Source organism: Bufo bufo, chromosome 1 (assembly GCF_905171765.1).
Source record: "Bufo bufo chromosome 1, aBufBuf1.1, whole genome shotgun sequence".
NCBI classification, from domain to species: Eukaryota; Metazoa; Chordata; class Amphibia; order Anura; family Bufonidae; genus Bufo; species Bufo bufo.
This window is the reverse complement of record NC_053389.1, coordinates 702346441-702418529: the sequence shown is the minus strand read 5'-3', so window position 1 is coordinate 702418529 and position 72089 is coordinate 702346441.

The window sequence follows — 72089 nt, the reverse complement described above, 5'->3', positions numbered from 1 at the left end:
TTTTTATAGAGCAGGTTGTCGCGGACGCGGCGATACCTAATATGTATACATTTTTTTTTATTTATGTAAGTTTTATACAATAACTTCATTTTTAAAACCAAAAAAATGTTTTAGTGTCTCCATATTCTAAGAGCCATAGTTTTTTTCAGTTTTTGGGCGATTATCTTGAGTAGGGTCTCATTTTTTGCGGGATGAGATGACGGTTTGATTGGCACTATTTTGGGGTGCATATGATTTTTTGATCGCTTGCTATTACACTTTTTGTGACGTAAGATGGCAAAAAATGGCTTTTTTTACACTGTTTTTATTTTTATTTTTTTACGGTGGTCATCTGAGGGGTTAGGTCATGTGATATTTTTATAGAGCCGGTCGATACGGACGCGGCGATACCTAATATGTATACTTTTTTTTTATTTATGTAAGTTTTACAGAATGAGTTCATTTTTGAAAAAAAAAAAATCATGTTTTAGTGTCTCCATAGTCTAAGAGCCATAGTTTTTTCAGCTTTTGGGCGATTATCTTGAGTAGGGTCTCATTTTTTGCGGGATGAGATGACGGTTTGATTGGTACTATTTTGGCGTACATGCGACTTTTTTGATCACTTTTATTACTTTTTTTGGGAAGTAAGGTGTGCAAAATTTCAATTTTCTCATAGTTTTTATTTTTTTATTTTTATGGCGTTCACCGTGCGGGGAAAGTAACATGACCATTTTATAGATCAGGTCGTTACGGACGCGGCGATACCTAATATGTGTAGTTTATTTTATTTTTTTAATTTTTATTCAGTGATAAATGTTTTTTTTTTTATCTTAACTTTTTTCACTTTTTTTTTACATTTTTGTGACCCAGACCCACTTGGTTCTTGAAGATCCAGTGGGTCTGGTGTCTGTATAATACAGTACAGAACAATATATATTGTTCTGTACTGTATTTTACTTACACTGAACAGATCTGTGCTTTTAGCATAGATCTGTTCAGCACCATGGACAGCAGGACGCCTGAGCAGGCGTCCTGTTGCCATGGGAACCCTCCCCGTCTGCTCAGAACTTCGCAGACGGGGAAGGGTAAGCACGGGGCTGAGGGGGGCTCTCTGGGGGCTCTCTCCCTCTCCATCGGGGGGCTGCAAAGCCACAGCAGCCCCCCGATGGAGAGGGAGGGAGCTCCCTGACCGATGACAGTTAACTTTTTCCATACAGCGGTCCGTACGGACCGCGGTATGGAAAGGGTTAAACGGCTGACATCTTCACAGATGTCAGCCGTTTATACCAGGGTGCCAGCAATGTGCTGGCACCCTGGTATACCCACTAGAAGCCAACGATCGTTCATGGGGAGGCGGGCGGGGGATCGCGATCCCGCCTGCCGCACCGCCCGCCTCCCGCAACGCCCCCACCGCCTGCGACACCCCCCCCGCACCACCCTCCGGCATAAAATCGTGCAGGGGTGCAGGGGGGGGTGAAAAATAATGATTTTAGCCACTCTAAAGTTTCTGATCCCCGCGGTCAGGGACCGCGGCGATCAGAAACTGCAAAAAGCGCAGCAAACCGCAGGTCTGAATTGACCTGCGGTTTGCTGCGATCGCCGATACGGGGGGGTCAAATGACCCCCCCCTGCATTGTTACGGGATGCCGGCTGAATGATTTCAGCCGAAATCCCGTTCCAATTAACCCCTGGGGCGCCGGAATACAGATTTTAAGTCAGGACGTACCGGTACGTCCTCGGTCCTTAAGGACTCGGGAAATAGGGCGTACCGGTACGTCCTAGGTCCTTAAGGACTCGGGAAATAGGGCGTACCGGTACGTCCTAGGTCCTTAAGGGGTTAATGCAGAGTGTGTGTGTATATAATGCACACACTCTGCATTAAATACAGGGAGTCAGAGTCAGACTCCCATCAATCTGAGTCACCCTCTTGCAGATGTGTGTATATAATGTAGAGTGTGTGCATTATATACACATACACTCTGCATTATAGCTGCATTTCCCACCCTAGTCTTATACTCGAGTCAATAATTTTTCCCATTTTTTGGGGGTAAAATTAGGGGCCTCGGCTTATATTCGGGTTGGCTTATACTCGAGTATACGGTAATTCATTTTCATTTGCTATTATAGTGCTAAGATTTCACAGTTCTACAGTTGTTTTTTTTATCACACATTGTTCCTATTGGGACATGTGATAAAAGGTCATCTGTCAGCATGATTAACAACCATTTCCCAACCACCCATTGACGATAAACGTCCCAGGCGGTCGGGTTTATCTCTAATCGGACATTTTAGAACATCCTTTCAGAGATGGCAGCTGGACGCTAATCGTGAAGCTGCCGAGTGGGGGGCCAGCTGTCAGTGACAACAGGGCAACCCAGGGAGAAGGGACTGTTCCTGGGTGTCCCTGCCTTCTAGATCACGATGAACAAGCGCTGTGTATACAGATCAGGAAGCAATGTGCTGCTTCCTGTCCCCGCATGGTGGTCATGTGACCGCCGAGGTCAGGGGAGTGCAGGAGCTGTCGGGTCTTCCATACACCACGATCAGCCCTGCACTGAGGCTGTACAGTGCTGTATTCTGCTGTACAGCCTCTCTGGGGGGTGTATTTCCCCTGTAACGGGCTACTATGTCAGCCCCAGTTACAGGAGAAATCAATAGTGAAAAAAGAAAAAGTGAAGTTAAATGTCCCCCCCAGAGGTCTTGTATGAACTTATGGGGGACACAAAGTGTAAAATAAAATATAAAAATAATAGTGTTTCACATGTAAAAAAAATAATTTTTTACCCAAATAAGCCATTTAAAAAATGTTAGAAATAGAAAATAAAATAGACCTATTTGGTATCATCGCGTCCGTAACGACAGGCTCTATAAAAATATCACATCATTTACCCCATCAGGTGAACACAGTAAAAAAAAAAAATAATAATTCTTACGTCCCCAAATTTTTTTTAGTTACCTCACCTGCCAAAAAACATAATGTTAATCGATCAAAAAGACATATGTACCCCAAAATGGTAGCAATAAAAACGTCACCTCATTCCGCAAAAAACAAGCCTCCACACAACACCATAGCCAGAAAAAATAAATAAATATGGCTCTAATGCCTCATGCACATGACCGTTGTTTTGGTCCGCATCCGAGCCGCAGTTTTTGCGGCTTGCATGCGGACCCATTCACTTCAATGTGTCCACTAAAGATGCCTACAGCACTCCGTGTGCTGTCCGCATCCGTTGCTCCGTTCCGTGGTCTGCAAAAAATATATATCATGTCTTATTCTTGTCCGTTTTGCGGACAAGAATAGGCAGTTATTTCAATGGCTGTCCGTGCTGTTCCGCAAATTGCTGATCCACAATTTGAGGACCGCAAAACACACAACGGTCGTGTGCATGAGGCTTAAGAAAATGACAACGTAAAAACATGATTTTTTTTTTCTGAAAAAAGTTCTTATTGTGTAAAACATAAAAAAAAAAAATTGGTATTGTTGCATCCGTAATGGCCGGATCTATAAAAATATCACATGATCTACCCCATCGAGTATGTAACGGTATAAAAAAAATAATATATAGAAAAATGACACCAAACTGCTTTTTTTGCGACTTCACCTCCCATAAAATGAGATAAAAAGGGACTAGAAAGCCAAATGTACCCCAAAATGGTGCTAATACACAAAAATAAAATAAGTCCTCACTCAGCTCAGTCAAAAAATAAATAAATAAAACGTTATCGCTCTTAAAAACCATGACAGAAAATTCCATGTTAAAGAATCCAGATGCTGCTCTCTCCCTTCTGAGCCCTGGCGTATCCCCAAATAACAGTTTACCACTACAACTGGGGTGTTACTGTATTCAGGAGAAAATGGGTAGCAAATTGTGGGGTATATTCTCTGGCTATCTTTTGTGAAAAAGAAAGTTTGGGGCTAAAGCACCATTTTTCATTTTAAGAGCCAAGTATAAATTCTATGAAACGCCTGTTGGGTCAAGTGCTCACTACACCCCTAAAAAATTCCTTGGGTGGTGTAGTTTACAAAATGTGGTAACTTTTTGGGGGTTTTCACTGTGGGGATACCTCAGGGTCTCTTCAAATGCAACATAGCGCCCTAAGACCATTATAGGCGTTCCTTTCCTTCTGCGCCCTGCCATGTGCCCATACAGCAGTCTACAACCATATATGGGGTGTTTCTGTAAACTGCAGAATCATGGTTATAAATATTGAGGTTTGTTTTGTTGTTAACCCTTGATGTGTTACAGGAAAAAATTTATTAAAATAGAAAATCTGCAAAAAAAAAAAAATGACATTACCAAAATGATGCCAACATAAAGTAGACATATGGTGAATGTTAATTAATGAGTATTTTATGAGGTATCACTATATGTTTTAAAAGCAGAGATTCAATTTTAGAAGACAGTGAATTTTTTCAGATTTTTGGTAACGTTTGGATTTTTTTATAAATAAAGGTAAAAAATATTGACTGAAATTTACCATTACCATGATGTACAATGTGTCACGAGAAAACAGTCTTTGAATGGCTTGGATAAGTAAAAGCATTACAATTTTTTTTTCCACATAAAGTGACACATGTCAGATTTCTAAAATTTGGCCTGGTCAGGAAGGGGACAAATGGCCTGGTCTGGTAATGATTAAAGCGGTTTTCCAGGCTATGCCATAGACATTGCAGCAACATGCAGGAAGAGAGACAGAAGACGGCATGAGCATGCGCATGCCTTCTCTTCATACAGCTGATCCATGGGGTTGCCAGGTGTGGGACACCCGCCGATCTTATATTGATGACCTATCCTGAGGATAAGTCACCAAGCCTGGAAAACCCCTTTAATCTTACTTAACCAGAGTTAAACAATGCCTCTGTATTTGAAATTGGTTGCCCAGTTGTAGAGAAATCTGCACTTTATTGCATACTAGAAGAAGGACCTGGCTTCGCTTGGGTATATTTTATATATTTCATTTAATGTTTGTGTGTGTCGTTAAAAGATATCGACAGAATCCACTATAACAGTGACATCTACAGTACCCCGCCCCCTTAACAATGACCTCCACAGCACCACCCCTTAACGCTGACCCCCCTGACAGTGCCCCATCTCCTTAAAATGGGACCTGCACAGCAGCCCACCTATTTAACTTTGACCTTCACAGCAGCCTGCCCCTTTAACAATGAGTTCCACAGCACCCCACCCCCTTGACATTGACCTCCACAGGGGCCCGCCCCTTAACATTGACCTCTACAGCACCTGCCCCTTAACACTGACCATAGGTTACAGTCTCCTTAACCACTTGCCATCTGGGCCATTTGCCCCCTTCCTGACCAGGCCTAATTTTGCAAAACTGACATATCTCACTTTATGTGGTAATAACTTTGGAACGCCTTTACTTATCCAAGTCATTCAGAGATTGTTTTTTCGTGACACATTGTACTTCATGATAGTCATAAATTTGAGTCAAAATATTTCACCTTTATTTATGAAAAAATCCCAAATTTACCAAAAATTTTGAAAAATTCGCATTTTTCTAAATTTCAATTTCTCTGCGTTTATATCCTATGGGCGGACGGGAGGTGGTTAACTGACTATTCCCGGCCCCCTTAGCAGAGACCTCCGCAGCGACTGCCCCTTTAACAGTGACTGCCACAGTACCCCGCTCCCTTAACAGTGACCTCCACTGTACCCCACTCCCTTAACAGTGACCTCACAGTACCCCACTACCCCTTTAATAGTGGCCTCCACAGTCCCTTCCTCCCTTAACAGTGACCTCCACAGTGCCCGCCCCTTTAACAGTGACCTTCACAGCAGTCTGCCTACTTAACAATAACATCCACAGCGCCCTCTGCTTTAACAGTGACCTTCACAACACCCCGCCCCCTTAACAGTGACCTCTTCAGCACCCCACCCCTTAACACTGACCTCCATAGCAGATCGTCCCCTTAACTGTGACCTCCACCTTCCCTGCCCTCTTAACAGAGACCTCCACAGCGCCCACCCCTTTAACAGTGACCTTCACAGGATCCCATCCCCTTAACAGGGACCTCCACAGCAGCCGCAGGGCCTGGATAGACAGAGGGATGTCCTTTTGAACAGCTCACTCTGACAGCAGCACTGTGCGGTCCTACTGTACCCTACCTGCCCCTCAACTGTGACCTCCACAGCACTCCGCTCCCTTGACAATGTCATCCACAGTGCCCTGCCCCTTTAAAGCTGACCTAGAGCAGTGAAGAATGGCTGGGTTGTTATGGAAACCTGGTGTAAAACTGTGTGTATGTGGAGAAGGGCCTGTGAGCTTCTATTGGCTGATAAGGGTCATGTGACCAAGCTTCTATTTGCTTTTTTGTATTTTTTGGGAATATCTCCTAGAGAGCTGAGACCCGGTCTAAAACCTTCCCGGACACCTGATGTTTTTGTGTGCCAAATTTCGTGATTGTAAATGCGACGGTGCGGATTCCTTTAGCGGACATACACTCATACATACACTCAGCTTTATACACTGCTCAAAAAAATAAAGGGAACACTTAAACAACACAATGTAACTCCAAGTCAATCACACGTCTGTGAAATCAAACTGTCCACTTAGGAAGCAACACTGAGTGACAATCAATTTCACATGCTGTTGTGCAAATGGGATAGACAACAGGTGGAAATTATAGGCAATTAGCAAGACACCCCCAATAAAGGAGTGGTTCTGCAGCTGGTAACCACAGACCACTTCTCAGTTCCTATGCTTCCTGGCTGATGTTTTGGTCACTTTTGAATGCTGGCGGTGCTTTCACTCTAGTGGTAGCATGAGACGGAGTCTACAACCCACACAAGTGGCTCAGGTAGTGCAGCTTATCCAGGATGGCACATCAATGCGAGCTGTGGCAAGAAGGTTTGCTGTGTCTGTCAGCGTAGTGTCCAGAGCATGGAGGCGCTACCAGGAGACAGGCCAGTACATCAGGAGACGTGGCGGAGGCCGTAGGAGGGCAACAACCCAGCAGCAGGACCGCTACCTCCGCCTTTGTGCAAGGAGGAACAGGAGGAGCACTGCCAGAGCCCTGCAAAATGACCTCCAGCAGGCCACAAATGTGCATGTGTCTGCTCAAACGGTCATAAACAGACTCCATGAGAGTGATATGAGGGCCCGACGTCCACAGGTGGGGGTTGAGCTTACAGCCCAACACCGTGCAGGACGTTTGGCATTTGCCAGAGAACACCAAGATTGGCAAATTCGCCACTGGCGCCCTGTGCTCTTCACAGATGAAAGCAGGTTCACACTGAGCACATGTGACAGACATGACAGAGTCTGGAGACGCCGTGGACAACGTTCTGCTGCCTGCAACATCCTCCAGCATGACCGGTTTGGCATTGGTTCAGTAATGGTGTGGGGTGGCATTTCTTTGGAGGGCCGCACAGCCCTCCATGTGCTCGCCAGAGGTAGCCTGACTGCCATTAGGTACCGAGATGAGATCCTCAGACCCCTTGTGAGACCATATACTGGTGCGGTTGGCCCTGGGTTCCTCCTAATGCAAGACAATGCTAGACCTCATGTGGCTGGAGTGTGTCAGCAGTTCCTGCAAGACAAAGGCATTGATGCTATGGACTGGCATGTCCCGTTCCCCAGACCTGAATCCAATTGAGCACATCTGGGACATCATGTCTTGCTCTATCCACCAACGTCACGTTGCACCACAGACTGTCCAGGAGTTGGCAGATGCTTTAGTCCAGGTCTGGGAGGAGATCCCTCAAGAGACCGTCCGCCACCTCATCAGGAGCATGCACAGGCGTTGTAGGGAGGTCATACAGGCACGTGGAGGCCACATACACTACTGAGCCTCATTTTGACTTGTTTTAAGGACATTACATCAAAGTTGGATCAGCCTGTAGTGTGTTTTTCCACTTTAATTTTGAGTGCGACTCCAAATCCAGACCTCCATAGGTTGAAAAATTTGATTTCCATTTTTTTTATTTTTGTGTGATTTTGTTGTCAGCACATTCAACTATGTAAAGAACAAAGTATTTCAGAAGAATATTTAATTAACTCAGATCTAGGATGTGTTATTTTTGTGTTCCCTTTATTTTTTTGAGCAATGTATATTAGATGTTTTAGAGGTGTTTGAGGCACCAAGGTATGGGTCTAGCACAGTGATGGGAAAACTGCGGGCCGTATACGGCCCAGCGGACCTCTTTATCCGGCCCGCAGAGCTGTTCATGCGACTGCGATGGGAAGTGACGAAGCCGGGGTGGAGTTCAGGCGGCGATTGAGGATTGCGGCTTCTGAATTCCATGCTTCCTCCTCCCTGACAGGTATTTAATCCCCTGAGGCCTTCTGACTAGTGCCTGTGATGGCGTCTGCTTATTCTTCGATTGCACGCTATTATTTGCACTTGCTTATTTTAATTTTTTTATTCTTCTGTTATGTTTAGTATTTTTATTTCTTTTTTTGCTCCTATTTTTATTTGTAGACTTTTATTCTCACTGCGCAATCTCACTTGATGACTGGTGGTGATTGTGCGGCCTGCATCTTTTACCCTGCTACACAGTAAGTAGTGAAGCAGTGGTTGTTAAAGTAAGTTAATTCAAGACTTGAATTCGAATGTGAGCTTATCCTCCATCTGCAGCCCTCCCTCTGACTGTCAGTGTGACCAAGAATATTTTAACTTCTTTGCAGAATCCCGAAATCAGTGAATGCAGAGTGTTTAAGAAGGAGTGGATAGCAAAATATTTTTTCACCGAAGTCCGACCAATGGCTGTATGTCTGATATGCCAGGAAACAGTTGCGGTTTTCAAAGAATATAATATCAGCCGTCACTTTGTTAGCAAGCAGTTGCCCCAAGAATGGGGGGCTACAGCTTAGAAGTTGATGGCTAAATTACAAGCTCAGCAAAATTTATTTCACAGACAAATTGCGATTCAAGAGTCAAGTACCAAAGCAAGTTTTATGCTGTCATTCAAATTAGCAAAAGCTAGCAAGCCCCTCTCTGAAAGCTAGTTTTTGAAAGAATGCATGACAGATTTCTCCAGAGAGCAAAGACAACTCAGTTTATCACGCAGGACAGTGACTCGCCGTGTGGAACTGATTGATGAAGACATAACCAGCAAGTTAAATAATATGGCAGAGTCCTGTAAATTATATTAGCTAGCACTGGACGAAAGTACACACATAAAAGACACAGCTCATCTCTTAATTATCCGAGGGAGATTAGCGACAGTTTTGAAATAACGGAGGAGTTTTTGGCCATGGAGCCACTTAAAGGAAAAACACGGGGAGAGGTCTTGTATGACCGGGTGTCTGCTGTCATCAAGAGTATGAAGCTACCTTGGAGTAAACTTGCTAATGTCACTACAGAAGGATCTCTGAATTTAACTGGAAAAAAATGTGGGACTGCTTAAAAGAATTCAGGATAGAGGAGCATTCACACGACCGTGTTTTTCTTCCGTGTCCGTTCCGCAATTTTTGCGGATAATGCACGGACCCATTCATTTCTATGAGTCTGCAAAAATTGCGGAATGCCTTTCATTGTCATCCGTGTGCTGTCCGTTCCGTGTGTCCGTTCCTTTTATTTTAGAACATGTCCTATACTTGGCCGCAAATTGCGGTCCGTGGCCCCATAGAAAGTCATTGGGTCCGTGAAAAACAGATAGCACACGGAAATGCATCCGTATGTCATCCCGTTTTTTGCGGACCCCTGGACTGAAAACATTCTAGGAAACACCATTTCAGTCACATGTGGCTGCACCTAGGACCAGGAAGTAGAGAAAGGAGGCTGCAAGAGAATCATGGCCATCATCAATGTTGAGAAGCTCATCATTCTTGTACAAGAACGGCCCCTATTATGGGACACCAGGTCAGAACTATACCATGACCATGTCCGAAAAGATGCGACATGGGAGGAACTAACAAAGGAGCTGCATCCTGAGGAGTGGGAGAAATCAAGCAAGGTCCAGCGAAAGAACATGGATATGTGTAGACCTGTAATGTTACCATGTGCACCCCAAAGTATGTTACAACACCAAGTGCACCCCAAAGTACGTGCCCCCCCAAAGTATGATACACCCCCCAAAATACCGCAAAGTATGAGACGCCCCCCAGTTCACCACAAAGTTTATGACAACATCAAGTGCACCACAAAGTATATTACAACACCAAGTGCACCCCAAAGAATGTGACACCCCCTAATGCACTGCAAAAATAGAATCTAAATATATATATATATTTTTTTTACAGTAAAAATAGAAAAGACAAGGTGGAACAGCACCCGTGATCAGTTTAGAAGGGAGTTGTCGGAAACTTCACGTAGTGGTGACGAGGGTGCAAAGAAACGTCCCTACATTTACACCAAGCAGCTGCGGTTCTTAATAGATTTCATGGAGTTGCGGCCGTAAGTAAATATATATTATTACATTTTTATTTTTACTGACAAGTGATGTACTATTATTACACTGGGGCGAACCTATGGCACGGTTGCCAGAGGCGACACTCAGAGCCCTCTCTGTGTGCACCTGCACACAGGAAAAGGTCTATGGTGTACCAATTTGACTTGTAATTTCCCTGCCATTCATCATCGAGGCGCTTGCTGGGTTTTCTAGGCAACCTGTTAGCAGGGATGGGCAAAATGCGGCTCGCCAGCTGTAGCAAAATTACAACTCCCAGCATGCAAAGTCTGTCTACAGTTAACAGCCTACAGCAGGGCATGGAGGGAATTGTAGTTTTTCAACTGCTGTAGAGCCGCAGTTTGACCATCCCTGTGTTAGTGGATTAGGCAATGCATTACAATACAGAAGTTTAGTAATGCATTGAAAAGGGGTTCAGACCCCCAAAAGTTGAAGTTTCAAAGTTCCAATTGTGGGACAGAAATAAATGTTGAAAAAAAGGGCAATATTTTTTTTTTTAATAAACTCAAATTTGTATAAAAAAAATATATATATATATATATATAGGCTGTAGAAAAATGTGGATGCAGCACACTAAAAGATGCGGGTGCAGATCAAGTCAATATGAACCGGCACCTGGGTCCAATGCGATACAAAGATGAAAGAAGGCCAGCAGCACACCACGGATTTCAGCAGAAAACGTGAAGTTTATTCACCCAGTGTCAGCAGCGACGTTTCAATAGCTTGTTGCTGTCTTTCTCAAGCTATGTGCACATGTGTTACAGGCTTACAATATAAAGGTGCATCAATTAAAAATGCAATCAAAGCAATTTATCCATACAAAGATAGAAATTCATAAATGCAATAGTCCATCTTAATAAACAAAGTACATAAATAGTGTCTCAAAAGTTGCAGGATACAGTACTTATAACAGATGTGCAATAAAAATACATAATGTTTACAGTGTACTGTAATTGCCCCTAATTAGTGCAGGTGTGTCCACTTGATCCCAAAACATAAAAAACTCACAATCAGCTGATGATCCGTATAGAGCCGGCATCGCAATCTCAGTGGCGTCCCTATTCGGTCTCTGCGCATGCGCGAAAAAATCAAAGTCGCGCGATACTTCGAGCGCAGAGAAACTGACTAACGACCACAACAAGGATGGCCAGGCCTGTCTCCCGGTCAGTGTGCGCATGTCCGTGTGTAAGTATCGGCCTCCCAGCAGTAGTCACGTGATCTAAGTCACATGATCGGATATCAACAGGTACATGAGCTGTAATAAGGAATCTACAGATTATAATATAGGTCTGGACCATTGTATACCCTGAAATCCCACAGAAGTACAACTGTGGGAATCCAGGGCCCAGCGTCCTATCAACCCTATTGCTGGCCATATAATCACCCTACCATGCACATAATGGAAAGGATTGGTGTCCAACGTCAGCGAACCGTCGTCCACTCCAATGGACCACCTCACCCTCCAAGTCGTGCACTATACGGATCTATACGGATCATCAGCTGATTGTGAGTTTTTTATGTTTTGGGATCAAGTGGACACACCTGCACTAATTAGGGGCAATTACAGTACTTGCCCTACACTGTAAACATTATGTATTTTTATTGGACACCTGTTATATGTACTGTATCCTGCAACTTTTGAGACACTATTTATGTACTTTGTTTATTAAGATGGACTATTGCATTTATGAATTTCTATCTTTGTATGGATAAATTGCTTTGATTGCATTTTTAATTGATGCACCTTTATATTGTAAGCCTGTAACACATGTGCACATAGCTTGAGAAAGACAGCAACAAGCTGTTGAAACGTCGTTGCTGACACTGGGTGAATAAACTTCACGTTTTCTGCTGAAATCCGTGGTGTGCTGCTGGCCTTCTTTCATCTTTATATATATATATATATATATATATATATATACACACATTGTGGTAATATAAGTAGACTAATTAGGTATCGCCGCGTCCATGAAAACCTGATCTAAAAAAATATCATATCACCTTACCCTTTGGGTTAAAACATTAATATATAAAAACAGAGCCAAACAAAAAAATCTTTTTTCACCTTGCCCAATGATGTCTAATAATGAATGCGCCAAAAATTATATCTCCCCAAAAAAGGTAGCAAAAACCTGTACTCTTTCAGCAGAGAGACCCTGCAAAAACCAATTGGTGGTAAAACAAAAAAAAAGGGTATAGAAAATTTTGACAAAAACTGTAATTTTTTTAATTTTTATTACATCACTGTTGATAATCTGGAGAAGCAAACTGGGTCGGTAGATTCGGATGAGACCCAAATAGAGACTCCAAAATCACCGGATGACGCCACAACAAACCCACCAGAGATGTCACAGCAAATTCAGACATCAAGTGGTCCAGAGGAAACACCAGCAGAGATCCGTCCAGCACCAAGACGCCGGGGCCGGAATCCTCCTGTGCTGCAAGCACCAACAGATAATCGTGCTGTCATAGATAGTCGAGTACTAGACTATCTAAATAGAAATCAATCAGAGAGCCCTGAGGAATTAATGCTCCGATCTCTGGCTCCAGTCCTCTCTCGTGTGCCAGAAGTGCATCGGCCCGTGTTCATGTCTACCATGAACACGATCCTTGATATCTTCTCATGGCCCCAAGACCCCGCAGAATTGGTACATATAATAGAGCAATACAAATGGAGAGTAATTGGAACACCATGGGTTCCAGTAAGCACCCCTGGGCCTCGTCCATCTCCGTCCAGATGCCTTGTTACTTCCCCACCACTGTACAGCCATGATTGGCCAGCAGCTCTTATACTGGCCAGATACACCTACGTGAACATGAAGAGGGATGGGCCACCTCCACAAGGCCTGCAGACCAATTTACTAGGGAAGTATTTGACTTGTAAAATTTTATTTTTGTTTTATATATGCCTATCTTCAGACATAAAGTTTATTTTGGTTCTAACGTATTTGTGCAATGTATTTTTTAAAAAGGGATGTGAAACCTCTAATTTTTTGAGTACAGTTAGGAGCCTGTATTAAGGCTCTTTCGCACATGCGAGTAATGGATGCCATGCGAGTAATCCGCTGTGTGAAAGAGTGCGATACCCCGTTCCCTGTGGTAAGCACGGTGATGTAACCGCAGGTCCTGCAGAATGAATATAGAGAAACCTATCTCTGTACATCCAAATGGTATATTTTAGCTTCCCATTACATCAACCTCATAGGTGACATAGTATATGGTCCCAGTGTATGATAGGTATGTATCGACCGGGTGACACCAATACCTATCACATACTTGGACTATATCATGATGATATGCCCCCATCTCATACATGAGCTGAAGTACTGATTTTTATTATAATCATTTCATGGCAATGGTTGATAGTAATGAGGTATTAGAGGGTATCTAATGGCAAAATCAAATTTTAGATTTTAATATGTAGACGAAATTGTTTTTTAAATTTAGATTAGAAAAAAATAAATTTCAGTAGAGAATTAAATTTGAATTTGGCATTGAAAGATACGCAAGCCCGCGTCAAGGGTCCTCATTCTCTTGTGAGTCCCTACTCTAACAATAACAACTTGGAAACGAACTAAACTAAACTAACTGATCAATATTGTTCTGAGTCAATATTCATTTAGTGCCTGCCATGAATTGCTTCTAACTGCCATGACAATGCGCCCTCTGGGCTGATAAAATAGTCAGCATATAAATCACGAATATGCAGGCCTGTTGATCCTGGTCTTCCATGCAGCGTCTGGTCTAGGCCAAACGATGAAGAGGTCATGTATTTGTCCAGGTCTGCATAGAAGGAAGCTTTGTACATCCTGATGAAATTGTGAAGAAGAACACACGCTTGAATCACCAGGGTATCATTCCCAAGATCCATTTGTCTAGCTGACATAAAGACCCTCCACTTATTGGAAAGTAGTCCAAAAGCGCACTCAACATAACGGCGTGCACAAGTCAGCCTGTAGTTGAAGACAGACCTCCTTTCATCTAAATCACGTTGTCACGACCGATATCCCAGCAGCAGTCGTGTCGCACAAGACGGAGGGGAAGGGGGACCCTAATCTACGGATGGGAAATAGAATGGCCACCCCTGACTAACCCTAAGCTGGCACCTGTCTGCCCTGATACCCTAGACGGGGTGTGAACCCCGTGCGACGAGCAGGATGCCTAAACCCTCAGTCGCCCTAACAAGCCTAGAGTGGGAAAAGGCCGATGGGAGCGCTAGTCACCATCACTCACGTCTAGGAAAACAACAGGGGAAGACAGCAACAAACAAACTATAGCAGAGATAGACTTATCCAGTCACGAGCAGAGAAGGCCATCCCAAACACGACAGTCCACGCCGGACAAGAGCTCCACAGCAACACCATCAAACGATCTCCTTCCAAGGTCAGAGTAGCACTGGAAGTAAGGACTATATCTGGCAATGACTGCAAGTGAAACTGAAACTAATATAGTAGCTGGGAGTGGCAGACAGGACTCACCTGAGAAAGATGCCTACAAACTCCCAGTCAGGACAAAAAGGTTCACAAGGCAAAACCCAGATGACATACCCTGAACCACGGAGCAAACTCACAAGCTATCGCGAGTAGCAAGTCGCTGCGACCTTCTCCTCCCAGACCTGTCTGGATCAGTCACAGTCGTGACAGTACCCCCCTTTCTACGAGGGGCCCCTGGACCCTCAAGACCAGGCCTCTCCGGATGGGAGCTATGAAAAGCCCGAATGAGTCTGTCCGCTTTTATCTCTGATGCTGGAACCCACATTCTCTCTTCGGAACCATAACCTTTCCAGTGCACCAGGTACTGAAGAGAGCGGCGAACATATCGTGAATCAACAATCTTTTCTACCTGAAACTCAAGACTGCCATCAACAACCACCGGTGGAGGCGGTAGTGGCAATGGTTCAGGAGGTTCTACATATCTCTTAAGCAGAGATCTGTGGAAGACATTATGGATCCTTAGAGTCTGAGGTAGCTCCAGACGAAAAGCCACCGGGTTAATGATCTTAATTACCCTATAAGGACCAATAAATCTCGGACCTAATTTCCACGAGGGAACCTTCAACTTGATATTTCTGGTAGACAACCACACCAAGTCATTCACCCCAAGGTCCGGACCTTCAGAGCGCTTCCTATCAGCTGCACGTTTGTATCTACCACCAATTCTCTTCAAACTTTCTTGCACACTCTGCCACACTGAAGAAAGTGAAGACGCAAATCGTTCCTCCTCGGTAATCCCAGACGGCCCCCCCTCACTAAACGTACAAAACTGAGGATGGAAACCATACGCACCAAAAAATGGTGACTTATCGGTGGATTCTTGACGACGATTATTAATGGCAAACTCGGCTAACGGTAAATAAGATGACCATTCCTCCCGATTTTCGGAAACAAAGCATCTCAAATATGTCTCTAGGTTTTGATTGGTACGTTCAGTCTGACCGTTGGACTGTGGATGGAAAGATGAAGAAAACAACAGATGAACCCCTAAACGAGAACAAAAAGCTTTCCAAAATTTAGAAACGAATTGGGTACCACGATCCGAAACAATATCGGAAGGGACCCCGTGAAGCTTCACGATGTGGTCAATAAAAACCTGAGCCAGTGTGTTAGCATTAGGCAATGCGGCAAGAGCAATAAAGTGCACCATTTTACTGAATCTGTCAACAACTACAAGAATAACAGTCTTCCCCGCTGATACTGGTATATCCGTAATGAAATCCATTGACAGGTGCATCCAAGGCCTGTTGGGGATGGCCAGAGGTAAAAGACGCCCTGCCGGACGAGTATGATCTACCTTAGAACGAGCACAGGTAGCACATGCAGACACAAAATTCAACACCTCCTGGCGCCATTTAGGCCACCAGAACCGACGAGACACTAACTCAGAGGTTGCCCTACTACCTGGGTGTCCTGCCAGTGTGGAGTTATGGTGTTCTTTTAGTATCTCCAGTCGTAAATTTTCTGGCACAAACAGTTTACCCGAGGGGCAGGAGGCCGGGGCTTCCCCTGAGCTTCCAACACCCTCCCCTCCAAACCGGAGTGTAATGCAGAGACCACCACCCCCTTTTGCAAAATGGGCTCTGGTACCTCAACATCACCCCCTCCAGGAAAACTTCGAGACAATGCATCCGCCTTAGTATTTTTTGCCCCCGGGCGATAGGTTATTACAAAATTAAACCTAGTAAAAAATAACGACCACCGAGCCTGTCTAGGGGTGAGACGTTTAGCAGACTCCAGATATAATAAGTTTTTTTTGATCAGTAATCACCGTGACGGGATGAACCGCCCCCTCCAAAAAATGACGCCACTCCTCAAAAGCCAACTTAATAGCCAAAAGTTCCCTGTTGCCAATATCATAGTTACTTTCTGCAGTAGACAATTTCTTCGAAAAGAAAGCACACGGACGCCATTCACCAGGGGACGGGCTCTGAGATAGTACCGCTCCCACCCCCACCTCTGATGCGTCAACCTCTACAATAAAAGGAAGCGAGACATCTGGCTGTACGAGAATAGGGGCCGAGGTGAATCTCTCCTTCAGAGATGCAAAGGCAGTTTTGGCTGCATGTGACCATTTGGAAAAATCGGATCCCTTTCGGGTCATGTCCGTCAGTGGTTTGACCACCAAGGAATAGTTCTTTATAAACTTTCTATAAAAATTGGCAAACCCCAGGAAGCGTTGCAATGCCTTCAGGTTCTCAGGCAGATCCCAGTCTATAATCGCCCGGACTTTCTCTGGATCCATGCGGAAACCTGAATCTGACAACACATACCCCAGAAATGGCAGTTCTTTTACGGCTAACACACATTTTTCTAACTTAGCAAACAATTTGTTGGCCCTTAATATCTGCAGCACTTGTCTCACATGGATCTTATGTGTATCCAGATCCGGGGAATAGACCAGGATGTCATCAAGATATATCACAACAAATCTCCCGATAAGGTGACTAAAAATATCGTTGACAAAATGTTGGAATACCGCAGGCGCATTAGTAAGACCAAATGGCATGACCAGATTTTCATAATGCCCTTCCGGAGTATTAAAAGCCGTCTTCCACTCATCCCCCTCTTTGATGCGAACCAGGTTATAGGCTCCTCTGAGATCCATTTTGGAGAACCATTTAGCACCAGCAACCTGATTAAAGAGGTCGGGAATGAGAGGAAGAGGATAGGGATCTCGGATAGTTATCCGGTTTATTTCCCGGAAATCCAGGCAAGGACGTAGCCAAACTCTCCGAAATATAATCTTTCATAGCCTTTCTCTCCGGGCCGAACAGATTGTATAACCGGGTTTTAGGTAGTTTTGCCCCAGGTAATAGATTAATCGGGCAATCATATGGACGATGAGGTGGTAACCCCTGACAACCCTTCTCAGAGAACACATCCATAAAATCTGACAGAAAGGCAGGTAAAGATGTTACAGAGAGTGTAGAGCACCTACTACTCAAGCAGTTGTCCTTACAATGTTCACTCCACTCCACAATCTCCGCGGCCTGCCAATCCACCATTGGATTGTGAGTCACCAGCCAGGGAAGCCCCAATACCATAGGAGCCGGAAGACCGTCCAGGACATAACAAGAGATATGCTTTTTATGGAGGTCCCCTACCTGCAGATGGATATTATGGATGATCTGAGTTAACTCTCTCTGAGTAAGAGGGGAGGAGTCGATGGCAAACACAGGAATAGTTCTGCATACCGGTTCCGGAGTAAAACCCAGAGCCTGAGCAAACCGTGAATCCACCAAGTTGACCCCCGTCCCACTGTCCAAAAAGACGGAACAGATCTCAGTTTTATTGCCCGCCTCAACGGTAGCGGACAACAAAAACTGAGACATGCGTATGGAGGAAACGAATACGCCCAGACTGTTCTCCTCCGCAGAATCTGGGGACTCTAGTTTTCCGGCGGCTCCTTTGTTTGTGGTCTCTTGGGTACTGAGGGACAAACCTTTACAAAATGACCCCTCCCCCCACAACGAAAACAAACCTCTGACCTACGGCGGAACTTAGGAGGATTCACCCGTCTAGTGGCGCCCCCTATTTGCATTGGTTCGACTGGACCATAACAGACCGATCCCTGCCCTATAGAGGCCTCCGTAAAATTTAATAGTCTCTCCCTGAGTCGTCTGTCGATTCTTATGGACAGAGACATAGCAGCCTCAAGAGACCCAGGGACCTCGTATACCGCCAGCGCGTCTTTTAATTTTTCAGACAACCCCTGGCAGAACTGACTCCTAAGGGCCGAGTCGTTCCATAACGTATCAGTAGCCCACCTACGGAATTCGGAACAATATAGTTCAGCAGACCGGTTCTCTTGCCGAAGTCTACGTAGCTTAGACTCAGCCAGTGAGACCCTGTCCGGGTCATCATATACGAGACCCAGGGCTTCAAAAAACTCCTCCACTGATCGTAAGGCCGGAGAGTCTGATGGTAGGGAGAAAGCCTAAGCCTGCGGATCTCCTTGCAGGAGAGAAATTACAATGCCCACCCGTTGTTCCTCACCGCCGGAGGATCTAGGGCGTAACCTGAAGAAGAATTTGCAAGCTTCTCTGAAGGTTACAAATTGGTATCTCCCTCCAGAGAACCTATCAGGTAAAGCCACTTTTGGCTGAGGAGTACCTTGGTTTCCCGTAGCAACGGTGGAACCCAAGGATTGCTGCTGCAGCACTGTTGCTTTTAATCCTGTCACTTCACGGGATAACCCCTGTAATTGTTTCGCCAAAACCGAAACCGGATCCATAGTGGAACAGACAAAATACAAAGCAAAACAGCAAGCAAAAAAGAGAAAAAAAAAAAAAGAAATGTCATTTTTTTTTTTTTTTTTTTAAAAGGCCAGATATACTGTCACGACCGCTATCCCAGCAGCAGTCGTGTCGCACCAGACGGAGGGGAAGGGGGACCCTAATCTACGGATGGGAAATAGAATGGCTACCCCTGACTAACCCTAAGCTGGCACCTGTCTGCCCTGATACCCTAGACGGGGTGTGAACCCGTGCGACAAGCAGGATGCCTAAACCCTCAGTCGCCCTAACAAGCCTAGAGTGGGAAAAGGCCGATGGGAGCGCTAGTCACCATCACTCACGTCTAGGAAAACAACAGGGGAAGACAGCAACAAACAAACTATAGCAGAGATAGACTTATCCAGTCACGAGCAGAGAAGGCGATCCCAAACACGACAGTCCACGCCGGACAAGAGCTCCACAGCAACACCATCAAACGATCTCCTTCCAAGGTCAGAGTAGCACTGGAAGTAAGGACTATATCTGGCAATGACTGCAAGTGAAACTGAAACTAATATAGTAGCTGGGAGTGGTAGACAGGACTCACCTGAGAAAGATGCCTACAAACTCCCAGTCAGGACAAAAAGGTTCACAAGGCAAAACCCAGATGACATACCCTGAACCACGGAGCAAACTCACAAGCTATCGCGAGTAGCAAGTCGCTGCGACCTTCTCCTCCCAGACCTGTCTGGATCAGTCACAGTCGTGACACACGTCTTGGGAAGGGCCGCATCACATGTGGTGTCAGTACAAAACCTTCGTCAGCCACAATGACAAAAGGAGCCGGACGTCCAGCTGATCCAGACAGTCTTCTTGGCTGTGGCAGGTCGAGTTGGTTGGACTGAAGCCGTTCACCCATTCTGGAAACACAAAATATTCATGCATCAGAAGTGCTCCCATAGGCCCCGATGTCGACAATTATAAACTTGTAGTCACTGTCAACCAAGGTCAACAGGACCACAGAAAAATATTGCTTATAATTGAAGAATCGGGACCCTGAGTGAGCCGGCTTCTTCACATGTATGTGCTTTCCATCCAGCGCCCCAATACAGTTTGGAAACTGGGCACATTGTTCAAATCCCTGAGCAATACGTAGCCAATCTTGCACTCTGGGCTCCGGCATCACCATCTCTCGAAGTCGCTCCCAGATTACTTTACAAGTGTGTGGAACGATCGTAGAAATGGTAGAAATCCCCAGCAAGAACTCAAAGTGCAGTGAGGCAAACGAGTTGCCTGTTGCCAGGAATCTGGTAAAAAAAAAAAAGGTTTAAATTAACTCATACATATACACTCACCTAAAGAATTATTAGGAACACCATATTAATACGGTGTTGGACCCCCTTTTACCTTCAGAACTGCCTTAATTCTACGTGGCATTGATTCCACAAGGTGCTGATAGCATTCTTTAGAAATGTTGGCCCATATTGATAGGATAGCATCTTGCAGTTGATGGAGATTTGAGGGATGCACATCCAGGGCACGAAGCTCCCGTTCCACCACATCCCAAAGATGCTCTATTGGGTTGAGATCTGGTGACTGTGGGGGCCATTTTAGTACAGTGAACTCATTGTCATGTTCAAGAAACCAATTTGAAATGATTCAAGCTTTGTGACATGGTGCATTATCCTGCTGGAAGTAGCCATCAGAGGATGGATACATGTTCTCATTCTGTTTACGCCAAATTCGGACTCTACCATTTGAATGTCTCAACAGAAATCGAGACTCATCAGACCAGGCAACATTTTTCCAGTCTTCAACAGTCCAATTTTGGTGAGCTCGTGCAAATTGTAGCCTCTTTTTCCTATTTGTAGTGGAGATGAGTGGTACCCAGTGGGGTCTTCTGCTGTTGTAGCCCATCCGCCTCAAGGTTGTGCGTGTTGTGGCTTCACAAATGCTTTGCTGCATACCTCGGTTGTAACGAGTGGTTATTTCTGTCAACGTTGCTCTTCTATCAGCTTGAATCAGTCGGCCCATTCTCCTCTGACCTCTAGCATCCACAAGGCATTTTTGCCCACAGGACTGCCACATACTGGATGTTTTTCCCTTTTCACACCATTCTTTGTAAACCCTAGAAATGGTTGTGCGTAAAAATCCCAGTAACTGAGCAGATTGTGAAATACTCAGACCGGCCCGTCTGGCACCAACAACCATGCCACGCTCAAAATTGCTTAAATCACCTTTCTTTCCCATTCTGACATTCAGTTTGGAGTTCAGGAGATTGTCTTGACCAGGACCACCCCCCTAAATGCATTGAAGCAACTGCCATGTGATTGGTTGACTAGATAATTGCATTAATGAGAAATAGAACAGGTGTTCCTAATAATTCTTTAGGTGAGTGTATGAGGAGGTGGAAAAAAATAAAAGTGTACATACTTTAGAATATTGGTATTTACCTCAAGGTGATGATTAGCCTCTCTGTGTTCTGGAAGATGAGACCAGGACGAAGAGACTCCAGCAGACGGTCAAATGTGGACACCGACATCCGGCAAAATAGATGAAATTTCTCTCGGTGTTGCCTCAAGTCGGCGTACAAAGTATGAAAGTGGCCCTTCCTGCACCGTTGTGTGACAATGGGGTGAACGCAAAGGCGCTTCCTACTCGGTTCCTCGTCCAACATTGGTGACTGCTGTCCGTATCGCCGAGAGAGAAGCCAGTACAGGAGAACTGTATCCACACGTGTTTTGGGCATGCTGAACCAACAAAAATCGCCAGAAAGCTATGCAAGCAAAACTGAGGATTCTAACAAAGCACACTACGCTCTAAAAGCAGTAGAAAATGGTGCCTGAGCGATCATGTGACCTTGTTATGTCAGTTTGAAAGGGGTTGGACATTTAAATTTGTCAAATTTTTTTTTTTGCAGACCGTGAAAAACGGATGACACACGGAAGCACCACGTCCGTATTATACGGACTTACGGAACGGAAACGGAAAGATAACTGAAGACACACGGATCCGCAAAACCAACATGGTTGTGTGAATGCTCCCTAAAGTGAAAGAGGAAAACCCTGACCAAGATGTTATTTTCCTCCACTGCATCATACACCAAGAATCTTTGTGTAAATCTGTATTACAGCTTAGTCATGTTGTGAATCCAGTTGTAAAACTTGTTAACTGCATACGAGCAAAGGCACTTTAGCACCGTCAATTCATTGCATTTCTGAAGGAAACCGATGCAGACCACCAAGACTTGCTTTACCACTCTCGTGTCTGCTGGTTGAGTTTGGGCAAAGTGTTTAAACAATGTGGGATCTCAAAGAAGCGATTGATACATTTTTGGATTTTTTCCAGAGCTGAGCGACAAGAATTGGCTGTGTGACTTTGCGTTTGCTGTTGAAATTTTTTCTCACATGAATGAGCTTAACATCAAACTACAGGGAAAAGACCTGTATGTGCACGACATGTATACTAATGTGATTGCCTTCAAATCCAAGCTGACTTTTTTTTCTAGGCGAATTTCAAAGAAAAACTCATTTTCTCACACTAGCCACACAGGAAAAGGCCATCCAAAATGTGAATAAATATAGCAAATCACTAAACGACCTGCATGAAGAATTCTGCCGTCGGTTTTCAGATTTTGAAAAAATTGAAAAGTCTCTTCAGCTGGTGGCCTGTCCATTGTCACAAAACCCAGAAACAGCACCACAAGAAGTGCAATTGGAACTAATCAATCTTCAATCTGATGCCGTCTTAAATGAGAACTTCCGTTCTCTTGCACTAAAATAGTTCTATGCCTCAATTAAAGAAGTCACTTTTCCAAACCTCTGGGGGACGGCACAGAAGATGCTGGCCTTGTTTGGCTCGACCTACGTGTGTGAGCAGACATTCAGCGTCATGAACATCAATAAATCCCGTCACAGATCCCAGTTAACTGACCAACACCTCAGATCTATTCTGCGAATTGCAACAACAAAGCTAACTCCAGACTTTGATGCCTTAGCAAAAAAAGGGAGACCAACAATGTTCCCACTAAAATGGAAGGTGAATTATACATACTATGTTATGAAAGAAATACATTGCATAAAAGTTTTGCACAATAACTCTTTTTCTGCTTTTCTACCTTGAATTAAACTAAACCTTTAATGTTACAAAATGTAATTTATATTAATTCACACAAACGCTCCATCCATCTACTCTTGGTCTGACCCCCGGGTCCAATATATGAACCCATTGTGGTCCACAAGTCAAAAAGTTTTCCCACCTCTGGTCTAGCACCTCTGAGCACTGCTTAACCACTACCTTTTTCCATAGTTACTCCCCCTCAACCTTTGAATGACAAGGCCAGGCATCCTCACTGTCTTCCTGCCTGGCCCTATTTGCGCCAGTCAAAGTTGTATCGGCACGTGCTCAGTTCGGATCTCAGCATCGGGGAAAGCCTTCTGAGACCTGAACTATGCCTAGCCCTGTTACTCAAGGGGAGAAGGAGTGGCTAAGGTGGCTGTAAAGTGGTCTTCCGAGGGGCTGGGTCCGCCCTCTTGGTGCCCTGAACAACTTATTAGCATATGCATATTTCTCTATAACAGGGCCACTGATTTCAAATACAAAGGGATCGTTTATATCAGCATGATCAACCCTAACAGGCAGTATGTCTGGTTTGATATGGTTGATCATGCTGACAGACGCCGGTCAAACTGTACAAAATGAAAAAAGAGTAATTGTAGGAAGCCTACACAGGCATGGGGATAACATATAAGCTCTATACCTGTGTTGACCTAGGTCAGATTTAAGTCATGGATTCCAGGGCAACAGCTCTGACTACTGGGCCATTGTGCAACCTAAGTATGTTCAGGTCAACATCAGTCGCACTGACTTACGCTGGGTTCACACCAGAGCGTTCTGAAAGGAGCGCTCTGTATGCGCGATTGTACGGGCGTTTACAAGCGCGCATACAGAGACAAGTGAACACACATTGTCGCGCATTCCCGAAAGTCTATGTACGGCAACGCGCGACAAACGCCCCAAAAAACGCTCATGTACTTGTTTGAGCGTCGGGCGTTTTACAGCGCGATCGTACGCGCTGTAAAACGCCCAGGTGAGAACCATTCCCATAGGGAAGCATTGGTTTCTCCTTGTTGAGCGTTTTCCAGCGCGTAGGAACGCGCTGTAAAACGCTCAGGTCTGAACTGAGGGTAAAAGTAATGATTGCATATATTGTTGTATGCAGCCAGCACTACCTCACCAGTGTTAGGCTACTTTCACACTTGTGTTGTTTTCGGGTCTTGAGATTCGGCAGAGGATCTCAATACTGGAAAAAAATGTTTCCGGAAAGAGATCAGTTCAGGATGCAGCAGGATGCCTTCTGTTCCGGCAGCATTCCCTTTTGTGAAATGGAAAAAAACGGATACGGCACTGAAAACAATGTAAGTCAATGGTGATAGATACCTTTTTTTAGGAGCCTAAAAAAAACGTTCCGTCACCCATTGACTTTCAGTGTATTTAGTGAACGGATCAGTTTTGATTTCACACAACCGCATCCTAACAGAACGGAAGCATCCTGATGTGCAAAATCGAAATGGATCCATTTAATTACATTAATAAACAACGCAAGTGTGAAAGTAGCCTTAGGATAAGAGCAAGACCCCTATAGCCAATTTCGAGCCCATTTTTCTATTTAACCCCTTAAGGACTCAGCCCTATTTCACCTTAAGGACCAGGCCATTTTTTGAAAATCTGACCAGTGCCAATTTAAGTGCTGATCCCTTTAAAACGCTTTGACTTATCCAGGCCATTCTGAGATTGTTTTTTCGTCACATATTGTACTTCATGGCACTAGTAAAATGAAATAAAAAAAAAACATTTTTATTTATTAAAAAATACCAAATTTACCAAAAAGTTGCAAAAAATTGCAAATTTCCAAGTTTCAATTTCTCTACTTCTATAATACATAGTAATACCTCCAAAATAGTTATTACTTTACATTCCCCATGTGTCTACTTCATGTTTGGATCATTTTGGGAATGATATTTTATTTTTTGGGGATGTTACAAGGCTTAGAAGTTTAGAAGCAAATCTTGAAATTTTTCAGAAATTTTCAAAAACCCAATATTTAGAGACCGGTTCAGGTCTGAAGTCACTTTGCGAGGCTTATATAATAGAAACCACCCCAAAATGACCCCATTCTATAAACTACACCCCTCAAAGTATTCAAAACTGATTTTACAAACTTTTTTTAACCCTTTAGGTGTTCCACAAGAATTAATGGAAAATAGAGATACAATTTCAAAATTTCACTTTTTTGGCAGATTTTCCATATTAATAATTTTTTTCAAGTTACAAAGCAAGGGTTAACAGCCAAACCAAACTCAATATTTATGGCCCTGATTCTGTAGTTTACAGAAACACCCCATATGTGGTCGTAAACCGCTGTACAGGCACACGGCAGGGCGCATAAGGAAAGGAATTCCATACGGTTTTTGGAAGGCAGGTTTTGCTGGACTGTTTTTTTTTTACACCATGTCCCATTTGAAGCCCCCCTGATGCACCCCTAGAGTAGAAACTCAAAAAAAGTGGCCCCATTTTAGAAACTACGGGATAGGGTGGCAGTATTGTTGGTACTAGTTTAGGGTACATATGGTTTTTGGTTGCTCTATATTACACTTTTTGTGAGGCAAGATAACAAGAAATAGCTGTTTTGGCACCGTTTTTATTTTTTGTTATTTACACCATTTATCTGACAGGTTAGATCATGTGATATTTTTATAGACCAGATTGTCTTGGATGCGACGATACCTAATATGTATACTTTTTTTTTATTTATGTAAGTTTTACACAATGATTTCATTTTTCAAGCAAAAAAAATCATGTTTTAGTGTTTCCATAGTCTGAGAGCCATAATTTTTTCAGTTTTTGGGCGATTACCTTGGGTAGGGTATGATTTTTGCGGGATGAGATGACGGTTTTATTGGCACTATTTTGGGGTGTGTGTGACTTTTTGATCGCTTGCTATTACACTTTTTGTGATGTAAGGTGAAAAAAATGGTTTATTTAGCACAGTTTCGATTTAAAATTTTTTAGGGTGTCCATCTGAGGGGTTAGGTCATGTGATATTTTTATAGAGCCGGTCGATACGGACGCGGCAAAACCTATTATGTATACTTTTTTTTATTTATGTAAGTTTTACACAATAATATAATTTTTGAAACAAAAAAAAAATCATGTTTTAGTGTCCTCATATTCTGAAAGCCATAGTTTTTTCAGTTTTTGGGCGATTATCTTAGGTAGGGTCTCATTTTTTGCGGGATGAGATGACGGTTTTATTTGCACTATTTTGGGGTGCGTGTGACTTTTTGATCGCTTGCTATTACACTTTTTGTGATGTAAGGTGACAAAAAATGGTTTATTTAGCACAGTTTCTATTTTACATTTTTTACGGTGTTCATCTAAGGGGTTAGGTATAGTGATCTTTTTATAGAGCCGGTCGATACGAACGTGGCGATACCAAATATGTATACTTTTTTTTATTTATGTAAGTTTTACACAATAACAGCTTTTTTCAAACAAAAAAAATGAGGTTTTAGTGTCTCCATATTCTGAGCCATAGTTTTTTTTAATTTTTTTGCGCGATTGTCTCAGGTAGGGGCTCATTTTTTGCGTGATGAGGTGATGGTTAGATTGGTACAATTTTGGTGGGTAAATGCCTTTTTGATCGCTTGCTGTTGTACTTTTTGTGATGTAAGGTGACAAAAAAATTGTTTATTTAGCACAGTTTTATTTTTTATTTTTTACGGTGTTCATCTGAGGGGTTAGGTCATGTGATATGTTTATAGAGCCGGTCGATACGGACACGGCAATACTTAATATGTATACTTTTTTTTTCCCCTATCTTTTACCAATTTTGTTTTTTACTTTATTTGGGGAAAATTACGTTTTTGTTTATTTTTACTTGAAAACTTTTAATTTTTGGGGGGGGGAAACTTTCTTTTTTCAACTTTTTTTTCACTTTATTTTTTGTCCCACTTTAGGACTTGAACTTTTGGGGGTATATTCCTTTATAATGCATTCCAATACTTCTGTATTGGAATGCATTGGCTGTATGAGTAATACTGTGTGTATTACTCATACAGCTTCCAGGGCGTGTGAGATCCAGGGGGCTGGATCTCACAGGCTCTTCACAGGAAGGCAGTGCAGATACCTCAGGAAGGCATCGCGCTGCCTTCCACGCCATCGGGTCCCCCCCATAGCCCCATGGGGACCCGATGGCACCACCGCCGCAACAGGTAAAAGCCGCAAACCGCAGGTCTGAATTGACCTGCGGTTTGCGGCGATCGCCGACACGGGGGGGTCACGGGACCCCCCGCGCATTTAGCCGAGGTGCCTGCTCAATGATTTGAGCAGGCACCTTGTTCCGATCACCGCCCGCCGGGCGGCAGTGATCGGAAAAGCACATGACGTACCGGTACATCATGTGTCCTTAAGGACTCGGGAAACATGCTGTACCAGTACGTCATGTGTCCGTAAGGGGTTAAAGGGGTTGTCTCAGTTCAGCAAATGCAATGAGCAGGACACTGGGTCATTTGGGCTGCTATGCAGTGGGTCAGATTTAGGTGTAACTAAGTTCGTGACGCAGGGCCGATGCAAGGATTTTTGCTGCCCTAGGCAAGATAAAAATTGACGCCCCCCCCCCCCCCCTTATCAGATGATCTGCCCATATCATGTTCCACCCCTTTCTCAGCTTTTAAATTAAAAGAACTGCTATGTTTCCCTTAGGGTTAATCCAGCTTCTTGTAGCCGTCTCTTTTTGCCTCAATGGAATTGCGGACCCATACATTTCTATGGGGCCGCACAACGTGCGGCCCCGATCCGGAACTGCGGACCCGGATCCGCAATTCCAATCCTGAAAAAAATAGAACATGTCCTATTCTTGTCCGCAATAGTGCCGGCAATGTGCGGTCCACAAAATGCGGAACGCACATTGCCGCTGTCTGTGTTTTGTGGATCCGCAAAACACACACGGATGTGTGAATGGACCCTAAATGTGAAGTAAATTAGTCTCCAATGTAGTATTAATAACTAAACAATTACATAATAAACATATTGCATTGTCTACTTACCACCAGGACAATAAGATGATCTGGTCTCTGGCTGCAGTCTGGCTCTGGGGACTCCCTTGTGTCACTCTCTCCCCCCCCCCTCCCTTGTCACTCTCATTATTCCCCCTCCCTCCTTTGTCACTCTCTCCCCCCTCCCCCCTTGTCACTCATTATTTCCACCCCCCTTGTCACTCATTATTTCCACCCCCCCTCCCCCCTTGTCACTCATTATTTCCACCCCCCCTCCCCCTTGTCACTCATTATTTTCACCCCCCCCCCTGTCACTCATTATTTTCACCTCCCCCTCCCCCCTTGTCACTCATTATTTTCACCCCCCCTCCACCCTTGTCACTCATTATTTCCACCCCCCTCCCCCCTTGTCACTCTCATTCTACCCCAACCTCTAGTGTAGCGTGGCCGAGCTCTGTTCGATCCGCGGTACAGGAGCATTTGTTTCCTGTACCCGGCTGGACTGACAGAAAGTGCACACTAAGTGAGCACTTCCTGTCAGTCCGGCCGGGTACAGGAAACAAACGCTCCTGTACCGCGGACCGAACAGAGCTCGGCCACGCTACATTAACAACAGCACACAGCAGGCGCAGGCAGTATTATTTAGAGCGGCAAGCGCTCAGCATCAGCCGCTCAGGCGGCGCCGCATGAGGGGCACCGCCGGCAGCCCGAACTTATATAAGCAATTATTTTTTTTTACCGCAACGTGCGTCGGGCGCCCCCTGCTGCATGGCGCCCTAGGCGACTGCCTAAGTCGCCTTACTGGTGGCGCCGGCCCTGTCGTGACGCCAGTTGCAGCTTGCGCAGGTACTGTAAAAGGGCCCTTTAAGATGGTATAGCTCATGTACTAGGTTAGGAATGCCAGAGGGGGATATTGTCTCTGTATTGTGTCAACGGTGTCTCCTACCTTAGTACGGCCGGACTCCTGTATCCTGGCTCACATGCAACAAATTAAGTGTTGTAAATAGAAGTAATGGAGTAATGATGGAATTCCACACAGCAAATAGGGTCCAACTTGTCTTTACTTGAGGTTATCTTATGCAGCTTCAGATCCATACAATTTACAGCAATATTTTAGGGTCCTAGCAGGTATTGGCAATATGTGGCAGGAATTATATATATATATTCTGCATCTAAACATACGCCTTTAAGAATCTGGCAGGTATCTGTCTTCTGCTCTGTCTATGTTCTGCTTGGTTTGGACCTGGCTAGCTATGGAGGTACTTATCTTCTCCTTGTATTTGGAATCTGTACTTACAGGACTACTCGCAGGGAATGGTGGTTTCTTCCTGGAGATCTGATAGTTCTGAAGATTGCTGCTTTCTTTGTCATCCAGCTGAGGTAAGGAACTCAAGCTGGGAAGGTTGCTTTGGGCCTTAGCAAAGGCCTGAATCCTTGGTTGGGATCCCTGTTTCTGGGAGCTCCTATTCACACAGCCTACCCCAACAGGGGGTGGCTGGTACACTGCCTAGAACTTTCTGTCCTCCCTCTGAAGTAGGGTGTGGGAACATTCCACTCCTCCTCAGATAGGGGGAAGCTAGCCTGGAATGGTCTATTCCAGCTAGAGCTAACTCTAACCATGGTTTGCCTTCATATTGCTGCCACCTGCTGGTGTACATGAATATCACAGCATAATATATTCAATACAGATAAATACAATGTCAGAATACACAAGATATTAACACATTCACATCTTAACATCATGAAGCTGGGTGACAGAGTTTTAGTGACATACTCTGTGATGTTACACAAATAGCATTTATCATGTAGATAAAGTTAATACAATGATGCACTTCTATTGTATTGTGATTGTCCATATTGTCTCCTTTGCTGGCTTGATTCATTTATCCTTCACATTATACACTGATTGTTTCCATGGTTACAACCACCAAGCAATCCAGCAGCAGTGGCCGTGCTTGCACACTGTAGGAAAAAGGCCCGGCCTATGCGTACTCCCACAGTCCCCGCCACCAGAGAGAATGGTGATTTTTCCAATAGTTTCCAAGCATGGCCACCACTACTGGATTCCAGGGTGGTCCTAACCCTGTAATAATAATAAGTAGTGTATAATGCAATGTAAAAAGCCAGCAATGGAAGCAATATGGACAATCACAGTACATTAGTAAGTGCCTTGTAGCAATTTTGTCTACATAATAAATGCCATTTGCTGAAGTGAGACGACCCCTTTGAGGCTGTCTTCCTATCTACATTGGAGGCTCAGTCACAATTTCTGTCAAAAAAGCCACACAAGATTGTAGGCATTGATTGTTGATGCAAGGCAATAATAAGGCCGCTTTAGGGGTAACAGATCCGCTGTTCTTTACTAAAGCAGTTTGAGCAGATGTCACATACAGCCACTGTTTAGTCTTTCCAGGTTGCATACACAGTTTTCCCAAGGCTGTATGTATGGATAAAGGCCACACAGTGACTACCTCTGCGAGTCTCTTTCCAGTTAATGTAAGCAAACTTCCCAATACAGCCAAGGGGTGAAAATTCTCTCTCACAATAAATTCTCATGCTCAGTATGGTAGTACAATGCCCAACTGAGGGTGTAATATTTTAACAGATGGCCCGTCAGTCTAAGACATATGGCAGGGTACCACTGATTTTCTGTCCGTGCACTCTCCCCTGAAATAGCTCTTAACTCTCTGTAAAGTTCATTGCATCCTTCTCTCAGAGGCTGGATCGTCTTGGGCCCCTTTCAGAAAGCAAGTGTCACGCTCCGGACTTACAGCATGGGTATGCAGCAGCTCCCATCCTGTCCTCCCAGCACTGCCGGCGTCGCATAGCATTATATTGATTTATGATGCTATGTAACCCTTACAGCTCTGGAATGTATTGCATGACACTGACCGCATTATGTCATTATTATCCAATACATTCCAGAACTCTAAGGCCCCTTTCACACCGGCGAGATTTCCGTGCGGGTGCAATGCGTGAGGTGAACGCATTGCACCCGCACTGAATCCGGACCCATTCATTTCTATGGGGCTGTGCGCATGAGCGGTGATTTTCACGCATCACTTGTGTGTTGCGTGAAAATCGCAGCATGCTCCTCTTTGTGCCTTTTTTTACGTAACGCAGGCCCCATAGAAATGAATCGGGTTGCGTGAAAATCGCAAGCATCCGCAAGCAAGTGCGGATGCGGTGCGATTTTCACGCACGGTTGCTAGGTGATGATCGGGATGGAGACCCGATCATTATTATTTTCCCTTATAACATGGTTATAAGGGAAAATAATAGTATTCTGAAAACAGAATGCTTAGTAAAATAGGGCTGGAGGGGTTTAGGGTCGAAAATTTAGCAGTTCCTCCCATATGCAGCTCTTGGGATCACAGAACTCACAGAAAAATCACATTAACTCCTTTAGCAGTGAACCAAAAGGGTCACTGCATGTTTATTTCATTTGGCATGTCTGGCTCTTCTGGTATTTTCATTGTTCTGTAGTGGAACAGAACACTACAAATATTAGCGCAGGTGGATACATAGCCTAACACCTCTTTCTCATGTCAGTGTTTTGATCAGTGATTTTCATCAGTTAGGCCTCTTTCACACGGGCGTGTGCGCCCCGTTGCCGTATTGCGGACCGCATTTGTGGATCCGCAATACACGGGTGCCGTTCTCTGGGCATTCCGCATCACAGATGCGGACCCATTCACTTCAATCCGGTCCGCACTACGGAGTGCTTCCGTGGGGTTTTGTCCCGTACTTCCGTTCCGCAAAAAGATAGAACATGTCCTATCTTTTTGCGGAACTGCCGGATCGCAGACCCATTAAAGTGAATGGGTCTGCGATTCGCTGCGGCTGCCCCACGGACTGTGCTCGTGAATTGTGGACCGCATTTTGCGGGCCGCAGCACGACCACTGTGAAAGAGGCCTTATTGTGAGCCAAAACTAGAAGTGCAGCGTACTCAGAAATAAGGTATAGCAGAAATATCTGCACCTGTTCTGTGTTTCTGGTCCACACCTGGTTTTGGTTCACAATCACTGATCAAACACGGACTGTATAAAAGACGCCTTTTAATTTTTAAAACTGCATTTAGAGGGAGGAAGTAGGTTTTAAGTGGATGGTGCACATTCCTCTGGTAGGGTTTCTACCTAAGTAAACCCTCATGATATCTTCTGGTGGGTGTACTTAGGTTACAAGTTGTTCCTGCCCCCTGTGTTATGTAATGCTCTGTCTGCATGGCAGGAACTATCTAGTCTGGAGCTGTGAGTGGTATGGCATTGGTTCTAGTCATCCACTTCACACTGAAGTGAAATTGGTACAATGCACTTACTTTACATATAATATGTGACAAACCCCCATTCACAATTCATATGGGACAAAACGACTCCAAAGACTTCAGGGTGGCACTGTTATTCATGCGTATGTTTCTTTTCCTAATAGAAATAGGGAGTAATTGTCAAGTAATTGTCTAACGGGGTTTGGTTTATGTCTGTAATAGCTATAGTAGTATTACTTTACGTGGCAAAAATACAATTTGGCCAGCTAGAGCCTTTCTTAATCTCTAGTAATCTTCCATAATCTGAAGGGACTACAAGTGCAAATTAGTTAAATCCTTTACTACTAGAGGAGACTGCCTAGGATCTCACATGCAACTTAGCAGAATGCCTGTTGTCATACCAAAACAATAAGCAGTGTTCCACTATAACTTAACCTCTTCTGAACTGGCCATAGACTATAAAACGTCCAGGCGGTCCATCTCTGCAATGACGTTCATTTTACAGCTGCAGTAGCGGGGAGCCTGCTCTCAGTGACAGTCGGGCCCTCCATAGAGAAGGCGGAGGCAGTTTTTCTACTGTCACTGCCTTCTGTATGTCTGTATACATAGCAGTCAATGAGTACTGTGTATAAAGATCAGGAAGGTGCAATGCCACTTCCTGCTTCGGTCACCGCTCATGTGATCGCTGTGGGGACTGGTATCTGCACAAGCTGCTGGGTCTTAGCAGATATATACAGTTGCAAGAAAAAGTATGTGAACCCTTTGGAATGATATGGATTTCTGCACAAATTGGTCATAAAATGTGATCTGATCTTCATTCAAGTCACAACAATAGACAATCACAGTCTGCTTAAACTAATAACACGCAAAGAATTAAATGTTACCATGTTTTTATTGAACACACCATGTAAACATTCACAGTGCAGGTGGAAAAAGTATGTGAACCCTTGGATTTAATAACTGGTTGAACCTCCTTTGGCAGCAATAACTTCAACCAAACGCTTCCTGTAGTTGCAGATCAGACGTGCACAACGGTCAGGAGTAATTCTTGACCATTCCTCTTTACAGAACTGTTTCAGTTCAGCAATATTCTTGGGATGTCTGGTGTGAATCGCTTTCTTAAGGTCATGCCACAGCATCTCAATCGGGTTGAGGTCAGGACTCTGACTGGGCCACTCCAGAAGGCGTATATTCTTCTGTTTAAGCCATTCTGTTGTTGATTTACTTCTATGCTTTGGGTCGTTGTCCTGTTTCAACACCCATCTTCTGTTGAGCTTCAGCTGGTGGACAGATGGCCTTAACCCCTTAGGGACTTAGGACGTACCGGTACGCCACGTTTGCCGAGTCCTTAAGGACTCAGGGCGTACCGATACGTCTTCACTTTAAAACGCGATTGCGGCGGGGGTTAATCGAAACAGGATGTCCGCTGAAATCATTCAGCGGGCATCCTGTCACAATGCCAGGGGGGTCAAGTGACCCCCCCGCATCGGCGATCGCAGCAAACCGCAGGTCAATTCAGACCTGCGGTTTGCTGCGTTTCCGGTCCATTCGGGTCTTCGGTGACCCGATGAACCGGAAAAGGACGGTGATCGGTGATGTGATTACACACCACCAATCACAGGCCGAGCATTTGGGAGAGGCGGTGCTGGCCGTGGTGCTGAAGGCTGCTGTCCATGGTGCTGATTGGTCCTGGAGAGGGGCGGGAGATTCAAACTCCTGGCGCTCCTCTCTCCCCTCCTCTTCCTGCTGCTGCTGCACCTGCACCGTCCAGCACCGTCCTCACCAGCTCCTGCGATCCCCCCGTCGGCACCTATCACCCTCCTGCACCCATCACCCTCCAGGTAGGTTAGGGTCAGTGAGGGAAAGGCACCATTAGGGAAAAGTTAGTTAGGGAAAAGAGAAAAAAAACACTTTATCTGATTTATTATTTCTGGTGGTTGGGGTCCACAGCACATAGCCCACCCCTATAACTCCCAGCATGCCCAGACAACCTACAGCTATCAGCAGGGCATGGTGGGAATTTTAGTTTTACAACATCTGGAGGGCCGCAGTTTGAGGATGCCTGCTTAGTGTCTCCAAAGTCTGAGAGCCATACATATTGGGCATCGCCGTGTCCGTAAAAATCTTCTCTATAAAAATAACATTTAACCCAACCCCCCCCCCCGTATAAACAGCGTTAAAAAAAATAAAACGTGTAAAAAAAAGCCTAACATCACAAAAAGTGTAATAGCGAGCGATCAAAATGTCATATGCACCCCCAATTAGTGGCAATAAAACCGCCATCTCACCCCGCAAAAAATGAGCCCCTACATTAGATAGTCGCCCAACAAAAAAAAATATGTAGCTCCCAGGCTATGGAGATACTAAAATAATATTTTTTTGTTCCTAAAATGATAATATAGTGTAACATCTAAATCAATTTTAAAATGTAGACATATTAGGTATTGCTGCGTCCGTAAGAATCTGCCCTATAAAAATAACATTTGACCAAACCCCTCGGATGAACAGCGTTAAAAATATGAAATAAAAACGGTGCCAAAACACCCATTTTTTGGCATAATTTCCATTTAAATCCTTTTTTTCCAGTAATAAAGCAAGGGTTAACAGCCAAACAAAACTAAAAATGTATTGCCCTGATTCTGTAGTTTGCAGAAACACCCCATATGTGGTTGTAAATGGCTATATAGCCACACGGCAGGGCATAGAACGAAGGGAACGCCATATGGTTTCTGGAAGGCAGATTTTGATGGACTGGTTTATTTACACCATGTCCAATTAGAAGCCCCCCTGATGTAGCCGAGACTAGAAACTCCAAAAAAGTGACCCCATCTAAGAAACTACACCCCTCAAGGTATTCAAAAGTTACTTTACAAACTTTGTTCACCCTTTAGGTGTTCCACAAAACTTAATTGCGAATGTAGAAACAATTTTAGAATTTAAATTTTTTGTTACCTTGCCTCAAAAAAGTTTAATATAGAGCAACCAAAAATCATATTTACCATAAAATAGCCCCAAAACAACAACCACCATATCCCGTAATTTCCTAGATGGGGTCACTTTTATGGAGTTTCTACTCTAGGGGTGCATCAGGGGGCTTGAAACGGTACATGGTGTAAATAAACCAGTCCAGCAAAATCTGCCTTCCAAAAACCATATGGCGTTCCCCTTCTTCTATATCCTGCCGTTTAGCCAAATAGTAGTTTACGACCACATATGGGGTGTTTCTGCAAACTACAGAATCAGGGCAACCCACATTGAGTTTTGTTTGGCTGTTAACCCATTTTTTCCAGTAATAAAGTAAGGGTTAAAATGGAAAATTTTCCAAAAAATAGAAATTCCAAAATTGTTTCTCCATCTGCCATTAACTCTTGTGGAACACATAAAGGGTTAACAATGTTTCTAAACCCAGTTTTGAATACCTTGAGGGGTGAACTTTCTTAGATGGAGTCACTTTTTTGGAATTTCTATTCTAGGGGTGCAACGGGGGGCTTGAAATGGGACATGGTATAAACAAAACCAGTCCTGCAAAATCTGCCTTCCAAAACCCATATGGCGTTCCCCTCCTTCTATGTCCTCCCGTTTGGCCAAACAGTAGTTTAGGACCACATATGGGGTGTTTTTGCAAACTACAGAATCAGAGCAACCCATATTGAGTTTTGTTTGGCAGTTAACCCTTACTTTATTACTGGAAAAAATGGGTTAAAATGGAAAATGTAAAAATAAATTAAAATTCCTAAATTGTTTCTCCATCTGCCATTAACTCTTGTGAAACACCTAAAGGGTTAACAAAGTTTCTAAACCCAGTTTTGAATACCTTGAGGGGTGTACTTTCTTAGATGGAGTCACTTTTTTGGAATTTCTATTCTAGGGGTGCAACGGGGGGCTTGAAATGGGACATGGTATAAACAAAACCAGTCCTGCAAAATCTGCCTTGCAAAAACCATATGGCGTTCCCCTCCTTCTATGTCCTCCCGTTTGGCCAAACAGTAGTTTAGGACCACATATGGGGTGTTTCTGCAAACTACAGAATCAGGGCAACCCATATTGAGTTTTGTTTGGCAGTTAACCTTTGCTTTGTTCCTGGAAAAAATGGATTATATTGGAAACTTTTCCAAAAAATCAAAATTCTTACATTTTATGTCCATTTGCCATGAAGTCTTGTGGAAGACCTAAAGGGTTAACAAAGTTTGTAAAATCAGTTTTGAATACCTTGAGGGGTTTAGTTTGGGTGGTTTCTATTACGTAAGCCTCACAAAGTGACTTCAGACCTGGACTGGTCCATAAAAAGTGGGATTTGGAAAATTTCTGAAAGATTTCCAAATTTTCTTCTAAACTTCTAAGCTATGTAACATCCCCAAAAAATAAAATGGCATTCCCAAAATAATACAAACATGAAATAGACATATGGGGAATGTAAAGTCATCACAATTTTGGGGGGTATTACTATGTATTACAGAAGTAGAGAAACTAAAACTTTGAAATTTGCTAATTTTTCAAACTTTTTGGTAAATTGGGTATTTTTTTGTGGAAAAAAATTTACTTTTTTGACCCAATTTTACCAGTGTCATGAAGTACAATATGTGACGAGTAAACAGTCTCAGAACGGCCTGGGTAAGTCAAAGCGTTTTAAAGTTATCAGCACTTAAAGTGACACTGGTCAGATTTGCAAAAAATGGCCAAGTCCTTAAAGGGAACCTGTCACCAGTTTTATGGTGTCCTAACTAAGGGCAACATAAATAAGTGATTGATTCTCTTAGCACAATGCTGGGTCACTTTCTTTAATTGACCCAGTCAATCTGCCAACATCTTGTATTGAAAAGCTCCAGCTGATAATGATGAGTCATGAATATTTATGAGCTCCTGACTCTCCCCACCTACCTGCTGCTGAATGACAGTTTGTTTCCATAGGAATCAGCAGCAGGTGGGCAGGGGAGTGGCTATAGCTCTGAATTAATTATACGCTGGACTCAATGACATCACGCTGGACTCCAATCAGCTCATTAGCATGCGGCATGTGGCATCTTTGTGTGTATATTATGAGGTAACCATCTGTCACACCAGTAAGTGAATACATCTAAGGTACTTTTTAGTAGTTAATGATTGTATATAATTAGTTAGATTATAATCAAATATCCACATGACAGGTTCCCTTGAAGGTGAAATAGGGCTGAGTCCTTATGGGGTTAAAGAGAACCTGTCATGTGGATATTTGATTATAATCTAGCTAATTATATACAATCATTAACTACTAAAAAGTACCTTAGATGTATTCAATTACTGGTGTAACAGATGGTTACCTCATAATATACACACAAAGATGCCACATGCCGCATGCTAATGAGCTGATTTGAGTCCAGCGTGATGTCAGTGAGTCCAGCATTTTTTTAATTCAGAGCTATAGCCACTCCCCTGCCCACCTGCTGCTGATTCATATGGAAAATAACTGTCAATCAGCAGCAGGTAGGCGGGGAGAGTCAGGAGCTCATGAATATTCAGGACTCATCATTATCAGCTGGAGCTTTTCAATACAAGATGTTGGCAGATTGACTGGGTCAATTAAAGAAAGTGACCCAGCATTTTGCTAAGAGAATCAGTCACTTATTTATGTTGCCCTTAGTTAGGACACCATAAAACTGGTGACAGGTTCCCTTTAAGTTCTCCTGCAAAATGTCTTGATAAACTTGGGAATTAATTTTTCCTTCGATGATAGCAATCCGTCCAGGCCCTGACGCAGCAAAGCAGCCCCAAACCATGATGCCCCCACCACCATACTTCACAGATGGGATGAGGTTTTGATGTTGGTGTGCTGTGCCTCTTTTTCTCCACACATAGTGTTGTGTGTTTTTTCCAAATAACTCAACTTTGGTTTAATCTGTCCACAGAATATTTTGCCAGTACTGCTGTGGAACATCCAGGTGCTCTTGTGCAAACTGTAAATGTGCAGCAATGTTTTTTTTGGACAGCAGTGGCTTCCTCTGTGGTATCCTCCCATGATATCCATTCTTGTTTAGTGTTTTATGTATCGTAGATTCGCCAACAGGGATGTTAGCATATGCCAGAGACTTTTGTGAGTCTTTAGCTGACACTCTAGGATTCTTCTTCAACTCATTGAGAAGTCTGCGCTGTGCTCTTGCAGTCATTTTTACAGGACGGCCACTCTTAGGGAGAGTAGCAGTAGTGCTCAACTTTCTCCATTTATAGACAATTTGTCTTACCGTGGATGGATGAACAGCAAGGCTTTTGGAGATACTTTTATAACCCTTTCCAGCTTTATGCAAGTCAATAATTCTTAATTGTAGGCCTTCTGAGAGCTCTTTTGTGCGAGGCATCATTCATATCAGGCAATGCTTCTTGTGAAAAGCAAACCCAGAACTGGTGTGTGTTTTTTATAGGGCAGGGCAGCTGTAACCAAAACCTCCAATCTCATCTCATTGATTAGACTCCAGTTTGCTGACACCTCACTCCAATTAGCTCTTGGAGATGTCATTATTTTAGGGGTTGACATACTTTTTCCACCTGCACTGTAAATGTTTACATGGTGTGTTCAATAAAAACATGGTAACATTTAATTCATTGTGTGTTATTAGTTTAAGCAGACTGTGATTGTCTATTGTTGTGACTTAGATGAAGATCAGATCATATTTTATGACCAATTTGTGCAGAAATCCATATCATTTCAAAGGGTTCACATACTTTTTTTTGCAACTGTATCAGCTCTGCAGGTTGGTTTTACAACATTGTAAAGCTTCTGGAACTGTATAAGTCCTGTAACTGGTGCTAAGCCTTTAAACAACTTCGGTGGATCCACCGCTGCGTCTAAATGTAAGACAGCTTCCTAGCCGTCTTACATTTAGACCATTTTCTACGCCTAAAACAGGTGTAGAAAATGGTAAATGAGATGGGCCTGCCAGCCCATCCCCAGCCACTTCTTTAGACCTGGCGTGAGCGAGGAAAAGTCGAAGGTTCTTTGCGCCGCAATCTGCGCCAGAAATACCCCTAATATAGGTGTATTTCTGTTTAAGAAATGGCCCCCTAAATGCCCCCTAAAATTCTCGTGATTCTACAGGGAAGGGACATAGTGTAAAATAAATGAATAAAAAAGGTAAAATAGGAAAACAAATGTGCCACACAGCATCTCCTAGCCCTGCCCCCAGTGATCATGACAAATAGATCCCTTGCATCAATATGATCGATCTGGAAATGGGACATCAATTTAAAAAATTTTTTTATTTTAGTTGCACTTTGTACTAGTAAAAGAAATATGTGAAAAAAGCAGGCTATTTCCCCTGGTATAAAAACAACATTAAAAAAAATAAAGCCTCATGTATCACTGAATAAAAGATGCAAAAAATATTTACCTAATAAAATGGAAAGAAAAGTTATAGGTTTCAAAGAGGCACTAAAAAAAAAAAAAGGAAAAAACACATCTGGTCAGGAAAGAGGTAAATGGCTCAGTCTTGAACCAGTTAAAGAATTGTCACCTATGAACTTAAACCAACCTTACCTTATAGATGCACCATTTCCATGCAGTTCTTCTGCTCAGTTGATTGTTCTCTGTGAAATGACCCTAACCTTATATTGTTTTGTTAATGGCAATGAATGGATGTGTCAGGTTCTTCAGAACAGGTTCTTCAGTTCTGCATTGATGATGGATTGGTGTGGAAGGAGGGATTTAGTTTCTTGAAGAACTAGTCTGACTACAGAATTCTCTATTGTCTTATAGGCTTTATGGTGGGACAGCTGTGTTTGAGGAGAAATGGCTAGAAAGTTGGAGAGGACCTGTCACCACAAAATGCAATGCAATCTGCAGACAGCATGTTGTAGAGCAGGAGAAGCTGGTTATAAGGGAAAATAATAGCATTCTTAATACAGAATGCTTAGTAAAATGTAGATTGAGGTGTTAAAAAATAAAAAATTAATTTACTTACCTCATCCACTTGATTGCGCAGCCGGCATCCTCCTCTTTCTTCTTCTTTCAGGACCTGCAAAAGGACCTTTGGTGACGTAATCACGCTCACCACGTGGTAAGCGCGGTGACGTCAGCGCAGGTCCTGCTGAATGAAGATAAAAAACTTCTATCTTCATTAATTTATTTTTTTATTTTTTTAACACCTCAATCTACATTTTACTAAGCATTCTGTATTAAGAATGCTATTATTTTCCCTTATAACCATGTTATAAGGGGAAATAATACAGGGAATACACTTTAATGGGGTTCGGGGTTGCTTTCATCCCTATCATCTCCTAGCAACCATGCGTGAAAATCGCACTGCATCCTCGCTTGCGATTTTCACGCATACCCATTCATTTCTACGGGGCCAGCGTTGCGTGAAAAACGCTGAATATACAACCTGCTGTGATTTTCACGCAACGCACAAATGATGTGTGAAAATCATCGCTAATGTGCACATTCCCATTGAAGTGAATGGGTCCGGATTCAGTGCGGGTGCAATGCGTTCACCTCACGCATTGCACCCGTGCGAAATTCTCGCCCCTGTGAAAAGGGCCTTACTTTCTACCCAGTGTTTTAGTCCCTCAGGTCTACTTACAGATATGTGCCCCCTGTAGGGATTTCCCAAATAGTAGCCTTCAGATAAATACACAGTAGCCTTTTAGTGGTGGAAATCAAAGTAATAAATGTCTTTTATTGTTGGCACACCACAATTCCACAGGCGGCAGTGATCAGCTTACTTCAGTCGACACTTAAAGAAAAAACTATTTAGTCTCGAATCTGAACAAATCACATAGGAAGGATTAGGGGACAGTACCGTACTCCCCACGAAGTGGATGGGGACCTTGCTTTGTCCTTTGTCTCTCGGCAGAGACCCTCCGGTTTTCACTCTGCTCCAAAACACAGCTACACAGAGCTCCACCATCAGCCAGGAAATCACACACCCCCTCTGATTCTGCTGGCTGACTTTTTATAAGCCCGTCAAAACCCGGCCACCCGCCCAGCACGTTTCTTCTCTGGCCCCCCCTCCCCCCCCCTCCCCCGATACTTTAAAAAAAATCATACCCCCTCACAGTAGTATTGCCCTCATTGTACAAACTTCACAGTAGTTTTGTACAGAAGTGTACCCCCTCACAGTAATTATGCCCACATTGTGCCCTCTCACAGTAGTTATGCCCTTTCTGTGCCCCTTTCACTGTTGTAATGCCCTATCTGTGCCCCCTTCACAGTAATAATCACCATTGTGTCCCCTTCATAGTAATAATCCCCATTGTGCCCCCCTTCATAGTAGAAATCCCCACTATGCCCCTTCACAGTAATAATGCCCAATGTGCCCCCTTCATTGTAGTAATACCCTCTGGCTCTGTGCCCCCTCCATAGTAGAAATGCACATTGTGCCCCCTTCACATTAGTAATGCCCTCTGTGCCCCCTCCAAAGTAGTAATGCCCTTTGTGCCCCCTCCAAAGTATTAATGCTCTTTGTGCCCCCTCCATAGTAATAAAGTCCTCTGTGCCCCCTCCATAGTAATAAAGCCCTCTGTGTCCCCTCCATAGTAATGAAACCCTCTGTGCCCCCTCCATAGTAATGAAGCCCTTTGTGCCCCCTCCATGGTAATAAAGTCCTCTGTGCCCCCTCCATAGTAATAAAGCCCTTTGTGCCCCCTCCATAGTAAAAAAGTTCTCTGTGCCCCCTCCATAGTAATAAAGCCCTCTGTGCCCCTCCATAGTAATAAAGCCCTCTGTGCCCCTCCATAGTAATAAAGTCCTCTGTGCCCCCTCCATAGTAATAAAGTCCTCTGTGCCCCCTCCATAGTAATAAAGCCCTCTGTGCCCCCTCCATAGTAATAAAGTCCTCTGTGCCCCCTTCATAGTAATAAACTCCTCTGTGCCTCCTCCATAGTAATAAACTCCTCTGTGCCCCCTCCATAGTAATAAACTCCTCTGTGCCCCCTCCATAGTAATAAAGCCCTCTGTGCCACCTCCATAGTAATAAAGCCCTCTGTGCCTCCTCTATAGTAATAAAGTCCTCTGTGCCCCCTACATAGTAATAAAGCCCTCTGTGTCCCCTCCATAGTAATGAAACCCTCTGTGCCCCCTCCATAGTAATGAAGCCCTTTGTGCCCCCTCCATAGTAATAAAGCCCTCTGTGCCTCCTCCATAGTAATAAAGTCCTCTGTGCCCCCTCCATAGTAATAAAGTCCTCTGTGCCCCCTCCATAGTAATAAAGTCCTCTGTGCCCCCTCCATAGTAATAAAGACCTCTGTGTCCCCTCCATAGGGAACATGCTGGCCAGTGATGGCCAGTTCACAGTGTTCGTCGACGAACACATGCGATCTGCCATCTTCACTCCCAAGTCCGGCGATGCAGAGGTAAGTCCTTACCTGTGCCTGCGACGCGAGCCGATCTGAAACACATGCGGTCACCGGGAGCAGGCAGTTCCGAGAATAGGGTGAATGATTTGTATACACTGCCTGTTACCATATCCATCTTGAAAGTACAATAAAACCTTGCAGTTGGAACTTTTGTGATTGTACTTCACTATCTGTGGCACCTTGATTTTGCATAAGGTTCCCAAAGGAAAGGTGAATCTGAGTGAACTGAACGCTTACAGAAATTTCTGTGAGATCTGGAAGGGAGGATCTTTCAGCTTTGTCCTGGAGCAGCGCGGTCCATTCACAGAAACGCATTGATAGATGTGAACATTACCCACTTCACTATTGGAATTCGCGACGCACCAAAAAGAAAGGCAACGTACTAAAGGCTTGTTTTATATTTTATTTTTGCTTTATTCATTCTGTCCTAATTATTATCTCTATAAACACAAATGTAGCCTGCAGCTTAAAGGGTCTGTCCCACAAAGGACATTTATGACCTATCCACAGGATAGATGCCTGATTGCTGGGGCCCACTGCTACGACCTCCACCGATCACTTGAATGGGGGTTTCTGTCAACTGCACAGACATTCAGTGGCGTTGCTAGGGCTGGTGTCACCCGGTGCAGTAGAAAATGGTGTCACCCCCCCGAAGCAATAATATTTTAGTCATATAAGCAAAAATATGTTATATAATGTGGTACATAATGTGGGCAAAATATACCTAATTACATAACATTCCCAAAACATAAACTTATTTTTATGTGAAAAATGGCTATTTTACATTTTTTTAAAGTGATACACTTTGGTGCCAGGTGGTGTACCATAATAAAAATGCCAGGGTACACCCCCTGGCACCAAAGAGTATCACAAATAAAAATGTAAAATAGCCTTTTTTTACATAAAAGTAAGTTTATTTATTGGGAATGTTATGTAATTAAGTATATTTTGCCCACATTATGTACTGTGGGACGCTTTATTTATTACATATAAATATAGGGGACACGTACTGTGCAGTAAAAATATTGCTATTGCCAAAGTCAGGAGGTAGGCAGGTTGGCAGCTCCAACACGGCACGCCTCTTCGTGGAGCTCTGAACAGCCCTCCGATGCGGCGCTTGCAGGAGTGTCACTGTCCGCGCCTGCGCACTGGATACTCCGATGCTTCTGCCAGTAATCGGGAAACCAGTGCGCAGGCGCGGACATCCGGATCCTCGGCACAGGCGCGGGATTTGGCCACTGGAGGAGGAGGACAAGCTGAAGACACTGGGCGGTCCACCTGTGTGAGTGAGTCACTGCTGTCACGTGGACGTGACCAGTGCAGGTGCAAGGATTTTTTGGCAACACAAGCGAAGCTACATCTTGGCGACCCCCCCTGCAGCTCACCTGGTCCTGGTTCTGTCTGCAGCAGCTGGCTTCTCCTCCGAGTGGTCCTGGTATCTTCGCTCTGCTTCAATCGCTGGTTTGAGGACTGTACTTTTCGCCCTATAAGACGCACATAGGTTTTAGAGGAGGATAATAAGAAACAATATTTTCCATTATACCTCAGGTCAGACCAGCAATCAGACCCCAATGTTAATCATACCTCAGATCAGCCCCCATCTATCATCCCCCCCATGTCAGCCATCATGCCCTCATGTCAGGCTCCCATGTCAGCCGTCAGCCCCCATCCATCATGCCCCCCATGTCAGCCGTCAGCCCCCATGTCAGCCGTCAGCCCCCATCCATCATGCCCCCCATGTCAGCACCCCATCCATCATGCCCCCCATGTCAGCCGTCAGCCCCCATCCATCATGCCCCCCATGTCAGCACCCCATCCATCATGCCCCCCATGTCAGCCGTCAGCCCCCATCCATCATGCCCCCCATGTCAGCCGTCAGCCCCCATGTCAGCAGTCAGCCCCCATGTCAGCAGTCAGCCCCCATCCATCATGCCCCCCATGTCAGCCGTCAGCCCCCATCCATTATGCCCCCCATGTCAGCCGTCAGCCCCCATCCATCATGCCCCCCATGTCAGCCGTCAGCCCCCATCCATCATGCCCCCCATGTCAGCCGTCAGCCCCCATCCATTATGCTCCCTAATGGGGGACAATGTTGGAGTCTGCACCATCAGGGGGGGTGACATGATGAGGGACAATGTTGGAGTCTGTGCCAAAGGGGGGGGGACATGATGTCACCCCCCCTTCCCCATGGCACAGACTCCAACATTGTCCCTCATCATGTCACCCCCCCTGATGGTGCAGACTCCAACATTGTCCCTCCCTTGATCATTGTCCCGGGTCCCCTCTTTTCTCCCCCTCTCTGTTACAATACGGTCGTGTGTCCCCCCCCCCCCCCCCCCCCCAATCAACTCAGCAGCTCCTCTGGGCTGAGAATGATCAGTAGTACTGTACCTGGGGTCTGGCTGGAGTGGGGTCGGGTCCTGGCTCCAGTCTCAGCCTTAAGTTGTCTGTGTCCTTCTGCTGCCAGCCTGGAGAGGCAACTTTTACAGGCCACAGCAGAGCAGCTCCGCATCCTCGCCTCCCTCCATCCAGAGTCCAGACAGCTGCGCCGGCGCTGCCGTCCGCCGCGGCCCCACTGACATACTCAGTCACGCCCCCTTGGGCCTGAGCGACGGACGCATCGCACGGCACACACGTAGGCTGGCCAGACAAGACAGTAGCAGCCGCCAGCCAGACCTACCTAGGTGATTCATTTAATTTTAACACATTCAAATTGCACTGCAGTAAGTCAGTCCGGCGGCCGGTGGGGGCGGGTGACACCCCATTGTAGCAGCCGCCAGCCAGACCTACCTAGGTGATGAATGTAACACATTTAAATTGTACTTCAGTAAGTCAGTCCGGCGGCCGGTGGGGGCAGGTGACACCCCATCAGACTGGTGTCACCCGGTGCGGCCCGCACCCCCCTTGCAACGCCACTGCAGACATTGAATGGAGTGCCAGTGTGATCACTGCCACTCCATCCAAGCTCTTCCTCAGTGCGATCATACGTTGAAAAGGCACGTTAATCAGGGACTTGATGCTTTAGACGTGACCGCTGCAGCGGTCACATGACCCACAGAAAAATGCATGGGGAGACCCTAGACCTGCAGAGCTGGCAGGGCAGCGATGTAGCAGGAACCCAGAAGCAGGGATCAGGTAAGTATGATTACCCCCGCAGGTCCAGCCACGCTGGGCGGTAAAAAACATCTCTAGGGGAGAATAGACCCCTTTAAGAACCTGCCATTCTAGCGATCATGGATGTTCCAGTGGTGGGGCCCTCTAGTGATCATTTTTCACCTATCCTGTGGCCAGAACTATTACATTCCGTATTTTTCGCCCTATAATACGCACTTTGTCAGGGGTGGATGTCAAAGAGAAGGGAAGTAAACAGCAAAGATTCTACATTTTCTCTTTTTTCTCTCCATTCCCTCAACCAATGTGGACTTATCCTGGGAAGATGGTTCAGTGGAACCAAAGTAGATCCAGTGCATAGAAAAAACGTCAAGGAATATTTCTGTTTATTGAGAGACTGCATATCCAACGCTTTTCAGTTTATCCTATGCTGCAAGCAATAAGCTGTTATTTTTCATTAGCTTTTCATTGCTATATAATGACCAGAATATCATAGTCTGCTGAGCCATTCTAGCCAGTAAACACAAAAAAGAAACCTTTGGGTACAAATACATACGTACGTGCGGGCTCTAATTAAACTAATGAAGACCATACTGTTTAGTAGGTCTGCATTGTAAATATATTCATGCACGGTACCTTCAATACCACACTGCCATTAACAATGCAGACCAGCTACCCTGCATTGCGTCACAAATGTGTCCTGTAGTTGTTCCCTTACAGACCCATTAAAAGTCAAATCAATTAGGATCAGCTACAAGATAGATCATGAAGTACCATATCTAATATTTGTTGTGACTCCTGTAAAAGGGCAGCACAGAGGCTCAGTGGTTAGCACTGGTGCCTAGCAGTGCTGGGGTCCTGGGTTCGAATCCGATCAAGGACAACATCTGCATGCAGTTTGTATGTTGTCCCCGTGTTTGCATGGGTTTCCTCTGGGTACTCTGGTTTCCTTCTACACTCCAAAGACATACTGATAGGGACCCTAGATTGTGAGCCCCATCGGGGACAGTTCTAATGTCTGTAAAGCGCTGCGGAATATAGTAGCGCTATATAAGTGAGTATAATAAATAATTAAAATGTTAAAAAAAACTAGTCATTAATACTGACATACTGCAGTGTGATCTTGATGATATACCATTCATCCTAGGCACATTTTGTTGCAGAAAATTTCTTAGGCTGAAAATCAGTTACATTCATCTGAATGGGACTTGCAGAAATCACTGCGCTTCCCACCAAAACAACCTTATTCAGATGAATGGAACTGAATTTGAGCTGCAGCAATTTTCTGCAACACAATCTGCTGTGTTTGAAGGCACCCATAAAGTACTGAGTCTGTCTACTATATATGTGAGAAGTGACATATTGTAAGTTACAACATAAACTAAATGGCATTGTTCTTTCACAGTAGTATTACTGTCAATGTGCGCATTGTATACAGGTCAGACAGCAGCTAAGCTGTGATCACAAGGTGTCAGGTAACTGCATAAACTGCTGGCTGTTAGCAGAGACAGATCTATATGTCAACCCAAGTTTCAGGAGAAATTAGCAATAAAAAAAGGTAAAAAAATTATAATAAAAATAAGAAAAGCAATAAAAAGGATGCCACCACCAGCCCACACTGCAGCTTATAGATCGGATCCCATCAACCGTAAACTATATATCAACTATAGAGAAATAACCATAATGGAAAAAGGACAGAAACGTATTTTAGCTGCACTTTGTGCAAAAAATATGGAAATAGGACTATTTTATTTCCTTTTTTAAAAACATTTTCATCAGTATAACGGATAAAGACCAAAATTACTATAATAAAAATGGCATACAAATTTAGCCCCACTGAATAAAGATGCAATAACTATTGAAACAACTTTTGAAGCTGCATGTACTAAAAAAGAGAAAATATGTCTGGTCAGTAGGAGGGTAAATGGCCCGATCTTAAACTGGTTAACAAGCGTTGATCAACATGCAGTATTGGTAGAAATCTGCTCATGTAAAAGAAAGGTTGTTCGTATTTTGATAATTCTTACTGGTTTTATAAGCGGTTCACTAAATTTATCTATCTAATATATAAACATCGGATCATACATCGAGGTCTAAGAATGCTGGCACCCTTTTGCATTCATTTTTCCACTGGGTCTTGTGCTGTTTGGATTTGATTTGCTATCAATCTATCTAACTATCTACCTGTCTGTCTCTATCACAAAAAATAGGCAACACACCAAAGAATTGGAATGTACCAAAGTTTGCACTTTCACCCCTTTTACATTTTTTTAAGCCTGTTGTAAGGGCTGAAGCAGCGTACCTATGGATGAATAAATCTATTTGAAATACTTGTAGTGGAATGACACCAGTATAATAACCATATTAAAATTCCAGACTAATCTGTAGGCTTCCACGTGTATAATATAACTCTTATGCAACATAAAGTTTAGTTCAATTCATGTGACAACTTTTTTCTATCTTGACTCATACTTCGGAAATTCAATTTGATCACCTACTGCTTACGGGGGTGAATAATGCTGGAATATGCATGGGGAAAAAATAGAGATACCCAAGTATGAATGCATGAAATAGTGCTTCAAGAATGTGGACCAATATGACAATAAAATTTATGTGGGAGTTCCTTTTTCAAAATATGTAACAAAATTAATAAGGAAAAGCAATTTAGATGTAAATACAGCGTCAGCATCAGATTCCTTACAATTCTTCAGAGTTAATTACTACATTCAAAGGGCTGTGTCTACATAAGGATAGAGAAAATTACACTTTAAAGAAGAACTGCTTTTTGTGACTTGTGGAGTCGTGTTTACATCAGTCTGAATGTAGAACAGGTTTTACGTAAGAGACTTTATTATATTTCTGTCGACAAAAGCCTTATTGCAAAACTTTTCATTTTATTGAGAGTGAATCGAAAAAACAGGGTTCTGCTGTGCGGGTTTTGTTTTATGGTGTTCACCCCGCAGTAGGAATGAAATGCAAACTTTATTTTGTGGATCAGTACAATTACAGTGACACCAAATTTATATAGTCTTTTTATTTTACCACGTTTGCACAATAAAAACTGTTAAAAAATCATGTGTTCCCATACTGAAAACTATTTTTCCATCACTGAGAACTATTTTTCCATCGACAGGGATACGGTATATGATGACTTTTTACATAATGAAGCATATTTTATTAGGAAAAAAATAAATAATATATATACACTGCTCCAAAAAATAAAGGGAACACAAAAATAACACATCCTAGATCTGAGTTAATTAAATATTCTTCTGAAATACTTTGTTCTTTACATAGTTGAATGTGCTGACAACAAAATCACACAAAAATAAAAAAATGGAAATCAAATTTTTCAACCCATGAAGGTCTGGATTTGGAGTCACACTCAAAATTAAAGTGGAAAAACACACTACAGGCTTAAAACAAGTCAAAATGAGGCTCAGTAGTTGTGTGGCCTCCACGTGCCTGTATGACCTCCCTACAACGCCTGTGCATGCTCCTGATGAGGTGGTGGACGGTCTCCTGAGGGATCTCCTCCCAGACCTGGACTAAAGCATCTGCCAACTCCTGGACAGTCTGTGGTGCAACGTGACGTTGGTGGATAGAGCGAGACATGATGTCCCAGATGTGCTCAATTGGATTCAGGTCTGGGGAACGGGCGGGCCAGTCCATAGCATCAATGCCTTCGTCTTGCAGGAACTGCTGACACACTTCAGCCACATGAGGTCTAGCATTGTCTTGCATTAGGAGGAACCCAGGGCCAACCGCACCAGCATATGGTCTCACAAGGGGTCTGAGGATCTCATCTCGGTAACTAAAGGCAGTCAGGCTACCTCTGGCAAGCACATGGAGGGCTGTGCGGCCCTCCAAAGAAATGCCACCCCACACCATTACTGACCCAATGCCAAACCGTTCATGCTGGAGGATGTTGCAGGCAGCAGAACGTTCTCCACGGCGTCTCCAGACTCTGTCACGTCTGTCACATGTGCTCAGTGTGACCCTGCTTTCATCTGTGAAGAGCACAGGGCGCCAGTGGCGAATTTGCCAATCTTGGTGTTCTCTGGCAAATGCCAAACGTCCTGCACAACCCCCACCTGTGGACGTCGGGCCCTCATATCACCCTCATGGAGTCTGTTTCTGACCGTTTGAGCAGACACATGCACATTTGTGGCCTGCTGGAGGTCATTTTGCAGGGCTCTGGCAGTGCTCCTCCTGTTCCTCCTTGCACAAAGGTGGAGGTAGCGGTCCTGCTGCTGGGTTGTTGCCCTCCTACGGCCTCCTCCACGTCTCCTGATGTACTGGCCTGTCTCCTGGTAGCGCCTCCATGCTCTGGACACTACGCTGACAGACACAGCAAACCTTCTTGCCACAGCTCGCATTGATGTGCCATCCTGGATAAGCTGCACTACCTGAGCCACTTGTGTGGGTTATAGACTCCGTCTCATGCTACCACTAGAGTGAAAGCACCGCCAGCATTCAAAAGTGACCAAAACATCAGCCAGGAAGCATAGGAACTGAGAAGTGGTCTGTTGGTTCCACCTGCAGAACCACTCCTTTATTGGGGGTGTCTTGCTAATTTCCTATAATTTCCACCTGTTGTCTATCCCATTTGCAAAACAGCATGTGAAATTGATTGTCACTCAGTGTTGCTTCCTAAGTGGACAGTTTGATTTCACAGAAGTGTGATTGACTTGGAGTTACATTGTGTTGTTTAAGTGTTCCCTTTATTTTTTTGAGCAGTGTATATATTTTTGCAATATTTTTAAACATTGCCCCTTTTTTTATCCCTCTCAAGGACTTTTCAATATATGAGCCCAATCACTCATATAACACATTGTAATACTTATTGGAGTCTGTTGAAGAGGCTGTGTCATGGTCTTGTCGCTATGCTCCGTGACACGTTTGCCGTGCTTGCTGGTTGCCAGGGATATGTCGTTTATGCAGCATGTGTGTGCACTGCCCCTTATATCCTGGTTCCTTCCCTGTCTGGTGCTGGAGGAGTTAACCTGGCTGGGTGTGGCCACTTGGTTTATATTGCCTGTGGCCTGTAGGCTAGAGTCAGTTGTCCTCCATCCTTTGTTGGTGCTGGAGCTTTGCTCATGTCCGCCTTATTCCATCTGCCCAGTGCTTGAGGGCCACCTTGTTGAACATCAAGGTCTCAACAATGTCTCGCCAATGTCATCCCGGTGTCACCTTCCCTTCACTACCCTATTTTATGTGTGGTGTTGTTTGTATGGGTTGGTGTTTTATGTCTGGTCGTTGTTACATGTCTGGTGGTGTTTGTTGTCCAGCATGTTTGCTAGACATTCCCCGTCTATCAGTGTCGCCTCCGGAAGGGGGTGCCTGGGTTCCCCAGAGGGGGAACCACAAGTCAGTGTGAAGCTCTGCCGGGGGCCACCATGCATCCTGTCCGCGGGTAAGTGTATGTTGTTTCTTGGCTCTTACCTGCCGATTCAGTAGCTGTTCACTGCCTGTCCCTTTCCTTGCAGCTAGGCCGGTGGAGACTCCTGTTCATCCGTGTCTGGGATGAACAGATCGTCTTAGCCCTTTCTCTGTTTGAGGTATTATCAGGATGACTCAGGGTCCTAGGTTCCTGGGTATGAACCGTCCTACCATCCAGGTCCGCTCATACGGTTAGGAGTCAGGGCGAGGATTAGGGAAGCACAGGAGGTGACCTGCTCCCTTATCCTGGTCCCTGGCCTAGTTGCTCCCTCTTTTCCCCACGGTGTACGGTGGGGAGTTTCCCCCACTCCCCACCATGACAGGCTGTCCCACAAAAAATATTCTACATTTTTCAAACAAGCACATGGATCTGAATACTTTTGTAAGTCTACTTTACAGCAAAAACCGGATCTAGCAAAAACCCTTCTGTTACTGATAATATAACCAGCTGCATCAGTTGTGAATGGATCCAGTTGTATTATCTTTAACATTGCCAAGACGGATCCGTCATGAACTCAATTGAAAGTCAATGGAGGATGGATCCATATTAGATTGTGGCAGAGAAAATTGATCTGTCCCGATTGACTTGCATTGGGGGTCATGCCGTATCCGTCTTGCTCCGCATCCCATGACAGAAAGCAAACTACAACATGTTGCGGTTTGCTCTTTGGTATGGGACGGCAACTAAACGGAACAGAATGCATTTTGGAGCATTCTGTTCTGTTCATTTCAGTTTTGTCCCCATTGACAATGAATGGGGACAAAACTGAAGCATTTTTTCCCAGTATTGAGCCCCTATGACGGATCTCAATACCGGAAAACGAATACGCTAGTGTGAAAATAGCCTTATTGCAAAAATTTAGTCTAGCCACTGAGTTATTAACTAAAATCTATTTGTACAGCGCCACCTGCTGTTTGCCTTTTTTTAATTCTCTGTCGAGCTCAGCTCCATCCTTTTAACTGCCATCAGCTGCACCAGAAAGGATATGCCCCCTGAGAAAGCGCACATCCCCTGAGCTGCCAGATTGAAATAAATCTAGCAGAGTAATTGCAGCTCTGGGCAGATCTCTGGATGCATGAAAAGTACAGGGCTGGTTCTAAGTTTGTTAGAAAGAGGCTGCTGTGGGATAATCCCGTTAAGCCTGTTGGTATAATGCTGACAGGTCTCTGGCAGGGTCTAGTATGTGTACTAAGATGGCAGACATGGGTCCTTCTTTAGATCCCTATTTGCCACGACAAGCTCTCAGCTTCCTACATCGTGGGAATAGGCGATGAGGTGACAGAAGTAGCCCCCTCCTTCTGCCTAACCACTTAGATGCCACAGTCATTATTAACCATGACAGCTAATGGTTAAAATAACAAATCAAAGTTATCTGTAATTGCGGCCATTGGAGCAGAGTGACCACTGTATAATACAACCAGCAACTGCAATTGATGATGCAGGAACAGCTCTGTGATCCATTATTATGTCAGTTCTCAGTACCTGCATAGTTCCTATATCATGGGGAAAGGAAGGGAAGCGAATTCAAGGGAATTTGTCACTAGGCAAATCCCCTTTAATAAATATCTGTATGATGATTGTATTGTGCTTCAGCAAGAGCTATTGCTGTTCAGAGCCGTAAGCAAGTTACAGTGTCTTCCAGCTTAATTTAGTCAAGGGACATCAGTTTAAGCTCCTGATAGTCTGTATAAACCTGTAGAACTAGATTTAGCCTTCAACAATTGTGCATCCGTCTTGTTGTGGCGCCTGCTCAGGGAGGTGTAGAGAATATCATAAACACAATCAGAAGAACATTTTGGCTGATCTCTAAGGTGCCTGGGGTTCCTGGCAGGGCATAACATTTATTCTTCAAATGTACTTTTATAAATTGCCTTAATAGCAGTCTTAGCAAATAAGGGGGAGGAATGACGAGAAACAGAAAGTGAAGTCAATGCTTGAACAGGTAAAGACAACCCAATTTACTGTGCACTTTATAGAAAATAAAAGTAACAGTTAATTTTTCTGTCCTAACCACAGGCAACATGACATGCTGGCAGGCTCTCATAAACTGAAAATAGAATTATAGAGTGTTAATTGCCCAGAAATTACATATGTACACAAATTCTATATATGCATACATACTTTATATGTACAGTGTATATAACATATATATATATATATTATACGCATATGCAAAAATTCATTCACATATACAAAATATAAGAGTATTTGTCAAAAACCTATACACGTACACTTATTGATTCATAGCAGGGTTAGACTGGCCCACCATAGTATCAGAGGATCCTCCGGTGGGCCCAGCCTCTGAAGCTATAGTGAGACCCAAAGATCCAGGAGAAAAAATACATTTGGAGTTGCCTTTGGATCCCATCACTTGCCACTAGGGTCTATTTCGCCTATTAGAATTTATTGATGGGCCCCAGGAATAATTTCCTCTGGTGGGCCAAAGAAACCCAAGTCTAACAATGATTTATAGATATGAGATAGATAGATAGTAGCAAGTGTTTGGTTAGAAGTCATCTGATGGACCTCTTAGGCCTATTATTATGTTAGTCTCTGGGCCTACCAGAGGTTCTTGTGGTGTATTGTCTGCAACATGTCTATGTCATACTGTGTGTTATGGTATGCTTGTTCCAATATTTTATTACTATTTTAAAATCCCTTACTGTATGATCTGACGCATGAGTCTAAAGCAAATACTAATTAACACTCCATTTTAACATAAACTGTGTTGCATTAGTACATGATCTCACTTCCTCTGGATACTATTTCCCGCATCTATGAAGTTGATTTTCTCAGTGAGGATATGCTTGCCAAGTCATTACTTTTACCATACAGATGTAGCCGAGTTAACAGTCACACTTGGTGAGTTCTCATATCTAGTTAGCGTGTTATGACTGTGACTGTTAACTCTGCGACATCTGCATGGGGATACTGCTAAATTTGTTTTACCACTGCAGGAACGCGTCCCTGCATTGTCTTTACATTGTATGGGGTACGTGGCACCGTACTAATTACTTGCAGTGATAAAGTAGTTTTGTGGAGCACAGGAACAAAAGTTATTTCCCAGAGCACGCAACCAGGATGTTGTCTGTCTGCTTAGTTTTGTTCCTGGCTCAGCAGTAGAAGTGTAATTAATCTTTGAAGTGCACACTGTTCCTTGCTTAAAACACAATTCTCACCAACACTTTGTGGACAAGAAAGGCTAAAATTGTTTTGTCAGGCACAGTCCCCTAATGTGAAGGACTTACAAATAAACACTGCCCTTTTCTTGAATAGCTCTTTATTTTACCCTATTTGTTGCTCTTACATGTATGATGTAAAATGAGAGGAATTCTAAACATAGATACAGTCAGGTCCATAAATATTGGGGCATCGACACAATTCTAAAATTTTTGGCTCTATACACCACCACAATGGATTTGAAATGAAACGAACAAAATGTGCTTTAACTGCAGACTGTCAGTTTTAATTTGAGGGTATTTACATCCAAATCAGTTGAACGGTGTAGGAATTACAACAGTTTGCATATGTGCCTCCCACTTGTTAAGGGACCAAAAGTAATGGAACATAATAATAATCATAAATCAAACATTCACTTTTTAATACATGGTTGCAGATCCTTTGCAGTCAATTACAGCCTGAAGTCTGGAACGCATAGACATCACCAGACGCTGGGTTTCATCCCTGTTGATGCTCTGCCAGGCCTCTACTGCAGCTGTCTTCAGTTCCTGCTTGTTCTTGGGGCATTTTCCCTTCAGTTTTGTCTTCAGCAAGTGAAATGCATGCTCGATCGGATTCAGGTCAGGTGATTGACTTGGCCATTGCATAACATTCCACTTCTTTCCCTTAAAAAACTCTTTGGTTGCTTTTGCAGAATGCTTTGGGTCATTGTCCATATGCACTGTGAAGCGCCGTCCAATGAGTTCTGAAGCATTTGGCTGAATATGAGCAGATAATATTGCCCGAAACACTTCAGAATTCATCCTGTTGCTTTTGTCAGCAGTCACATCATCAATAAATACAAGAGTACCTGTTCCATTGGCAGCCATACATGCCCACACCAGGACACTACCACCACCATGCTTCACTGATGAGGTGGTATGCTTAGGATCATGAGCAGTTCCTTTTCTTCTCCATACTCTTCTCTTCCCATCACTCAGGTACAAGTTGATATTGGTCTCATCTGTCCATAGGATGTTGTTCCAGAACTGTGAAGGCTTTTTTAGATGTCATTTGGCAAACTCTAATCTGGCTTTCCTGTTTTTGAGGCTCACCAATGGTTTACATCTTGTGGTGAACCCTCTGTATTCACTCTGGTGAAGTCTTCTCTTGATTGTTGACTTTGACACACATACACCTACCTCCTGGAGAGTGTTTTTGATCTGGCCAACTGTTGTGAAGGCTGTTTTCTTCACCAGGGAAAGAAATCTTCGATCATCCACCACAGTTGTTTTCCGTGGTCTTCCGGGTCTTTTGGTGTTGCTGAGCTCACCGGTGCATTCCTTCTTTTTAACAATGTTCCAAACAGTTGTTTTGGCCATGCCTAATGTTTTTGCTATCTCTCTGATGGGTTTGTTTTGTTTTTTCAGCCTAATGATGGCTTGCTTCACTGATAGTGACAGCTCTTTGGATCTCATCTTGAGAGTTGACAGCAACAGATTCCAAATGCAAATAGCACACTTGAAATGAACTCTGGACCTTTTATCAGCACTCCCTCAGTGCGCCTGCGCCGATGATGTCACCGAAAGAGAAGACGTTATCGGCGCAGGCGCACTGAGGAGGCGAGCGTCCTCCTCTCAGAGCGCCTGCGCCGAATGAAGACAGGCGAGGGATTTGAATTGCAGACAGGGCCAGTCAGAGGACGAGCGCGTTCGCTGGCCCTGTCAATCAACATGGGGAGGGGGCGTCTTTATGAGAGGAGGATGCGGCTGCTACCAGCAAGTAGCCGGCCTACTTGCAGGTAGAGAGGTAATTTACATATTATAAAAGTCTGTTTTTTTATTAAACTACTGAACGAAAATGAGTAAGAGCATTATAGATTGATATATCGCAGTATAAGGAATTTAAGTAGCCCAAAAAAATATATATACTTTAGTGGGGTGACAGAAGGCCCTTTAAGTTACACTGTTTTAAGGTTCTTTTACATGAGCCAATTATCTGGAAGATACGTTCATACCAATTATAAAGATAGTTTTACTCACTAATCCCAAACACTGTATAGAAGAGCACAAAAACTGTTGATACCCAACCCAACCAAAAAACTGAGTAATATAATACACTAGCTGAAGGACCCGGCTTCGCTCGGGTATATTTAAAGGGGTATTCTCATGACGCTCCCGACACGCTGTCCACTTCCTGGTTTCGGCACTCGGCAGGGGGCGGGCTCCATCTTGATTGATGTCTTCTCCCGGCCGGGCCGCGCGCTGTACTGAACGCGCACGCCGAGACCGCGCATGCGCCCTGGTGACTTCTTCCTGGCAAGTATACTATACTGGCCAGGAAGAAATCACCATAGCGCATGCGCGGTCTTGGCGTGCGCGTTCAGTACAGCGTGCGGCCGGCCGGGAGAAGATAAGAAGTCGTCTGCGCACGCGCGGCCACCGCGATTCCTGAGAAGAGCGGTGGCCGTAACCAGGGGAGACGGAAGACAACAGTCAGGTAAGTATAGGTTTATTTTCTTCTAAGGGGTGGGAATTTGTTAATTAAATATATTTAGAAAAATGATCACTGTTAAATCATTAACAGATTTAACAGTGATCATTAAGATGATAATACACCTTTAATCTATTTCATTTAATGTTTGTGTAAGTCGTTAAAATATATCAATACTATCCACTATAACAGTGACATCTACAGAACCTACCCCCTCCACAGTGCCCCGTCCCTTAAAATTGGACCTCCACAGCAGTCCACCCCCTTAACTTTGACCTTTACAGCAGCCTTCCCCTTTAACAGTGAGTTTCACAACACACCACTCCCTTGACAGTAACCTCTCTTAACAGTGGCCTTTACAGCAATCTGCCCCTTAACACTGACCTCCATAGCGGACCATCGCCTTAACTGTGACCTCCACAGCAGCCTGCCCCTAGGGTGGCCAGAGGTCCAGTTTTAGGCCGGACAGTCCGGCTTTCAGACTCCCTGTCCTCCATCTGGTGCAGGGCCTGGACGGACACAAGGATGTCCTTTTGAACAGCTCACTCTCAGATAGCAGCACTGTGCTGTCTGAGTGTGAGCTGCAGCTGGCAGAAGTGGAGGGGGCGTGGCCTAATGGGATCGGGGCGTGACTTATTGGGATGTGGGGGAGGGGCTTTAAGTTTGTCTTTTGAGGGTGGACACATTGTCGCAGGTGGTGTGTCTTGGCTCCTTCCTGCAAGAGTGATGCCCCTCTTGGCACCTTACTGGCTCATTTGCATACCAAATAAACTGGATTTTCAGAGGATAAAACATCTATTGCTAGAACAAAGGCACATCTGGAAATAAGGTACTAAGTGCTATTAGGCTATGGCTTTACTTCAATAGCGATTATCCTGGTGATAGATTTCCTTTAAAGCTCACCTACAGCAGTGAAGAAAAATGTCTGGGTTGTTATGGAAACCTGGTATAAAGCTGTGTGTGTGTGTGGAGACTGGCCTGCGAGCTTTAATTGGCTATGGGTCATGTGACCAAGCTTCTATTGGCTAATGCATTTTTTGGGAATATCTCAGGAACGGTACGTCCTAGAGAGCTGAGACCTAAAACCTTCCCGGACAACTGATGTACCTGTGTGCCAAATTTCGTGATTGTAAATGCGACGGTGCGGATTCCTTTAGCGGACATACAGACACACACACACACTCAGCTTTATATATTAGATTTGTAGTTATGGCTTTCAATTATACAGAAAAGTATACCATAATCAATAACTCCTACAGAATTTATTATAATATAAAATTAATACAATTCAAACTATCACAAAAACGAAAGAAACCTAAGTGTGGCACAACTCCGGCTCTAAATAAAACTGCGGGGCCCTTGCAGTAGTTGTACTTAACGTTCACAACAGTTACTGTAATCCAGCCTGTCTTTCCTATATTCAGTGTCAGTACAGGAGTTTCCAAACAGTTATAAAGTATAGTGGTATATACACACACAGATCTCTGTAATGCCGTAATAGATAGATACTTTTTGTATATCTCTCCACTCCACATGTAGCTGCCTGCTGCCAGCCATGAATGCTGCAATCTCCGAATCTCACTCCCCCAGGCTGATAGCTATATGAGAGACGCGCTCCTTCCTTTTCAGCGTTCCTTACTGTTGACTGCTCTCAGCATAAATACCAGCTACTCATTTTAAATGTGTCACTGTCTATTTACAACTAGTAACAGCACCATGCAGTAGAAATGATAGTATTCTGTAATAGTCAAACGTTGAGCTGTAGTGTAGTTTCTTGATTTGCTTCGTACAGCCAAATGTGCTATGAGGGGCGATATGAGTGTTTCTGATTATATGACATAATCCGAGTTCTTAGGTTCCCTCCACAGTAGTTTACAGCAGAATGACTGCCATATCGCATTTGAGTCTTTTTATATAGCGACCTCAGTGTGTCAGATAAAGCATGGACCGGATTGTGCCTATACTGTAAGGATACATATCTGCTTACATATTAATTATCTTTATATATATATTTAACCCTTTCAGGACTCTGACATATTTCACCTTACAAACCAGGCCGTCTTTTTGCAAATCCGACATGTCACTTTATGGGGGGATAACTTTGGAACACTTTTAGGCTGAGTTCACACGGGCGAGATTTCCGCGCGGGTGCAATGCGGGAGGTGAACGCATTGCACCCGCACTGAATCTGGACCCATTCATTTCTATGGGGCTGTGCACATGAGCTGTGATTTTCACGCATCACTTATGAGTTGCGCGAAAATCACAGCATGCTCTATATTGTGCGTTTATCACACAACGCAGGCCCCATAGAAGTGAATGGGGCTGAGTGAAAATCGCAAGCATCTGCAAGCAAGTGCGGATGCGGTGCGATTTTCACGCACGGTTGCTAGGAGACGATCGGGATGGGGACCCGATCTTTATTATTTTCCCTTATAACATGGTTATAAGGGAAAATAATAGCATTCTGAATACAGAATGCTAAGTAAAATAGGGCTGGAGGGGTTGCTAAGATGACAGTCTATTCATTGTATTATTTTCCCTTATAACATGGTTATAAGGGAAAATAATAGCATTCTTTAATACAGAATGCTTAGTAGGTGGTCAATTAAGGGTTAAAAAATAATTAACTCACCTTCTCCTCTTGATCGCGTGGCTGCCGGTCTCTTCTTACTTCTTTAATCATGAGCTGCCAGCTAAAGGACCTGTGGTGACATCATATCACATGGTCCAATCACATGATCGATCACCGTGGTACGCCCTTATGTCCTGGTACTTAAGGACACAGGGCGTACCTGTACGTCCTGTGTATTTCTGATCACCGCCGCGCGGCGGGCGATGAATGGAAGCCGGTTAAAAAAATAAAGTTTTCCCCCCAAAAAAATGAACGTTTCAAGTAAAAATAAACAAAAACATCATTTTCCCCAAATAAAGTATAAAAAAAATTGGTAAAAAATAGGAGGGGGGGGGGGAAAGTATACATATTAGGTATCGTCGCGTCCGTATCGACCGGCTCTATAAACATATCACATGACCTAACCCCTCAGATGAACACTGTAAAAAATAAAAACTGTGCTAAATAAACAATTTTTTTGTCACCTTACACCATGAAAAGTACAACAGCAAGCGATAAAAAAAGGTGTTTGCCCACCAAAATAGTACCAATCTAACTGTCACCTCATCCCGCAAAAAATGAGCCCCTGCCTGAGACAATCGCCCAAAAAATAAAAACACTATGGCTCAGAATATGGCGACACTAAAACATCATTTTTTTGTTTTAAAAAAGCTGTTATTGTGTAAAACTTACATAAATAAAAAAAAGTATACATATTAGGTATCGCCGCGTCCGTATCGACCGGCTCTATAAAAATATCACATGACCTAACCCCTCCGATGAAAACCGTAAAAAATTTAAAATAAAAACTGTGCTAAATAAACAATTTTTATGTCACCTTACATCACAAAAAGTGTAATAGCAAGCGATCAAAAAGTCACACGCACCCTAAAATAGTGCCAATAAAACCGTCATCTCATCCCGCAAAATCATACCCTACTCAAGGTAATCACCCAAAAACTGAAAAAATTATGGCTCTCAGACTATGGAAACACTAAAACATGATTTTTTTGGCTTCAAAAATGAAATCATTGTGTAAAACTTACATAAATAAAAAAAAGTATACATATTAGGTATCGTCGTGTCCGTGACAACCTGGTCTATAAAAATACCACATGATCTAACCTGTCAGATGAATATAACAAAAAATTAAAACGGTGCCATAACAGCTATTTTTTGTTATCTTGCCTCATAAAAAGTGTAATATAGAGCAACCAAAAATCATATGTACCCTAAACTAGTACCAACAAAACTTCCACCCTATCCCGTAGTTTCTAAAATGGGGTCACTTTTTTGAAGTTTCTACTCTAGGGGTGCATCAGGGGGGCATCAAATGGGACATGGTGTAAAAAAAAACAGTCCAGCAAAATCTGCCTTCCAAAAACCATATGGCATTCCTTTCCTTCTGCGCCCTTCTGAAATTTGATCTCCATTTGCCAATAACTCTTGTGGAACACCTAAAGGGTTAACGACGTTTGTAAAATCAGTTTTGAATACCTTGAGGGGTGTAGTTTCTTAGTTGGGGTCACTTTTATGGAGTTTCTCCTCTAGGGGTGCATCAGGGGGGCTTCAAATGGGACATGGTGTCAAAAAAAACTGTCCAGCAAAATCTGCCTTCCAAAAACCATATGGCATTCCTTTCCTTCTGCGACCTACCGTGTGCCCGTACAGTAGTTTACGACCACATATGAGGTGTTTCTGTAAAGTACAGAATCGGGGCAATAAATATTGAGTTTTGTTTGGCTGTTAACCCTTGCTTTGTTACTGGAAAAAATTGATTAAAATTGAAAATTTTCCCAAAAATTTAAATTCAGAAATTTCATCTCCATTTGCCAATAACTCTTGTGGAACACCTAAAGGGTTAACGACGTTTGTAAAATCAGTTTTGAATACCTTGAGGGGTGTAGTTTCTTAGATTTGGTACATTTATGGAGTTTCTACTCTAGGGTTGCATCAGGGGGGCTTCAAATGGGACATGGTGTCAAAAAAAACAGTCCAGCAAAATCTGCCTTCCAAAAACCGTATGGCATTCCTTTCCTTCTGCCCCCTGCCGTGTGCCCGTACAGTAGTTTACGACCACATATGGGGTGTTTCTGTAAACTACAGAATCAGGGCCATAAATATAGAGTTTTCTATGGCTATTAACCCTTGCTTTGTAAAAGTAAAAAAAATATTAAAATGGAAAATCTCCCAAAAAAGTGAAATTTTGAAATTGTATCTCAATTTTCCATTAATTTTTGTGGCACACCTAAAGGGTTAACGACGTTTGTAAAATCAGTTTTGAATACCTTGAGGGGTGTAGTTTCTTAGATGGGGTCACTTTTATGGAGTTTCTACTCTAAGGGTGCATCAGGGGGGCTTCAAATGGGACATGGTGTAAAAAAAAACAGTCCAGCAAAGCCTGCCTTCCAAAAACCGTATGGCATTCCTTTCCTTCTGCGCCCTGCCGTGTGCCCGTACAGCGGTTTACGACCACATTTGGGGTGTTTCTGTAAACTACAGAATAAGAGCCATAAATATTGAGTTTGGTTTGGCTTTTAACCCTTGCTTTGTAACAGAAAAAAAATTATTAAAATGGAAAATCTGCCAAAAAAGTGACATTTTGAAATTGTATCTCTATTTTCTATTAATTCTTGTGGAACACCTAAAGGGTTAACAAAGTTTGTAAAATCAGTTTTGAATACCTTGAGGGGTGTAGTTTCTAGAATGGGGTCATTTTTTGGTGGTTTCTATTATGTAAGCCTCCCAAAGTGACTTCAGACCTGAACTGGTCCCTAAAAATTGGGTTTTTGTCACGGCTGTATGTGAGCAACAATAGTATACACAGTAACAGAGCTACTGACCGGACCCAAACTAGGGAGGATAAAGGGTGACCCCTGTCCGACCCCCAAAGCTCTCCCTATGCTGCTAAAGCACATGCCCGGATCCAAATGGCGGAACGAGGCATGCCCACGTGCCTAAGACTGATGACCACTGTAACCCCTACAATAGTGGAAGGGGCACGGCCACCGGTGCCCTACTCAGTATATGGAGGGAACCGTGGCCACCTCAGATCCAGTCAGAAAATAATCAGGTACACAACAATGTCTGTACACTTAGCTGAAGGTGTTGCAGCCGCAGAGAAGACGGATCCAAGGACAGCTGGCAATATCCGGAGTGCTTGCTGCAGCAGAACACAGGTCCAGTGAACTGATAGCTACAAGTGAAGATACCAAAGCAAGAGCTACAACTGAAATGAGAACTATAATCCACGCCCTACAATAGGAGGAGGGGTGATATAAAGAGAGGGAAATCAAACGCATGAGGAACAGCTGGGAGGAAGGAAACCAAAAGTAAACAGAGCAGTGAGAACTTCTCCCAGCTCTAGTAGTGACATCATCACAGGGGTGGAGAAACAGAGCTGTGAGAACGTCCCAAAGCTCTGGTAGTGACAGTACCCCCCCCTCTACGGGTGGGCTCCGGACACCCAGGACCCACCTTCTCAGGATGAGCCCTATGAAATGCCCTGATGAGGCGAGTGGCTTTAATGTCAGACACCGGAACCCACATCCTCTCCTCAGGACCATAACCCTTCCAATGAACGAGGTACTGAAGAGAACCGCGGACAATGCGAGAGTCCACAATTCTGGAAACCTCAAACTCCAGATTGCCATCAACCAAAATCGGAGGAGGAGGCAAAGAGGAGGGTACCGTGGGCTGGACATATGGTTTTAAGAGAGATCTGTGAAATACATTATGTATCTTCCAAACCCGTGGAAGATCAAGACGGAAGGCAACAGGATTGATGACTGACAAGATTTTATAAGGCCCAATAAACTTGGGACCCAATTTCCAGGAGGGAACCTTCAGTTTAATGTTTCTTGTAGACAACCACACCAGATTACCCACATTCAGGTCCGGACCAGGCACACGTCTCTTATCAGCCACACGCCTATACCTCTCACTCATCTTTTTAAGATTACTCTGAATCTTTTGCCAAATGGTAGACAAAGACGAGGAAAATCTCTCCTCCTCAGGTAAACCAGAAAGAGCCCCTCCCGAGAATGTCCCAAACTGCGGATGGAACCCATATGCACCAAAGAATGGTGACTTATCAGAAGATTCCTGACGACGGTTGTTCAGAGCAAACTCAGCAAGAGGGAGAAATGAACACCAATCCTCCTGGTTCTCTGCCACAAAACAGCGCAAATATGTCTCCAGATTCTGATTGAGGCGCTCAGTCTGACCATTCGACTGCGGGTGAAAAGCAGAAGAGAAGGACAGCCGAACCCCCAGGCGAGAACAGAAAGCCTTCCAGAACCTGGACACAAACTGCGTGCCTCTATCGGAAACAATATCAGAGGGAATGCCGTGCAATTTAACAATATGGTCAACAAAAGCTTGCGCCAACGTTTTAGCATTGGGTAAACCAGGGAAAGGTACGAAATGAGCCATCTTGCTAAAACGGTCCACCACCACCAGGATCACCGACTTCCACGAGGAAGATCCGTGATAAAGTCCATGGACAGGTGTGTCCAAGGACGGGAAGGTATGGGTAACGGGAGAAGGGAACCTGAAGGCCGTGAACGAGGGACCTTAGCGCGAGCGCACGTCTCACAAGCAGCCACAAAACCCTCCACCGACTTACGAAGAGCCGGCCACCAAAGTCTCCGAGCAATGAGATCTACCGTGGCTCTACTCCCGGGGTGACCAGCAAGAACCGTATCATGATGCTCCTTAAAGAGTTTGTGACGTAGCTCAGGAGGCACGAACAACTTCCCAGAAGGACAACGGGCAGGTGCCTCAGTCTGGGCAGCCTGGACCTCGGCCTCCAAATCAGAATATAGAGCAGAAACAACTACCCCCTCCGCCAAAATGGGACCCGGGTCCTCGGAGTTTCCTCCTCCCGGAAAACAGCGAGAGAGAGCATCAGCCTTCACATTTTTTATCCCAGGTCGAAATGTAACAACAAAATTGAATCTGGAGAAGAACAGAGACCATCTGGCCTGTCTCGGATTCATACGCCTGGCCGACTCCAAGTATGCCAGATTCTTATGGTCGGTAAAAACGGTGATAGGGTGCCTGGCCCCCTCCAACCAATGGCGCCATTCCTCGAAAGCCAACTTGATGGCCAACAACTCCCTATCTCCCACATCATAGTTTCTCTCTGCCGGGGAGAGTTTTTTTTAGAGAAAAAGGCACAGGGTCGCCATTTGGCAGGAGAAGGGCCCTGGGACAAAACCGCACCCACACCCACCTCGGAAGCATCCACCTCAACAATAAAAGGTAAGGAAACATCGGGATGCACCAAGACGGGAGCAGACGCAAAACTCTCTTTAATCTCAGAAAAGGCTGCAAGCGCCTCCTCCGACCAAGAGGAAAAATCCGCCCCCTTTTTTGTCATGTCAGTGAGGGGTTTGACAACAGAGGAATAATTCAAAATGAACTTTCTGTAATAGTTCGCAAAACCCAGAAAGCGCATCAATGCCTTCTGATTCTCAGGAAGCTCCCACTCAAGTACAGCACGGACCTTCTCCGGATCCATGCGAAAACCAGAAGCAGAGAGGAGAAAACCCAGAAATTGAATCTCCGATACCATAAAAAGACATTTCTCCAGCTTGGCGTACAATTTATTTTCCCGCAGAATCTGCAGAACCTGAAAAAGATGATCCTGATGGGTCTGAACATCAGGGGAAAAAATCAAAATATCATCAAGATACACCAATACAAATTTCCCCATTAAATGGTAGAAAATACTATTAACAAAATGCTGAAAGACGGCCGGAGCATTCATCAGGCCGAAAGGCATAACGAGATTCTCGAAATGCCCGTTAGGGGTATTAAAGGCCGTTTTCCATTCATCCCCCTCTCTGACCCTGACCAGGTTGTACGCGCCTCTCAAATCCAATTTGGAAAACACCTTGGCCCCAACAATTTGGTTGAAGAGGTCCGGGATCAGAGGAAGGGGATAGGGATCGTGAATCGTGATACGGTTCAGCTCCCTAAAATCTAAGCAAGGTCTCAGAGAGCCATCTTTTTTTTTAACAAAAAAAAACCCCGCGGCCACAGGTGACTTTGAGGGACGAATATGCCCCTTCTCGAGACTCTCAGAGATATAAGTTCGCATTGCGATTTTTTCCGGTTGTGAGAGATTGTAGAGGCGTGCTTTTGGCAGCTTGGCGCCGGGAATGAGGTTAATGGGACAGTCAAACTCCCGGTGAGGAGGTAGCTCCTGAACACCGCTCTCGGAAAACACGTCCAAGAAATCAGAGAGAAATGATGGCACAGTTTTAGTAGACACCTCTGCAAAAGTCGCTGTGAGACAATTCTCTCTACAAAAGTCACTCCACTCATTTATTTGCCTTCCTTGCCAATCAATAGTGGGGTTATGTCTAGTGAGCCAGGGTAACCCCAAAACTAGAGGAGAAGGCAATCCGTTAAGGACAAAACAAGATATATCCTCCACATGAGTGTCACCTACAGCTAGCCGGATATTGTGAACAATGCCCTTCAGAGATCTCTGTGAGAGTGGAGCAGAGTCAATAGCAAAAACAGGTATATCCTTTTCTAATGTGCAAACCTGAAAACCATGCATGGCTACAAATTGAGTGTCAAAAAGATTGACGGCCGCTCCACTATCGACAAAAATCTCACAAGAAATGACTTTGCTCTCTAGCGCCACCCTGGCAGACAGGAGAAAACGGGAACTGCAGGTCAGAGGAAAAGCATCAATTCCTACATCAACTTTGCCCAAAGTAGCAGATGAAGCAGAGTTTGATGATTTACCTTTTGAGGTTTTTCTCTTATTATCACTCTTAGTACAGTTCAAGAATCTCCTAGACGGACAAACATTTGCCAAATGACCTATGCCCCCACAACAAAAACACAACATACTCTGAGGACTAAATCCTCTTTTATCAGGGGCAAGTCGACCTAGCTGCATGGGCTCCTCCTCAGAGGGGAGCGAGACAGGATGAGGCCCCTGCACACTGAATGAGTCCGCACCACTGCCCCTAGACTGACAATGGCTGGACAGAGAGGTCTCGTTTCTTTCTCTTAGACGCCTGTCAAGGCGTACCGCCAATGACATGGCAGACTCTAAGGACGTTGGTCTCTCATGGAAAGCAAACGCATCTTTCAATCTCTCTGAGAGACCATGACAGAACTGACTCCGGAGTGCAGCATCATTCCAACCCGAATCAGCTGCCCATCTCCGAAATTCAGAACAATAAAGCTCCGCAGACAGTTTGTTCTGGCATAAAACACGTAAGTTAGATTCGGCCAGAGCAACACGATCCGGGTCATCATAAATCTGCCCCAGGGCCACAAAAAATCTTTCCACGGATCGAAGGGAGGGATCCGCTGATGGCAGCGAAAAAGCCCAAGTCTGAGCATTACCCCTGAGCAGGGAGATGACAATCCTCACCCTCTGCTCCTGATTACCAGAGGAGTGGGGACACAAGCAAAAATGGAGTTTGCATGCCTCTCTGAAGCGAACAAAATTCTCACTGCCCCCGGAGAACGTTTCCGGAAGTGAGACCTTTGGCTCGCAACAGACTCCATGAGCCGGAGCAGAGCCCAATGCTTGAAGCTGAGTCATAGATTGACGGAGATCCGCTAGTTCCAAAGAAAGACCCTGCATGCGGTCAACCAGGCCAGAAAGCGGATCCATGTCAAAAAAGGACGGTTTTGGTGGATTATAATGTCACGGCTGTATGTGAGCAACAATAGTATACACAGTAAAAGAGCTACTGACCGGACCCAAACTAGGGAGGATAAAGGGTGACCCCTGTCCGACCCCCAAAGCTCTCCCTATGCTGCTAAAGCACATGCCCGGATCCAAATGGCGGAACGAGGCATGCCCACGTGCCTAAGACTGATGACCACTGTAACCCCTACAATAGTGGAAGGAGCACGGCCACCGGTGCCCTGCTCAGTATATGGAGGGAACCGTGGCCACCTCAGATCCAGTCAGAAAATAATCAGGTACACAACAATGTCTGTACACTTAGCTGAAGGTGTTGCAGCCGCAGAGAAGACGGATCCAAGGACAGCTGGCAATATCCGGAGTGCTTGCTGCAGCAGAACACAGGTCCAGTGAACTGATAGCTACAAGTGAAGATACTAAAGCAAGAGCTACAACTGAAATGAGAACTATAATCCATGCCCTACAATAGAAGGAGAGGTGATATAAAGAGAGGGAAATCAAACGCATGAGGAACAGCTGGGAGGAAGGAAACCAAAAGTAAACAGAGCAGTGAGAACTCCTCCCAGCTCTAGTAGTGACATCATCACAGGGGTGGAGAAACAGAGCTGTGAGAACGTCCCAAAGCTCTGGTAGTGACAGTTTTTGAAAATTTCTGAAAAATTTCAAGATTTGCTTCTAAACTTCTAAGCCTTGTAACATCCCCAAAAAATAAAATATCATTCCCAAAATGATCCAAACATGAAGTAGACATATGGGGAATGTAAAGTAATAACTATTTTTGGAGGTATTACTATGTATTATAGAAGTAGAGAAATTGAAACTTGGAAATTTTCAATTTTTTACAAATTTTTCGTAAATTTGGTATTTTTTTATAAATAAAAATGAATTTTTTTGACTTAATTTTACCAGTGTCATGAAGTACAATATGTGACGAAAAAACAATCTCAGAATGGCCTGGATAAGTCAAAGCGTTTTAAAGTTATCAGCACTTAAAGTGACACTGGTCAGATTTGCAAAAAATGGCCTGGTCCTTAAGGTGAAATAAGGCTGTGTCCTAAAGGGGTTAAAGACCCCCTGATTATCCCTACTGTAGAAACTCCCAAAAAGTGACCCCATTTTGGAAACTACAGGATAAGGTTGGTACTGTTGGTACTATTTTGGGGTACATGATTTTTGATCACTCTATATTACGCTTTTTGTGAGGCAAGGTAACCAGAAAAAACCTCTTCTGGAACAGTTTAAATTTTTTGTCTTTTACAGTGTTCATCTGACAGGTTAGATCAGGCATCCTCAAACTGCGGCCCTCCAGCTGTTGCAAAACTACAACTCCCAGCATGCCCGAACAGCCTACAGGTATCAGCCTACAGCAGGCCATTGTGTGAGTTGTAGTTTTACAACAGCTGGAGGGCCGCAGTTTGAGGATGCCTGGGTTAGATCATGTGCTATTTTTGTAGAGCAGGATGTTATGGCCGCGACAATATCAAATATGTCTACTTTAGTTTTTTTTGTTTCAGTTTTACGTAATAAAGCATTTTTTCAAGAAAATCATGTTTTTGTGTCTCCAATTTTTGAAAGCCATATTTGTTTTATTTTTCTGCCAATTGTCTTGTGTAAGGGCTTGATTTTTGCGGGAACAGTTGACTGATGTTTTTATTGGTACCATTTTTGGGTGCATATGATTTTTTGATCATTCAATATCGCACTTTTTAGGGCAGGGTGACAAAAAAAAAAGATTGTTTTAGCACAGTTTTATTTATTTATTTATTTATTTACGAAATTCGCCTTAGGAGGTATATAATGTGATACTTCTGTAGAGACGGTCATTACGAACGCAGCAATACCAATATTTCTAATTATTTTTTTTCATTTATTCTGGTTTCGAAAGATAAAATCATATTTTTGTGTCTCCGTATTCTGAAAGCCACATTTGTTTTATTTTTCAGGTAATTGTCTTATGTATGGGCTATTTTTTGCATGAAGAGGTAACAGTTTGATTGGTACTATTTTTGGGTACATACGACTTTTTTATTTCCTGGTATAAGTTTTTTTGTGATGAAATATGAGAAAAAATGGCTTTTTGGCACAGTTTTTTTTTTTTTTTTTTTTATGGTGGTCACCTGACGGGGTGGATTATGTGATATTTTTATAGAGCTAGTCATTACGGATGCGGCTATACCTAGTTTTCCTGTTTTTATTTTTATTTTTTTTCTATTTCTCCCAACTTTATATATTGCCTATGGAAGCTATCGGGTCCCCGTAATCGTAACCCTCTGTATGCCATGGTCAGCTTTGACCGCAGCATATGAGGGGTTCATCTCCCAACATCGTCACGTACAGCGATGCCATCAGATACAGCAGGGTCCCAGCTGTTAGTCACAGCCGGGCCCCTGCATTGAGCGGGAGTGCATCGTTTCCGATGCCCACTCGATCATCTTGGCGTACTGCTATGTGAAAGTTAGTCAAGTCGCTGGCGACCATGACTTAGTAGTACATGAAGGGTTGTGAAGGGATTAAACATAATAGTAAAGGACAGCAGAAACAAAAGCTATAAAGAACAAAATAAAAAATGTAAAGATAAAAATGAAAAATAAAATCTAAAAAAATGACACGTTCGTACCAATGCTGGCTCTCAATAACTGGCCCGTGTGGTGCCACTAATCACCTGATGAAAGCCCTTGTTCATCAGAGGAGAGCATCGTTGCTGCAGCCACCTAAATCAATGTTTCTGGCAGCAAATCTGCTGCCCAGAAACAAGGAATCTGTATGGGGACAAGCGAGTGCAGTAGTGATTGCTCGTCCCCATACAGCTGAGGTGATTGTTACATTTAAACAGTGTAACTAAATGTGGCCCACTGTGTTTCAGAATCCATTTTGTAAGGTCCGACCAATATGCTGTAAATAACAGAGAAGGTATATTACAAATCTGAGATTTGATGGTGACGGTCTTCTGGGTGGTCAGAGAAGTGACATTTTGTGTTTTATCTGGGAGAGAAATGCAACTGAAACATACATTTTGGCTTCATATAAGGCCTCATGCACACGACCGTTGTGTGCATCCGTGGCCGTTGTGCCGTTTTCCGTTTTTTTTCGCTGACCCATTAACTTTCAATGGGTCCGTGGAAAAATCGGAAAATGCCCCGTTTTGCAGCCGCATCCGTGATCCGTGTTTCCTGTCCGTCAAAAAAATATGACCTGTCCTATTTTTTTGACGGACAATGGTTCACGGACCCATTCAAGTCAATGGGTCCGTGAAAAAACACGGATGCACACAAGATTGGCATCCGCGTCCGTGGTCCGCGGCCGTAGGCTACTTTAACACAGACGGATCCGCAGATCCGTCTGCATAAAAGCTTTTTTAGATCTGAATTTTCACTTCGTGAAAACTCAGATCCGACAGTATATTCTAACACAGAGGCGTTCCCATAGTGATGGGGACGCTTCTAGTTAGAATATACTTTGAACTGTGTACATGACTGCCCCCTGCTGCCTGGCAGCACCCGATCTCTTACAGGGGGCTGTGATCCGCACAATTAACCCCTCAGGTGCTGCACCTGAGGGGTTAATAGTGCGTATCATAGCCCCCTGTAAGAGATCATGTGCTGCCAGGCAGGAAGGGGCACACCCCCCTCCCTCCCCAGTTTTAAATTCATTGGTGGCCAGTGGGCCCCCCCTCCCTCCCCTGTAGTTAACACATTGGTGGCCAGTGCGGCCGGCCCCCCCCTTCCTCCCCTGTAGTACTGTAGATTCATTGGTGGCCAGTGGGCCCCCCCCCTCCTAATTAAAATCTCCCCCCCTATCATTGGTGGCAGCGGAGAGTACCGATCGGAGTCCCAGTTTAATCGCTGGGGCTCCAATCGGTAACCATGGCAACCAGGACGCTACTGCAGTCCTGGTTGCCATGGTTACTTAGCAATTTTTAGAAGCATTATATTTACCTGCTAGCTGCGATGTCTGTGTCCGGCCGGGCGCTCCTCCTACTGGTAAGTGATAGGTCTGTGGTATAAGCAATGCGCCGCACAGACCTTTCACTTACCAGTAGGAGGAGCGCCCGGCCGGTCACAGACATCGCAGCTCGCAGGTAAGTATAATGCTTCTAAAAATTGCTAAGCAACCATGGCAACCAGGACTGCAGTAGCGTCCTGGTTGCCATGGTTACCGATCGGAGCCCCAGCGATTAAACTGGGACTCAGATCGGTACTCTCCGCTGCCACCAATGATAGGGGGGGGAGATTTTAATTAGGAGGGGGAGGGAGGGGGGGCCCACTGGCCACCAATGAATCTACAGTACTACAGGGGAGGGAGGGGGGGCCGGCCGCACTGGCCACCAATGTGTTAACTACAGGGGAGGGACGGGGGGCCAGCCGCACTGGCCACCAATGTGTTAACTACAGGGTAGAGAGGGGGGGGCGGCCACACTGGCCACCAATGTGTTAAATACAGGGGAGAGAGGGGGGGCCACACTGGCCACCAATGAGTTAAATACAGGGGGGGGGGGTCTGCCCCTGCTGCCTGGCAGCACCTGCCAGTCATGTACACAGTTCTTAGTATATTCTAACTAGAAGCATCCCCATCACCATGGGAACGCCTCTGTGTTAGAATATACTGTCGGATCTGAGTTTCACGATCTAACTCAAATCCGATGGTATATTGTAACATAGAGGCGTTCCCATGGTGATGGGGACGCTTCAAGTTAAAATATACCATCGGATTGGAGAAAACTCAGATCCGATGGTATAAAAGGGACTCCTGACTTTATATTGAAAGTCAATGGGGGACGGATCCGTTTGCAATTGCACCATATTGTGTCAACGTCAAACGGATCCATCCCCGTTGACTTGCATTGTAATTTAGGACGGATCCGTTTGGCTCCGCACGG